Raw genomic sequence first — 72,089 nt, 5'->3', positions numbered from 1 at the left:
CCAGACAAACTAAACACCTTCTTTGCCTTTTTTGAGGTTAATACAGTGCCACCTACGTGGTCCACTACCATGGACTGTGGGCTCTCCTTCTCCGTGGCCGACGTGAGTAAGACATTTAAACATGTTAACTCTCGCAGGGCTGCAGGCCCAGACGGCATCCCTAGCTGCATCCTCAGAGCATGCGCAGACCACCCGGCTGGTGTGTTTACAGACATATTCAGTCTCTCCCTATCCCAATCTGCTGTCCCCACATGCGTCAAGCTGGCCACAATTGTTCCTGTACCCAAGAAGGGAAATATAACTGAACTAAATGACAATCACCCCATAGCACTCACTTCTGTCATCATGAAGTGCTTTGAGAGACTAGTCAAGGATCATATCACCTCCACCTTACCTGTCACCCTAAATCCACTCCAATTTGCATACCGCCCCAATAGGTCCACAGACGATGCAATTGCCACCACACTGCACACTGCCCTATCCCATCTGGAAAAGAGGAATACCTATGTAAGAATGCTGTTCATCCATAACAGATCAGCATTCAACACAATAGTACCCTCCAAGCTCATCATTAAGCTTGAGGCCCTGGGTCTCAACCCCGCCCTGTGCAATTGTGTCCTGGACTTTCTGACGGGCCGTCCCCAGGTGGGGAAGGTAGGAAATAACATCTCCACTTCGCTGATCCTCAACACAAGGGTGTGTCCTCAGCCCTCTCCTGTACTCCCTGTTCACCCATGACTGTGTGGTCATGCACGTCTCCAACTCAATCATCAAGTTTGCAGACAACACAACAGTAGTAGGCTTGATTACCAACAACGACGAGACAGCCTAAAGGGAGGAGGTGAGGGCACTCGGAGTGTGGTGTCAGGAACCTCTCACTCAACGTCAACAAAACAAAGGAGATGATCGTGGACTTCAGGATACAGCAGAGAGCATCCCCCTATCCACATCGATGGGACAGCAGTGGAGAAGTTGGAAAGTTTTAAGTTACTCGGTGTACACATCACGGACAAACTGAAATGGTCCACCCACACTGACAGTGAAGTGAAGAAGGCTCAACAGCGCCTCTTCAACCTCAGGAGGCTGAAGAAATTTGGCTTGTCACCTTAAACCCTCACAAACTTTTACAGATGCACAATTGAGAGCATCCTGTTGAGCTGTATCACAGCCTGGTACGGCAACTGCACCGACCACAATCGCAAGGCTCTCCAGAGGGTGGTGCGGTCTGCACAACGCATCACCGGGAGCAAACTACCTGCCCTCCAGGACACCTACAGCACCCGATGTCACAGGAAGGCCAAAAAGATCATCAAGGACAACAACCACCCGAGCCACTGCCTGTTCACCCACACTTTCATCCAGAAGGCGAGGTCAGTACAGATGCATCAAAGCTGGGGCCGAGACTGAAAAAGCTTCTATCTCAAGGCCATCAGACTGTTAAACAGCCATCACTAACAGACAGGCTGCTGCCTACAGACTTGAAATCATTGGCCACTTGAATAAATGGATCACTAGTCACTTTAATAATGCAACTTTAATAATGTTTACATAACTTGCAATACTCATCTCATATGTATATACAGTATTTCATACCATTTATATCAAGATACAACTCCATGTCTCTTTTTAAACAGAGTAGTTCAGTGTTTGGAAATTGGAAACCATAACAGAACATACTTACAAAGCCACATAGACAAGTCATCCTGCCAAGAAAGGAACACAGAGATGTCATTATCTAATCTACACAGCAATTGGAAGCAGTTGTCGGGAAATCTGGTGGGATACTGAGTGTAGAAGATCTGCTAAACAGATTGTCCATTGAAGTCTCTGATCAAGTCTAGTATCCAAGGTAGAATGTCTAGTATCCAGTCCTATCAGTAGTCATCCACCTCACTAGGTCAGTAGCCTAGTAAAGATAAATCACCATAACCCTTTGCCCCTCTCAGCAGCCGCACTAAAACTAGCCACAAGTTCAGTGATGAGTGCTCCTGGATGGGGGAAGGGTCGTGTGTGTGTATTATGTGTGTGTGTGTGTGCCTGCTCGGCCCCTCCCTTGAAGAGGGGGTTCGTAAAGGGATCAGATTACCAAATCCCAGTCAGTCCCAAAAGAAAGGGAACATGCACAGGGACTTGATTCAGCCCCATCTGGTCCGATTGTTTGACAAGCAATTTTGCAGGCAATCCCCAAGAAAACACCAGTGTGGCTGCACTGCTTCCAGATGTGTCCTGCCTTTCTCTCTACTAGGCTAGTACACATCTATGTGTGAACAACCAGCAACAACAGCACATTTACAAAGAGAGAGAGAGAAAAAACAGCACAACTGCTGGATCCCAATCATTGCTGGGATGGAGTGTGAGATTGCAAAACAGCATGCATGTGTGAATAGGGTGATTCAGTGAGTGTATGGCATGTGTGTGTATAGGGATTTATTTGGGATTATAATGATGACAGAACTATGCGAGTTTGCATTTTGAATTTCGTGGTCACACATTCAGATTTGTGGTTGCAAGTACGATTCCAAATGTGTCATTTAATTTCAGAAGCTTGTATCATGATGTGTGAAAGATTTAACAACGATCAAAAACTTGTAACTTGATATTTGAATAGATTCAATAATATTTGCAAGCATGAGTTCTTTTCAGAATTATTGCAAGTCAATTTACAACTTTGTAAAAGTTTTGTGATTATGCTGCGGGACTTAGAGGTCATTTGTGGTTTGGTATGGTGCCCTGCGTCACCACTTCATTGCTCCAGACCAGCGCGAGGGGGAGTTTGAGCACTGATTATGCTTTTGGGTCCCAAGGCGCTACTGTGTCTCTAACTGACAATGAATAGGTGACATAAACCAAATAGAAACTGATAATTGTGCACAACTTCAGTATTACTTACTAAAACTGTTGTGACACTAAGGTTTTTATTCGAAGAGAAACTTAGACTACATTTAGGGTGTGGAAATGTTAGGATTATTTGCTCTTACTGTAGTACTGTAGCCTACTCTCAACCGGTCATGTTGTACAGTGCCATGAGGTGACTGTGGGATTTTGGTTTCTCTCCCTCTAAAAACAGAAATACATCATTCTAAATAACGAACTGGATTTATTTACAAATTAGTAAGAATGTCTCACCCCATGTTCAAGAAAGGCCTTTTATTATTATTATTATTATTATTATTATTATTATTATTATTATTATATAATTAATTTAGAATGATATAAAAGCCCCTTAGATATTCTCACAGATATATTATTAACCCTGTTTTTCACAAGCATAGCAGGCTGTGAATTCTGCAAACAACGTTTCTAGGATGGGCTATTAGCAGGACAAAATATATTGGTCAGATTGGTCATGGCTCCCGAGTGGTGCAGTGGTCTAAGGCACTACATCTCAGTGCAAGAGGCATCACTAGAGTCCCTGTTTCAAATCCAGGCTGTTTACATTGACTGTAATTGGGAGAAAGAAATTCTACCCCTAAACTTTGTTTCAACAAGTCAAAATACGTTTCTATTTACTCCTCAGATACCCTAAAATCTAATCAAACTATAATATTTATTTCAGAAAGAAGTATGTTTAATAGGACACAGATTTTAGCAGGTGCATAATGTCTTCATGGTATTTCTGATATTTCTTATTTGTTTTTGAAGTTACAAGCCTGAAACCTTGAATATAGACTGCTGACACCATGTGGAAGCCATGGGAATTGCATCCAGGGAGCTAATTTTCAATATGACCTTTCTCTTGCATTTCTTTTTTTTTCAATTGAAAGTTTTATTAAGTTTTCTTGTTTTTCAATCAACCAACAAAACACATTCTACATTCACAGATGTGACAGACTTAAAAAAATATATATAATATAAAAAAAATATATATACAACAAGTATTTGATACACTGCCGATTTTGCAGGTTTTCCTACTTACAAAGCATGTAGAGGTCTGTAATTTTTTATCATAGGTACACTTCAACTGTGAGAGATGGAATTTAAAACAAAAATGCAGAAAATCACATTGCATGATTTTTAAGTAATTAATTTGCATTTTATTGCATGACATAAGTATTTGATCACCTACCAACCAGTAAGAATTCCGGCTCTCACAGACCTGTTAGTTTTTCTTTAAGAAGCCCTCCTGTTCTCCACTCATTACCTGTATTAACTGCGCCTGTTTGAACTCGTTACCTGTATAAAATACACCTGTCCACACACTCAATCTAACAGACTCCAACCTCTCCACAATGGCCAAGACCAGAGAGCTGTGTAAGGACATCAGGGATAAAATTGTAGACCTGCACAAGGCTGGGATGGGCTACAGGACAATAGGCAAGCAGCTTGGTGAGAAGGCAACAACTGTTGGCTCAATTATTCGAAAATGGAAGAAGTTCAAGATGACGGTCAATCACCCTCGGTCTGGGGCTCCATGCAAGATCAATGATCATGAGGAAGGTGAGGGAACAGCCCAGAACTACACGGCAGGACCTGGTCAATGACCTGAAGAGAGCTGGGACCACAGTCTCAAAGAAAACCATTAGTAACACACTACGCCATCATAGATTAAAATCCTGCAGCGCACGCAAGGTCCCCCTGCTCAAGCCAGCGCATGTCCAGGCTCGTCTGAAGTTTGCCAATGACCATCTGGATGATCCATAGGAGGAATGAGAGAAGGTCATGTGGTCTGATGAGACAAAAATAGAGCTTTTTGGTCTAAACTCCACTCGCCGTGTTTGGAGGAAGAAGAAGGATGAGTACAACCCCAAGAACACCATCCCAACCGTGAAGCATGGAGGTGGAAACATCATTCTTTGGGGATGCTTTTCTTCAAAGGGGACAGGACGACTGCACCGTATTGAGGGGAGGATGGATGAGGCCATGTATCGCGAGATCTTGGCCAACAACCTCCTTCCCTCAGTAAGAGCATTGAAGATGGGTCGTAGCTGGGTCTTCCAGCATGACAACGACCAGAAACACACAGCCAGGGCAACTAAGGAGTGGCTTCGTAAGAAGCATCTCAAGGTCCTGGAGTGGCCTATCCAGTCTCCAGACCTGAACCCAATAGAAAATCTTTGGAGGGAGCTGAAAGTCCGTATTGCCCAGCGACAGCCCCTCAACCTGAAGGATCTGGAGAAGGTCTGTATGGAGGAGTGGGCCAAAATCCCTGCTGCAGAGTGTGCAAACCTGGTCAAGAACTACAGGAAACGTGTTATCTCTGTAATTGCAAACAAAGGTTTCTGTACCAAATATTAAATTCACAATGTGATTAGATTCCGTTTCTCACAGATGAAGTGTACCTATGATAAAAAATTACAGACCTCTACATGCTTTGTAAGTAGGAAAACCTGCAAAATCGGCAATGTATCAAATACTTGTTCGCTCCACTGTATATACATACATACACATATACACATACACACACATATACATAATAATAAAATAAAATAATAATAATAAAAATGAAAAACCAATACAGAAATATAAAGAATAGTTATAAAAAAATACAAAATAAAAAAATATATAAAACTTGCAGCAGCACTATCATGGTTCTTATTAGCTATTTCCAGCCTTAGCTGAGACGACAGTTTTTACAGCACCTTACATGTTGTGTATCTGCTCATTTCCCTAATCACCCCATTCACTCTGTCCAATTTGAAATATAGTTGAGTAGTGGAGACCAGAGTCTATCAAACTTGGGCTGTCTCTTGCAGAGGTCATAAGTGAGCTTTTAAAGAGGGAGAAAGTCAACAATCTGGTCAATCCACATTTTAAATGTAGGAGAAGTATTAGAGGCCCACAATAGAAGAATACATTTCTTAGCAAAGTATGTAATAGTCATAAACTATATTTCTCTGTCGGGATCAAGAACAAAGTCCTGCTGGGCATTAAGAAGATAGAGACACAGGGTCATGTCCAACTGTACATCTAGTATTTTTTGTGCAGCAGTATGTATAGATTGCCAAAATCTGGCAATCTCTCTTCAACTCCAAAATACATGCATATAAGTTTCACTTTCAGAGGTACATATTTTACAGTTAGGAGAAATGTCTGTTTTCATTCTATGGAGTCTCATTGGAGTGTAATAACATTTGTAAAACATTTGTAATTAGATTTTCACTTTCATTTTTACATTAGTAGAGGAGTAGTATACCCTGTCGCAAACCTCCGCCCATAACTCATCACTGGTAGTCAGACCAAGGTCTTTTTCCCAGATTATTTTCAAAGGAGTAAAGGAGGAGCCTCCCTTCTCAGAAAAGAGTCTATAGATATAGGAGATTTTGCCTTTAATGGATTGTGCTGTGACAAGAAGGGTTTCAAATTCATTCAGCTGAGCTCTAAACCTCCTCTTGGAAGTAAATGAGGAAATGACATGTCTAATTTGAAGATTTTATTTTTTTAAGGGATCTTGGCACATTGAATTCCCTGCAGAGCTCTTGAAAGGATTTCAGTGTAGTGGTTTTCTCATGAAATAGGTCTGAAAAGGTCCTGATTCCTAGAGTATGCCAAAGATTAAAGTTGGCATTACTCAGGGCTTTTGGCAAGTCTGGGTTGCCTACTATAGGCGAGTGAGAACATATTTGGGAGGAAATGCCCAGGTATTTCTTACAGTCCCTCCACGCTAGTAGGGTGCTGTAAATCACAAAGGTTTTGGCTATGTTGCCCACTTCACTAAAGTTATTAATGAATATAATTGAGCTTGGGGGCAATGAACCACAGGATTGGGCTTCTATCTGAATCCACGTTGACTCTTGTCGGTTTGTGATCCATGTTAGCATGTTGCGGATTTGGGCAGACCAGTAGTACAATTGAAGGGAGGGAAGGGCAAGACCACCCTTAGATTCAGGTTTAGATAGAGTGGAGAACTTGATCCTAGGTTTTTTATTGCCCCATATAAATTTGGCGAAGCTTTGGTTAGTTGTTTTGAAAAAGGAAACGGAGATAGCATGGGAGCATCTGAAATAAATAGTACAGTCTAGGGAGGATGTTCATACGGATTACATTAATTCTTCCTACTAAGCTAATTGGGAGGGAGATCCAGGTTTGAAGATCGTTCTTGATTCGATCCAGGAGTAGAAGATAATTTTCCTTGAAAAGGCTATTCAGATATGATGTTATGAAGAGGATGGTCTAATTTCTAAGAGGATGGTCTCTCTCAAAAAAACATTTCAGGTTGGTTTTTCTTTGTATTTTCTCCTACCATATCTACTGTGTTATATTCTCCTACATTATTTTAACATTTCTACAAACTTCAAAGTATTTTCTTTCCAATTGTACCAATTATATGCATATCTTGGCTTCAGGGCCTGAGCTACAGGCAGTTTACTTTGGGCACGTCATTCAGACAGGAAGTGGAGAAAAAAGAGGCCTAGCCCTAAGAAGTTAACCTCTCTAGGGAACGTGAGACGGTAGCGTCCCACCTCTTCAACAGCCAGTGAAACTGCAGGGCGCCAAATTCAAAACAACAGAAATGATAATAATTAAAATTCCTCAAACATACATGTATTTCACACCATTTTAAAGATACACTTGTTGTAAATCCAGCCACAGTGTCCGATTTCAAAAAGGCTTTACGACAAAAGCAAACCAAACGATTATGTTAGGTGAGTACCTATTCACAGAATAACACAGCCATCTTTCCAGCCAAAAAGAGGATTCACAAAAGCAGAAATATAGGTAACATTAATCACTAACCTTTGATGATCTTCATCAGATGACACTCATAGGACTTCATGTTACACAATTCATGTATGTTTTGTTCGGTAAAGTTCATATTTATATCCAAAAATCTGAGTTTACATTGGCGCCTTACGTTCAGAAGTCACAAAACTTCCTTTGATTTTGCAGAGAGCCACATCAATTTACAGGAATACTCATAATAACCATTGCTAAAAGATACAACTGTTATGCATGGAATTTTAGATGCACTTCTCCTTAATGCAACCGCTGTGTCAGATTTCAAAAAAGCTTTACGAAAAAAGCAAAAAGCTAAATAATCTGAGTTGGCGCTCAGAGCCCAATCAAGACACAAATATAGCCGCCATATTATGCAGTCAACAGAAGTCAGAAGTAACATTATAAACATTCACATACCTTTGATGATCTTATTCAGAATGCACTCCCAGGAATCCCAGTTCCACAATAAATGTTTGTTTTGTTCGATAATGTCCATCATGTATGTTCAAATTCCTCCTTGTTGTTCTAGCGTTCAGTACACTTTCCAAACTCACGACGCGCGGGCAGGTCCAGCGGAAAGTACGGACAAAAAGTTACAAAAGTTATATTACAGTCCGTAAAAACATGACAAACGAAGTATTGAATCAATCTTTAGGATGTTTTTAACATAATTCTTCAATAATGTTCCAACCGGAGTATTCCTGTGTCTTCAGAATTGCGATGGAACAGAGCTCGCTCTCACGTGAACGCGCATGGTCAGAGCATGGTCACCTCATGGCAGACCTGACTCATTCCTCTCTCCTTCGGCCCCACTAAACAGTAGAGGCATCAGACAAGGTTCTAACGACTGTTGACATCTAGTGGAAGCCTTAGGAAGTGCAACATTACAAATATTCCACTGTATCTTCAATAGTAGCTGAGTTGAAAATCGAACAACCTCAGATTTCCCACTTCCTGGTTGGATTCTTTCTCAGGTTTTTGCCTGCCTGATGAGTTCTGTTATACTCACAGACATCATTCAAACAGTTTTATAAACTTCAGAGTGTTTTCTATCCAAATCTACTAAAACTATGCATATTCTAGCTGTTATGGCTTTGTAGCAGGCTGTTTACTCTGGGCATGCTTTTCATCCTGAGGTGAAAATACTGCCCCCTACACCAAAGAGGTTTTAAATGGTGGTTTGTGGGATGTTCAAAGTTTTAGATATTTTTTTATAACCCAACCCTGGTCTGTACTTCTCCACAACTTTATCCCTGATCTGTTTGGAGAGCTCCTTGGTCTTCATGGTGCCACTTGCTTGGTGGTGCCCCTTACTTAGTGGTGTTGCAGACTCTGGGGCCTTTCAGAACAGGTGTACATATACTGAGATCATGTGACAGATCACGTGACAGTTAGATTGCACACAGGTGGACTTTATTTAACTAAATATGTGACTTCTGAAGGCACCAGATCTTATTTGGGGGCTTCATAGCAAAGGGGGTGAATACATATGCATGCACCACTTTTCCGTTTTACATTTCTTATAATTTTTTGAAACAAGTTATTTTTTTATTTCACTTCACCAATTTGAACTATTTTGTGTATGTCTATTACATGAAATCCAAATAAAAATCCATTTAAATTACAGGTTGTAATGCAACTAAATAGGAAAAACGCCAAGAGGGGTGAATACTTTTGCAGGGCACTGTATTAATTAATTTAGAATTATATAAAATCCCCTTAGATATTCTCACAGATCAGATTTGCCCTAACGAAGAATCCTCTAAATGTAACTATTGATGGAGAGTCACGTCATTGAAAAAACATATTTCGATATACTGTGTGCGACAGTATAGTGTTGAGTAATGTGCTGTTAAAAGTGGTGTAGGTCTTATTTATTTAACTTCTACTTGCACACAATCCCGGATCCGGGAGCACCCCCATCAGTAAAAAATCTGACTAGCATAGCCTAGCATAGCGTCACAAGTAAATACTAGCATCTAAATATCATTAAATCACAAGTCCAAGACACCAGATGAAAGATACACATTTTGTGAATCCAGCCATCATTTCTGATTTTTTTAATGTTTTACAGGGAAGACACAATATGTAAATCTATTAGCTAACCACGATAGCAAAAGACACAACTTTTTTTTCCCACCATTTTTTTCCTGCATAGGTAGCTATCACAATTTCGACCAAATAAAGATATAAATAGCCACTAACCAACAAACAACTTCATCAGATGACAGTCTGATAACATATTTATTGTATAGCATATGTTTTGTTAGAAAAATGTGCATATTTCAGGTATAAATCATAGTTTACCATTGCAGCCACCATCACAACTCTCACCAAAGCAACTAGAATAACTACAGAGACCAACGTGAATTACCTAAATACTCATCATAAACCATTTATGAAAAATACACAGCGTACAGCAAATGAAAGACAAAGATCTTGTGAATCCAGCCAATATTTCAGATTTTTTAAGTGTTTTACAGCGAAAACACAATATAGCATTATATTAGCTCACTACAATAGCCAACCACACAACAGCATTGATTTAAGCCAACAATAGCGATAACGAATAAACCAGCAAAAGATATACATTTTTTCACTAACCTTCTCAAACTTCTTCAGATGACAGTCCTATAACATCATATTACACAATACATATAGAGTTTGTTCGAAAATGTGCATATTTAGCGGCAGAAATCGTGGTTATACAATGAGAATAGTAGCCAAGCTGCCAACAATATGTCGGGAGAAATCTTGGGAGAGGCACCTAATGTCACGACTTCGACCGAGGCAGGCTCTCCTTCCCATTCGGGTGGCGTTCGGCGGTCGTCGTCACCGGCCTATTAGCTGCCACTGATCCTTTTCTCCCCCTCCCTATGTGTTTATTGGGCGCACCTGTTTTGTATGAGGGGTAATTAGTTGGGCTTATTTAATCAGCCGGCATTCACGTTTCTTTGTGCGGGATTGTTTGCGTGTAAGTAGTGGTGTGCTACATGTTTCTGGACTGAGCTCTTATACCAAGTGTCTGGGGTTGGTTATAGTGTACACCCAGTGTGTTAATAGGGTGGACTAGATGGTCCGTGTTCAATAAAGAACATTTTGGATTTGGCACCTGCTGTTTCCTGCGTGTTGACTCCACACTCTGACACCCAGGCCTTACACCTAATCTAATCAGTAACTAAATTTAAACTTGACAAAAAAATACAGGTTGGACAGCAAATGAAAGATACATTAGTTCTTAATGCAATTGCTGTGTTAGATTTTTTTAATTAACGTTACTACGACATACAGCGTGCGTTAAAGCGAGACCGCACCGAAATTAATGGGGGAATATGAGTTTTACATTTTTCAACAGAACGACGAATTAACATCATAAATAGTTCTTACTTTTTGATGAGCTCCCATCAAAATCTTGGGCAAGTTGTCCTTTTTCCAAAAGAATCGTTGCTCGGTTGTAGATTGTCGCCTTCAACGTTGGAATTAGCAGTAAACATTAGCCATGTGGGCCAGACGTGCCCAACTCCCTAGAACGCAGCACAAATAAATACCCAAAAATCGCAATATACTGATATAAACTGATATAACTCGGTTTAAAATAACAACATTATGATGTCTTTAACACCTATGTCGAATAAAATCAGAGCCGGATATATCTAAGGGCTATAACGGGAGCTTTCTAGAACGCCATCTTGAGGTCTGTCTTGCGTCATGGCGAAGGGAAGAAAAAGAGGACCCCACGTTGCCAGCCCATTTATAAGGCCTCAGATCTGCCTAGCAACTCCATTTCAATTCTCACTATTTGCTGACATCCAGGGGAAGGCGTATGCAGTGCATCTCAACCAATAGAAGACATGCAAATTAATAAACCGACCTCAGAACAGCCTGCAGATTTCAGATTTCTCACTTCCTCATAGGAAAATTGCTCCAACTCGAGTTCTGTTTTACTCACAGATATAATTCAAATGGTTTTAGAAACTAGAGAGTGTTTTCTATCCAATAGTAATAATGATATGCATATTGTACGAGCAAGAATTGAGTACGAGGCAGTTTAATTTGGGAACGAAATTATTACAAAGTGCAAACAGCACCCCCTATTGAGAAAAGGTTTTAAAAAGCATATTGAAGTTTGAATGTTATGCTCTTAGTACTGTAGCCTACTCCCGTCCGTCACGTTGTACAGCTGCGTTTTCCCCGTTCCATCCTAAATGAAACCCTGATGGTTTCGTTTTTCATTTTTCTTGGAATAGAAACATCATAATATTAATCTAATTAATTAATCAACATTTCTTAAAATCAATCCCATATACTATGTTCTTACACAAAATGTTTTAAATTCTCTAGTACAACCACTATTGAAGGCTATCAAATGCTTCTCAAAGATTCCCTCTGGTGGTCAAACTAGCACCAGCTAGCATTAATGGTAACAATGGCTGACAATTAAATAACGTGCCATAGAATTCTGCGGCAGCCCGCAAGATGAGCTGCAGTATGGAGCAACTTTTAAAGGAGGAACCATTGTACACTGCTCAAAAAAATAAAGGGAACACTTAAACAACACAATGTAACTCCAAGTCAATCACACTTCTGTGAAACACACTTCTGTGAACAACCCCCCCCTGTGGACGTCGGGCCCTCATACCACCCTCATGGAATCTGTTTCTGACCGTTTGAGCAGACACATGCACATTTGTGGCCTGCTGGAGGTCATTTTGCAAGGCTCTGGCAGTGCTCCTCCTTGCACAAAGGCGGAGGCAGCGGTCCTGCTGCTGGGTTGTTGCCCTCCCCTCGGCCTCCTCCACGTCTCCTGATGTACTGGCCTGTCTCCTGGTAGCGCCTCCATGCTCTGGACACTACGCTGACAGACACAGCAAACCTTCTTGCCACAGCTCGCATTGATGTGCCATCCTGGATGAGCTGCTCTACCTGAGCCACTTGTGTGGGTTGTAGACTCCGTCTCATGCTACCACTAGAGTGAAAGCACTGCCAGCATTCAAAAGTGACCAAAACATCAGCCAGGAAGCATAGGAACTGAGAAGTGGTCTGTGGTCACCACCTGCAGAACCACTCCTTTATTGGGGGTGTCTTGCTAATTGCCTATAATTTCCACCTTTTGTCTATTCCATTTGCACAACAGCATGTGACATTTATTGTCAATCAGTGTTGCTTCCTAAGTGGACAGTTTGATTTCACAGAAGAGTGATTGACTTGGAGTTACATTGTGTTGTTTAAGTGTTCCCTTTATTTTTTTGAGCAGTGTATATTCTGCTGTGAATCAAAAATACACTTGCAGATTTTTAATCAGCACGCTCTCTGAGTTCTGTCACTGTTGTCTCATTTTAGAAAGTTTTGTCAATTTGTAGAAAGAGATTTGCAAGTAAATGTTTGATTTGCACTCTGGGGGCAGGACCTTTTACTCCTGACCAATCAGTTCCCTTTACCAAAACCACAGCCGCCTAACCATTGGCTGGATTGTTAGTAGCAACAGGCAGTGGAATGAAGCAGTTTGACAAAAAGTGTTCAAAAGTCAGTAGCAAGTCTTTGAAATATAGCTAGCAAATATAGCTATAGTTAATAGTTTTTATTTTCTAGAAACCTAGCCAACATTAGCTACACTGCAGTGATGATGGAGTTAGCTAGCTACCTTTCCCCCAGCATTTTCAATTTAGTTAGCCATCTAGCTAGCCAATGGCATTTATTTCAACTTTATCAATCAGATAGCAAATATATTTGTTTTCCCCTCACATCTAAAACTGCTTGAATAAGCTAGCCAGTTGATAGCCTCTGACATTCATCCTAGCTTTACTATCTAATGCAATAACGGCTGTCAATGTAATGGCTGGTCTGGAGTTCATCTGAAATGAACCATTATATTTCACATGATAAAAAAAAACGACTGTCATGCCTTTTCACTCCCCCCCAAAATCAATACACACAGATAAAAGGGACAATTATCTTCAATTAGATCTTTTTTTTTCTTTAATTCATCCTTTCTTGCTCATGTGGTTGGCTACTTTCTGGCTGTTGTTTAGGTAGAGGGAACTCATTGGTCAGGAGTATTTTTTTTATTTAACCATTATTTAACTAGGCAAGTCAGTTAAGAACAAATTCTTATTTTCAATGACAGCCTAGGAACAGTGGGTTAACTGCCTTGTTCTGGGGCAGAACGACAGAATTTTACCTTGTCAGCTTGGGGATTTTATCTTTCAACCTTCCGGTTAGTAGTCCAATGCTCTAACCACTAGGCTACCTGCCACCCTGTAAAAGGTGGCCCCAGAGCACAAGTCAAAATTTGAGTTTAGAATCCCTTTCTATAAATGCACAAAACTTTCTACAACGAGACAACAGTGACAGAACTCCAAGAGTAGAAGTCCAAGTGTATTTTTGATTCACAGCAGAATATTCATTGTCGTAAATGGACTTGCAATAATTATTAAAATAAATTATGCTTGCAAATCTAATTGAATGTATTCAAATGTCATGTTACAAGTTTGCAACCGTTGTTACATCTTATACACATCATGATACAAGCTTGCAAAATGTAATTACACATTTGCGAATTGTACTTGCAACCCCAAAATTCTAAATACAAACTCACGTAGTTCTGTCATCATTATAATCCCATAGATTTCAGTGAGTGTGTGCATATGGCATGTGTGTGTGAATATGGTTTTATGATTTCCGTGAGTGTCAAATAAAATGTTATTTGTCACATGCTTCGTAGACAATGGGTATAGACTAACAGTGAAACGCTTACTTACGGGTCATATTCCAACAATGCAGAGTTAAAGATTAGATAAAACATTTTAATAAAAAATAGTGACACAGTGAATAATGAATCAAAATAACGAGTAAAAATAACATGGCTATATACAGGGAGTACCAGTACCGAGTCAATGTACAGGTGTACGAGGTAATTGAGGTAGCTATATACTGTACATACTGTATAGGTACGGGTAAAGTGACTAGCAGCAGCGTGTGTGTTTGTTTAGAAGTTTTATGGCTTGGGGTTAGAAGCTGTTCAGGGTCCTGTTGGTTCCAGACTAGCTGTGCGGTAACAGAGAGAACAGTCTGCAGCTTGGGTGGCTTCCTCTGACACCGCCTGGTATAGAGGTCGTGGATGGCAGGGAGCTCGTATGCACTACGCTCTGTAGAGCCTTGCGGTCAGATGCCAAGCAGTTACCATACCAAATGGGGATGCAGCCAGTCAGGATGCTCTCGATGGTGCAGCGGTATAACTTTTTGAGGATCTGAGGGCCCATGCCAAATATTTTCAGGCTCCTAAGGGTGAAGAGGTGTTGATGTGTTTGGACCATGATAGATCCTTAGTGATGTGTCCATTTTCTTGTAGTCCACGATCAAGTCCTTTGTCACACTGACATTGAGGGAGAGGTTGTTGTCTTGGCACCACACTGCCAGGTCTCTGACCTCCTCCCTATAGTCTCATCCCCATCTTTTCCTCTTCAGAGGGCCTTGTCTGGGGTAGGGTGTCGGCGATTAGGGCCTGGTCTGGGGTAGGGTGTCGGCAATTAGGGCCTGGTCTGGGGTAGGGTGTCGGCGATTAGGGCCTGGTCTGGGGTAGGGTGTCGGCAATTAGGGCCTGGTCTGGGGTAGGGTGTCGGCGATTAGGGCCTGGTCTGGGGTAAGCAGTGTCCTGCGCCGCCGAGCCATTGAAGTAAAATTCTTCATCCAAATCGAGGTTAGTGATCATTGTTCTGATATCCAGAATATATTTTCGGTCATAGGAAACGATGGCGGAAACATTATGTACAAAAAAAGTTAAGATCAATGCAAAAAAAACACACAGAATAGCATAATTGGTCAGTAGTCCGTAAAATGGCAGCTATACATCCCAGTGGCATCAAGTGTGAGCAGCTGTGTGTGGTGTGTGCAGACGTACCTGGTGTGTGTGTGTGTGTGTGTGTGTGTGTGTGTGTGTGTGTGTGTGTGTGTGTGTGTGTGTGTGTGTGTGTGTGTGTGTGTGTGTGTGTGTGTGTGTGTGTGTGTGTGTGTGTGTGTGTGTGTGTGTGTGTGTGTGTGTGTGTGTGTGTGTGTGTGTGGGAGGGGGGGGGGGTTCAGTGGATGACTCATCCCAGTATAATTCTGACTCACCAGTCCAGGGACACACTAAAGCCCAGGCACAGCACAGCAATGTGCGTGACGCCATGTGCTTTTACAGGCCTCTCAGCTATGCAGCACAATATGAAGCAGGTAGGCAGATGAGACCGGGGGGTAGCACTTCTTGTTACCAGCGACATCTTCAAAGCAGAACCTCTCTCAGCCTATCAGATGAGCCAGAGCCAGCAGGCTGCCTGGGACTGGTATGTCTCAATTAGGCACTCAGGGGGACAGCGAGTCATGGTTGGGGTCAACTCCAAATATACAGCTGTGGTGCTAGTTCACTTGTGGTATTGTATAGCCTGATGTGAATTTACTTAGTTTTCAACAAATGTGTACTAATGATGTATGCCTCAGACAGACAGATGGCTCGATACGCAAGTCACACCAGCATTATATTACCATTGCACTCACACAAACTTACTACAGTATGCACTGCTCACTCACTGACTTGTGTTCTTACACGCGCTCTTTCTTACGCACACAAACGAGGAGGACCAGCTGCATTAAGAGGGGTTAAACCCAACCAGTAAGAAAAGGGGTGTGGAGAAAGAAGGAGGGAGCGGGAGCGAGAGAGAGGGTGAGAGAAAGGGGAAGAGAGAGGGAGAGAGAGAGGGGGGGAGAGGGAGGGCAAAGGAGAGGGGCCATATAAAATCAGAGGAACACAAACCACGCTTTATCCTGCCAGTCTGTCACGCTCTGCGAGCATTCACAGGAAACACACACAGACTCCCCCAGCGCTCAAACACTCACTTAGCTCGCTCTTACTCTCTCACACACTCCTACAGGGAAACACACACAGACACCGGCTGCACTCACAAAGGACTGGAGGATGGCTGTGTCCATGAGAAGAATGAATGGGTCCTGGCGAGGGTTGACTCTAGCCCTGGTTCTCTGTGCTCTGTTCCTACACAGTGAGTAGTACATCTCTTTACACCTCTCTACCTCATGGCTCAGAAGTTATCTGTGTCTTACATGCTCAATCTTGAACTATGGATAACTCTAGTAAGCTACCTCTAAGCATGGTACCTCAATAAACCTAAGCCTGACTGACCCAGGTATAGCAAGCCATGGGAGTGTTTATGAGCATGTACAACATGAACTCCTAACTTCAACTTTCCCCCGAGAGGTGAACATGCCAATAACATTTTCCATAATGTAGTTTCAATTGTCTTAAATTACATATGGCTTTTTCACAAGTGAGTTCTGTAATACTTTTGTTATTATGGTGTGACATGTGGCAGCTATGAGCTTTTAGGAGTTTAGGGCTGGTAAAAAGTTGTGCGTGTGGCTAGACGACACAATGGGGAAAGTTGCCATTAAAAATAATGATGGACTACATCCTGAGAACAGTGTGTGTGTGTGTGTGTGTGTGTGTGTGTGTGTGTGTGTGTGTGTGTGTGTGTGTGTGTGTGTGTGTGTGTGTGTGTGTGTGTGTGTGTGTGTGTGTGTGTGTGTGTGTGTGTGTGTGTGTGTGTGTGTGTGTGTGTGTGTGTGTGTGTGTGTGAGCATACACTTTGCAGGGATGGAACGCCCACTCCTTCTAAAACAGCCATCAGGCAGCTTTAACTCAAATTAAATCTTTTTAAATTGGGGAAACATTCTTCTGGAAGTTCAATTTGATCTTCGCAGTGTGTTTGGGGGCTTTTCATCTGTATTTCCAGACGTTTAATAGGAGAAGGAAGTTCATCCTGTGTTTGTTTCCTGCTTCTCCAGTGGAGATGCATCCTGTTTATACTATTAGCCAGCAGGATGGTTGGGAAGAATGAATGGATGTGCGTGAAAGAGAGATATGGGAAAGTGACTCAGCAGGGAGTAAAATTACATCCACAAGATGTTACAATTACATCCACAAGATGACCCTTAGGTGGTGGAAACTGTCATACTGTGTATGTAGTGGGTATTTCTGTTTATACGGGTACCTCTCTTTTCCTCATGTTGGGAAGGTGTGAGTGGAAGCTTAAGCAGTCAGATCCAAACCATACTCTTAAGTCTGTTAATATAGATGAAATTGCATGGTGATGTTATGGTTAAAAGATGAGACTGGTGGTACTGGTGTTGGTTCGGTCAGCGTGATGACTTCTCCAGAACTCCATAGTGGCTCATCTGGGCACTGGGACAGTAAAACATAAGCTCTTTGGCACAGTGTAAACTGGGGGAACACTATGCCAGACTAACCAGAAGGATGGAAATAAACAGTGAAGAGCTTAATGTTACTCTAAAGTGGAAAGGAACATGCGCACGGCACATTAGAAAGGCACATTAAGATTCATCTTAATCTGAAACAGAGATACATGTATTGTGCTTTTACTATGCCTTTAATTGTAAGCTATTTAGTTACTTTATTTGGAGTCTTCTTACAAATGGTTAGTAGATGTTCAACCAACTATCAACCATGTTGATTAATATTGTGAAATTGTTTGAAATAAAACCCTTACATGAGTAGAACGTTTCCCATTCCTGTTCAGGTTAACAGCTCTTGGGTTTCACATGGAGAATAGCACAGGGATGTTGCCACAAGTCCTCCCTATATCCTCCTCCGTTCCAGACCACACTCCACCAATCACACTAACCTGCTACATAGTTGACACTTGTGTGCCACCGGCACTGCTATGTGAATTGCCAAGGAATGGTCAGCATAAGGTATTGGAACACAACATTGGAACATTTCTGCCCAACCCGGGAACATAATCAGCTGTAGATGGTTGCCGTGGTGATTCCGTTGTGTGTGTGTGTACGGCCTAGATGACTGGTGTTTTGTAGGAGCTGGTGGTACTGATTTTTAAATAATGTGTCCCATATCTGCCCCCATGATCCCTGTCCCATATCTGCCCCCATGATCCCTGTCCCATATCTGCCCCTATATTCCCTGTCCCATATCTTCCCCCATGATCCCTGTCCCATGTCTGCCTCCATGATCCCTGTCCCATATCTGCCTCCATGATCCCTGTCCCATGTCTGCCCCCATGATCCCTGTCCCATATCTGCCCCCATGATCCCTGTCCCATATCTTCCCCCATGATCCCTGTCCCATATCTGCCCCCATGATCCCTGTCCCATATCTTCCCCCATGATCCCTGTCCCATATCTGCCCCCATGATCCCTGTCCCATATCTTCCCCCATGATCCCTGTCCCATATCTTCCCCCATGATCCCTGTCCCATATCTGCCCCCATTATCCCCCCTTTTCAACCACGTTTCTAAACTACAGCTCTCTGGCTGTACAGACATAAAGAGGTTGGAGATCAAGTTCCATGATGTCAATACTCCTTATTCTCCAGAAGAAGACTACTTTAATGTTTCATGGTCAGTTAACATTGTCTCTATATTGGGGAGTTTAAATTATTATTATATATATTTTTTAAATGTTTGTTACTTTTACCCCCCATTTTGTGGTATCCAATTGGTAGTTACAGTCTTGACTCATCGCTGCAACTCCCGTAGAGACTCAGGAGAGGCGAAGGTCAAGAGCCGTGCGTCCTCCGAAACACAACCCAACCAAGCCGCACTGCTTCTTGACACAATGCCCACTTAACCCAGAAGCGAGCCACACCAATGTGTCGAAGGAAACACCATTCACCTGGTGACCCTGTCAGCATGCACCGCGCCCGGCCCGCCACAGGATTTGCTAGTGCGCGATGGCATAAGGACATCCCGGCCGGACAAACTCTCCCCTAACCCAGATGACTCTGGGGCAATTGTTCGCCGCCCCATGGGTCTCCCGGTCGCGTCCGGCTGCGACAGAGCCTGGAAATGAACCCAGAATCTCTAGTGGCGTAGCTAGCACTGTGATGCAGTGCCTTAGACCACTCAGGAGGCCCAGGAGTTATTTTTCATGTCTTGGTGTTTTGATGAATCCAGCATCAGTTCAGAGGACAGTTGTGGTCTTGTTCATGGAGGGTATTTGCTGTGGATAAGGTTTAATCAATGACACAGTGGATTTAGGGCTAGTGATGTCATTAGCCCAGAGAGGGAATGAGAGGAGAACAGCTGATTCCAGGGTTCTACTAAAGAACCTTCTTTGTGTTTCTACTCAGAAGAGCCGGACATGAACCATACAGTACAGGCCTCTGGGTATATCTGGAAACCAATAAACTCATTTCCCAGGGGCCACTGGGATTATCTTTCATACAAATATGCATGTTTGTGGATAGTCTGATAGAAGCATAGCATGCAAAGCCTGCATCTGGGGAGAGAACATTGAGACCAACCACATGACCCCCAGACACTGGAGCTCCACTGTGGTGAGTTACAGTTGGAGGCTACAGTTACAGTTGAGCTGTATCTACAGCAGTTGCAGCATGGCTATGGTGACTAAAAGATGACAGAGGGTAACTGAGATGGGAGCCTCTGTGTAGCCATTAGGGCTTCTAAGCACCTGACAACGGAAGGCCATGCATTCCAATGGTACATGTAGGGATCAGATGTTGCAGCAGGAATGCCAATGCCAACCTTTTTTTAGAGGTGTCAGCCACTGACTGAGACAGACGAGGAGAGATCGAAAGAGTAAGAGAGAGACAAAGAGAAAAGAGAGAAGAAGACAGAGGGGGGGGAAGCTTTCTATGACTCAACTTAATGGTGAAAGTGTTAAGCTGAACTAACATTTTACTCTTATCCAAGCCAGATGTTCAAACTACACACTTTCATCACAAACACTGATTGAGTTTATGTTCCCGTTTCCCGTGGCTTTGATTCAGCAGTTATGTAGACTCTCAAATATGTAGCAGTGAAATGGGTTGGGTTAGAAATGCTGCATGATGTCATACCAATGCCTCGGAATACATTTCATGTAAGGAGCCCTAGTTTTCTGTGGAGAGAGGGAAAACTAGCTAGCTTTAGAGCTATATGGAGAGAGAGAAAAACACATGAACGTGTTTAATTTCACGGCTGGGCTGGTACTCCAGGAGCTGCATCATTTGTGCCACTAATTCAGTGCCTGTGGCACAGTAGAGTGAGCCATTGTGATGTCCGTATTCCAAAGTATTCTAACTTGGGTGAAAGAGGGACAGACACAATGTGCATTCCTATGATTTGGGGGAATACAATCCTTGTCTCTCCTTACACCACATCTTTTTTACATGTCTGAGCATTTTAAAGAAATAAGTTAAATAACAGGTACAACAACAAAAAAGCATGGTTAGACAGCACAGTCATTCAGGGTGGTGTGAACCATAAAGTCTCAATGAATATGGACACACAACTCGGCACAGTGAAGACCAACACAAAGAGGAAAGCTAGCTCCATCACGTGTTAGTTGATTGGACATCTGAATACCAGTATTGGTAGTGAGATGGGTTCTGTGCGAATGGACATCAAACTGTGTTCAGTTCAAGGAGAGAGGCATGCCATTACCAACGGGGAGAGGCCCTGTATGATAAGATTGTGCCCTTCATATCTCCATGGTTTGACTCCATAACGCTCTCTTTAACAGACAACATTTCAGGCCAACATAAACAAGTGCAGAATATTGGCCCTCTTTTTTTCTCATGGCCCTCAGCTATTGACTAGCATTCCATCAGTCCCAAGTCAGGATGGTTGACGTCATCCAGAGGAGGGTGTGGGGCTTTTTACGTAACAGTCTGGCAGATGACTGTGTTTTGTCAGAGGGAGCAGGGTGTTGGGTGCGTGTCCTGTCCTCGTGGGCCTATAGTCACGATCCAAAGACCATGAGACCAAATCATTAGAGCTGGATTACAGTTAAATGGCAGTTGCCTCAGTGGTTTTGTCAAAGGTAATAGGTACCAGTCAAAATAAAGTTGAAATCATCTTGTTTCTCAGTGTCAATCTGGCTAGAGGGTTCGACAGGAAAACTTCTCACTCCCCTTTGTCCATTCTATGGCCTCACACTCTGGACTACATCAACACACTCCACAAGTAACTGTTCTGTTCAACAGAACATCTTCATTTGGGCTTTGGCTTCTATCAACCCTATTCCAACAGAAAACTTATTGAAAAAGGCAACAAAACCAAGGATAAGAACAATCACAATTGCCCAGAATGATTACCCTTCTAGGGCAATGAACCAGAAAAATACAAAAGACTGCAGACTCTAGCAACCATATTTACCCAACTAAACAGTCTTAATGAATTACAGACGGTGTGTTACCATTCAAATCATCCTCTCCTCATTATGCTGTTTCTAGCAATCTTTATGTTCCATGATCCCCTGGCACCGTGGTGCAGTTTTATAGCTGTTGGAGCTTTAACAGGGGTGTGTCCCAAATGACACCCTATTCCCTATATAGTGCACTACTGTTGACCATGGCCAATATGGAGTTAGTCAAAAGTAGTGGACTATATAGGGAATAGAGTACCATTGGGATTCACACAAGGAGCAACAACCCTCTCCTCCTAGTTCTCTTTGATTTCAACACACCACAGCAGCCTTGGACAGGGAGCAGAAACACTTGGGAGCTTGTAGACAACAGTCTTCCACACTCAAGTCATACAGAGTTAAACTAATGAACAACCCTGAAATTAGGGGAAATTTCTAAAGATCGACATGGAGTATGTGCGTCATCACCAATGCTTGTTACATGAGCTCAGGCAGCGATGAAAGCTTATCACAAACTTACTTAGCTCATGTTTGGAAGATCCCAGGTCATGGTAATGTCACAGACTGTCAGCATATAAGACCACAGCAGGTTTATAATAACAGTAAGTATATGACAAGTATACGTCGTCTAAGGCAAGGCCTGCTTGTCAGGAGAAGGCAGAGTGAGGCATGCCTCTTTATGGTGGTGTGTACAATTTAGCCTGAGGAATAAAGGGTCTTTTAATGAGGCTTGGCTGAGGCCCTTTCACTGCTAGAGTAATTGCTCCTTGTAATTAATGTTGAGCTAGAAATGCTTCGGTCGTTGGGGCCCTTCTTTATGCTGCTGGCTAATTGAAAACACAAGGTTACATCCTGTTCCTGCTTTGGATGGCACTGGGACTTTCTGTTCTCATGGCAGTTTGAGGGAGAGAGAGTGAGAGAGTGTGAGGCAACAGCAAGGACCCAGGTGTCTGGGAAGGTCTCCTCTATGAGGGATAATCAGGGAGTTTAACCAGGCAGTGTGTCTTTTAGTCTTCCCACCATCTTTCTGCTTTTCCTTCATCCCTCCTTAATCCAAACCATTGTATAAAGCTAGCCATTGGAGGGGAACTATACATTTACATATCCTCTAACACAACCTCTCCCCTTTCACTCCCTACTCTGATGTCAAAAAGCTGTTGGAAGCCATCCAGCAACATCTGCATTCAGCAACAGTAACAGCCCAGGCAGCTTTGGTTCTGACAGTGGGAGCTGTGAGGCAAAGAACAAGCCTGTCAGAGCAGCTGGTATTTGGCCTGTGTCCCAAATGACACCCTATTCCCAATATAGTGTTCTAGGCTACTTTGACCGGAGTCCTTGGTAAAAAGCAGTGTACTACGTAGGGAATAGGATGCCATTTTGGATCGCAGCCTTGGTATAGAGGAACAAGGCCTGGCCTATCCTTCAGTAATGATATGGACGGTCTATTTAGGAAACTGAGGTTTTATGTTACGGGGGGGCTGCCTGTCCAAATTTAGATGACAGCGTTGTTAGCGCTGAAGAAATACCAGAGCCATGTTTCAGACCATTTTTCAAACCCACAACAAAGCCTCATCCACGATTCTTCTCTTTGCTCTCGAGTGGATTTCAATAGCAGTGTAGAGTGTAGAGATGTATAGCCAGCAGAGGTGGAAATCGAGTGGCAGTTACAGTATACTGTAATATGCCTGTGGCATTATGAACCATTTGCTTTTGACTGGTGGCTCTCTCTCTCCGTGACATTGTGTGGTGATTGGTGAACCTGCTGTGTGTGTCTCTGTGGGAGGCCTGCTGGCTGTTCTGGGTATTATTGATGGGCCCGGTCTCCTCAGTTCTTAGGCTTAGTGAGGTCACTGTGTGCCAAGTGACGTAAGAGCCATTTCCTGTCCAAGGATGTGCATGGACAATGTTCCAACGTTCGTCGCTAATTCACAAAAAAAGTCATCCTGTTCGTGTTTTGTTTAAAAACAACCATTCTGACCATCCTGGTTTCAGAAGCATAAATAGTTATCAAGTTATTTTCATGTAGACAGAGAGTGGGACCCGGTGACTGTTCCAATGCAGGTTTTTTCCAGATTGTGGTTTGGTGTTTGGACTGGCCGTCTGGTCACAGGAGAGGAAAAACTGTAAGCTGTATTTGGTTACCAGGGAAACAGTTTTTCTGGCCAGTGCTTCATGCAGGGCAGGCTGGTGTGGCTGTCTAGTAGCTACAGGCTGGCAGAACAGAACAGGGGTGTCCACATTGTTCTACTATAGGCTACATGGACACTTAATGGAAGGTGTCCCAGTACAGAGGGGCTCAGTTGACTGGCTGACTAGTAGGAATAGGATCCTTGTCCAGCCTCCCTGTACATTCCTCTGGCCGCAGGCATTCTCTGGAGGCTCCGGAAGCCTGGAGGAATTCCACCGTGGCCTGGGTCTGAGGTGACAGTCTAGCCTAGGAGAATCAGGGAAGTCAGGGTTCTACTACTGACATCTGGAAGTGGGAGAGTTAGTAACAGCCAAGGTGCCGTCTCTGTGGCTTGGGTGGGGAGGCGAGCCCAGGCTGTAGGCTGAGCCTGAGGCCTGTCTGTCTCTGAGTGGCTGCATGACGTCAAAGGACCTCCTGATCATCTCCCTAAAACTAGGCAGGGCCAAGGAGAGAGACGGACCATGGATCCCCAGGGAGACTGACATCAGCTAGGCTAGACCCCACCCTGTTGGAGGCCCCCAGGACCCAACCCCGCTACAGGCCAGACAAGGCCACATCCCCAGCCCTCCCCAGAGAAGAACTAGGCCCTAATTAGAGATTAGATAGGCCACGCAACAAGACTTTTGTCCCTTGCTCTCTGTCTGCCCCTTTAATTCAGTGTTGAGATGTTTGTTTTGGTTTAGTCTCTGTTCTCCTTCCCCACCCTGCATCCCTTACACTGGGAAAATAGGAAGGGCCAAAGATAGCTATCACAATGGTAAAAGGTTGTAGAAGGAAGTGCAGAAGGAAAAAGGAGGACACAGGGACACAGTGAGTAAGTGAGAATAAAGACGTCTTCACAATAAATCATCAAAAACGTCACAATATTTACATTTTAGACTCTCTTATACCGAGAGCGAGCATCTAGAAAAGCCCAGTAAATCAGGGTTAAATGGTCTGTAATTAAGGCATCGTTGAAAGCAGAAAGATGTTGTGCGGAGTAAACATGATGCAACACAGCTTGTTGATCTTTCCACACAACATTGCTCCTGGTTGGGCTGGGGAGTCAGCTGAGTTCTGGCCCCCTAAGCCAGATCGGTTAAAGCAGCCAAATGGCAAAAGTCACATCCTCCTTACACCCTCCTGGGGATATGGAGACACACACTGGTTCATTTTCTAGTGCTGCACTGGAGCATGAATTGCATGTTCCACTGTTCTCCATGACCTCTTCCATTAGGTGAGCTTTTCAAGATGTCTCTACGTTTCCGTTGGTCCTGCTGTGATCACACAGAGGTTTTACTCAGAGCTGAGCTGTCATTACCTGGCCTGGTTCCTGTCACATGTCTACTCTATATGTGTGTGTGTGTGTGTGTGTGTGTGTGTGTGTGTGTGTGTGTGTGTGTGTGTGTGTGTGTGTGTGTGTGTGTGTGTGTGTGTGTGTGTGTGTGTGTGTGTGTGTGTGTGTGTGTGTGTGTTCCCAGTGGACTTCGGTAACTGGCTTCCCTGTTCCTGAGCCACAGCTAGCCACAGCCTCACTACATTACTCTGCCACGTGCTGTAGCAGTATGAAGCAAACAAAATATCATTTTGCCATTTTTCCCTTCTGCACCCATACAAATCTGGCAACCACATTTTATGCGTTTCTTTATGGAGACCCGAGCTGCTCATGAGCACAATGAGACAATCTGTTCCGTTGGTGCCATGATGACATCAGTGAGGGGCCAGGAAACGCTCTCCACAGGGCTGGATGGGGCTGTGGAGAGGATGGACCTGGACCCTGTCCTGAAAGGAGCTGGACACACGCACGCACACTCTGCACAAACACAGAACCACGCCCAAAGTCTTAAACTCAAAGTCTTAAACTTGCACTGTTAGTTTAAACTTGCACTGTCTGTCCTCAAGTTCATCAAGTTAAAAGAGAACGTCTTGCCTGTATTTACTGATTCTTTGGTTGAAGTTCCACTAACGGTTTACTTGTCTGTGTACCCAGCCTGGTCTCATAGACTAGACGTAATATAGTAAACATAAATCCGGGATACAAATTAGTATGATATGTTACGTTTGGTATGGTGGGCGTATAACGCGAACGTGTAGCAACCTAAAGGTGCACGTTTAAATCTCATCACGGACAACTTTAGCATTTTAGGTAATTAGTAACTTTTCAACTACTCATTACTTTTTAGCTACTTTGCAACTACTTAGCATGTCAGATAACCCTTCCCCTTACCCTTTTAGCTAACCCTTCCCTAACTCCTAACCTTAACCCTGACCCCTAACCCTAAATCCTAGCATAAGTTAGACAGCTAGAATTCGTAACATATCATATGTTTTCCAAATGTGTAACTTATAGTACGTTTGCAAATTCGTAACATATTGTACATTTTGCAAATTCATAATAATAAGAATTATAATTTGTAACATATCATATGAAATGGGTTATGAACATCTACAAATTAATACATACAGTACCATACGAAATGTAACATATCATACTAAATGGAATGTCATGGATTTATGTACAGAATAATACAAAATGTTCTGAGACCAAGTTGGTGCACCGCTGTGCATATGTGTAATGAAATGAAACGTGAAAAGAGGAGCCATCAACAATATGGTCAATACTGAAAACTGGCAACATGGTCAATACTGAAAACTGCTCACACCAATGTCCTTCAGTGTCGTGTCAGCTCCAACAGGGGAGTTACCGTGTCATGTCAGCTCTAACAGGGGAGTTACAGTGTCGTGTCAGCTCCAACAGGGGAGTTACAGTGTCAGCTCTAACAGGGGTGTTACCGTGTCAGCTCTAACAGGGGAGTTACAGTGTCGTGTCAGCTCTAACAGGGGAGTTACAGTGTCGTGTCAGCTCCAACAGGGGAGTTACAGTGTCGTGTCAGCTCCAACAGGGGAGTTACAGTGTCGTGTCAGCTCCAACAGGGGAGTTACAGTGTCGTGTCAGCTCCAACAGGGGAGTTACAGTGTCGTGTCAGCTCCAACAGGGGAGTTACAGTGTCAGCTCTAACAGGGGTGTTACCGTGTCAGCTCTAACAGGGGAGTTACAGTGTCGTGTCAGCTCTAACAGGGGAGTTACAGTGTCGTGTCAGCTCTAACAGGGGAGTTACAGTGTCAGCTCCAACAGGGGAGTTTCAGAGTTGTGTCAGCTCACTTTGGGAAGTTTCAGCGCCGTGTCAGCTCCAACAGGGGAGTTTCAGCGCCATGTCAGCTCGAATAGGGGAGTTTCAGCGTCGTGTCAGCTCCAACAGGGGAGTTTCAGAGTCGTCTCAGCTCCAACAGGGGAGTTTCAGAGTTGTGTCAGCTCACACTGGGGAGTTTCAGAGTTGTGTCAGCTCACACTGGGGAGTTTCAGCGCCGTGTCAGCTCACGTTGTGGAGTTTCAGCGCTGTGTCAGCTCCAACAGGGGAGTTTCAATGTCGTGTCAGCTCCAACAGGGGAGTTTCAGTGTCGTGTCAGCTCCAACAGGGGAGTTTCAGCGCCATGTCAGCTCGAATAGGGGAGTTTCAGCGTCGTGTCAGCTCCAACAGGGGAGTTTCAGAGTCGTCTCAGCTCCAACAGGGGAGTTTCAGAGTTGTGTCAGCTCACACTGGGGAGTTTCAGAGTTGTGTCAGCTCACACTGGGGAGTTTCAGCGCCGTGTCAGCTCACGTTGTGGAGTTTCAGCGCTGTGTCAGCTCCAACAGGGGAGTTTCAATGTCGTGTCAGCTCCAACAGGGGAGTTTCAGTGTCGTGTCAGCTCCAACAGAGGAGTTTCAGTGACGTGTCAGCTCCAATAAGGGAGTTTCAGTGTCGTGTCAGCTCCAACAGAGGAGTTTCAGTGTCGTGTCAGCTCCAACAGGGGAGTTTCAGCGCTGTGTCAGCTCCAATAAGGGAGTTTCAGTGTCGTGTCAGCTCCAACAGAGGAGTTTCAGCGCTGTGTCAGCTCCAACAGGGGAGTTTCAGTGTCGTGTCAGCTCCAACAGAGGAGTTTCAGTGTCGTGTCAGCTCCAACAGGGGAGTTTCAGCGCTGTGTCAGCTCCAATAAGGGAGTTTCAGTGTCGTGTCAGCTCCAACAGAGGAGTTTCAGCGCTGTGTCAGCTCCAACAGAGGAGTTTCAGCGCTGTGTCAGCTCCAACAGAGGAGTTTCAGCGCTGTGTCAGCTCCAACAGGGGAGTTTCAGTGTCGTGTCAGCTCCAACAGAGGAGTTTCAGCGCTGTGTCAGCTCCAACAGGGGAGTTTCAGTGTCGTGTCAGCTCCAACAGAGGAGTTTCAGTGTCGTGTCAGCTTCAACAGGGGAGTTTCAGCGTCGTGTCAGCTCTAACAGAGGAGTTTCAGTGTTCTCAGCTCCAACATGGGAGTTTAAGTGTCAGCTCCAACAGGGGAGTTACAGTGTCAGCTCCAACAGGGGAGTTTCAGTGACGTGTCAGCTCCAATAAGGGAGTTTCAGTGTCGTGTCAGCTCCAACAGAGGAGTTTCAGTGTCGTGTCAGCTCCAACAGGGGAGTTTCAGCGCTGTGTCAGCTCCAATAAGGGAGTTTCAGTGTCGTGTCAGCTCCAACAGAGGAGTTTCAGCGCTGTGTCAGCTCCAACAGGGGAGTTTCAGTGTCGTGTCAGCTCCAACAGAGGAGTTTCAGTGTCGTGTCAGCTCCAACAGGGGAGTTTCAGCGCTGTGTCAGCTCCAATAAGGGAGTTTCAGTGTCGTGTCAGCTCCAACAGAGGAGTTTCAGCGCTGTGTCAGCTCCAACAGAGGAGTTTCAGCGCTGTGTCAGCTCCAACAGGGGAGTTTCAGCGTCGTGTCAGCTCCAACAGGGGAGTTTCAGTGTCGTGTCAGCTCCAACAGAGGAGTTTCAGCGCTGTGTCAGCTCCAACAGAGGAGTTTCAGCGCTGTGTCAGCTCCAACAGAGGAGTTTCAGCGTCGTGTCAGCTCCAACAGGGGAGTTTCAGCGTCGTGTCAGCTCTAACAGAGGAGTTTCAGTGTTCTCAGCTCCAACATGGGAGTTTAAGTGTCAGCTCCAACAGGGGAGTTACAGTGTCAGCTCCAACAGGGGAGTTTCAATGTTGTGTCAGCTCCAACAGGAGTTTCAATGTCGTGTCAGCTCCAACAGGGGAGTTTCAGTGTTGTCAGCTCCAACAGGGGATTTTCAGTGTTGTCAGCTCCAACAGGAGTTTCAATGTCGTGTCAGCTCCAACAGGGGAGTTTCAGTGTTGTCAGCTCCAACAGGAGTTTCAATGTCGTGTCAGCTCCAACAGGGGAGTTTCAGTGTTGTCAGCTCCAACAGGGGAGTTTCAGTGTTGTCAGCTCCAACAGGGGAGTTTCAGTGTTGTCAGCTCCAACAGGGGATTTTCAGTGTTGTCAGCTCCAACAGGAGTTTCAATGTCGTGTCAGCTCCAACAGGGGAGTTTCAGTGTTGTCAGCTCCAACAGGGGATTTTCAGTGTTGTCAGCTCCAACAGGGGAGTTTCAGTGTTGTCAGCTCCAACAGGGGAGTTTCAGTGTTGTCAGCTCCAACAGGAGTTTCAATGTCGTGTCAGCTCCAACAGGGGAGTTTCAGTGTTGTCAGCTCCAACAGGGGAGTTTCAGTGTTGTCAGCTCCAACAGGGGATTTTCAGTGTTGTCAGCTCCAACAGGGGAGTTTCAGTGTTGTCAGCTCCAACAGGGGATTTTCAGTGTTGTCAGCTCCAACAGGAGTTTCAATGTCGTGTCAGCTCCAACAGGGGAGTTTCAGTGTTGTCAGCTCCAACAGGGGATTTTCAGTGTTGTCAGCTCCAACAGGAGTTTCAATGTCGTGTCAGCTCCAACAGGGGAGTTTCAGTGTTGTCAGCTCCAACAGGAGTTTCAATGTCGTGTCAGCTCCAACAGGGGAGTTTCAGTGTTGTCAGCTCCAACAGGGGATTTTCAGTGTTGTCAGCTCCAACAGGGGAGTTTCAGTGTTGTCAGCTCCAACAGGGGATTTTCAGTGTTGTCAGCTCCAACAGGGGATTTTCAGTGTTGTCAGCTCCAACAGGGGATTTTCAGTGTTGTCATCTCCAACAGGAGTGTTTTAGAGGAGAAAAGCCTATGTGTTTATGAAAGTACATACATTTTCAGGTATGTGCATTCATAGCTAGAGTGGTAGCTCATCGTTAGGATGACCTGAGATTTATAAATAATATTTACTCCTTGTGACCTTCCTGGAACTCTCGATTTAAAAATGACTGCGTACAGTCGTGAAATACATAACATACTTCCAGGAATAGCACTTATTTATGGATGTGTAGATACTTGATATATATACAGTGTGACTTTCTATAGTATGTTAAGTCATTGACCTCACCCAGGGAAAATACCCAGCTCCCCTCAGAAAATATAACCATGAAGTCAACCATCTCCTCTCCATACATCAACCCAACAGATTTACCCACAGATCGACACATCTCTGTAGCGTGTCAGTTAGGTCTGTGGCTGTCCCACAGAGATCCGATTAAATCACTCTTCTATATAGATTCTATATGTAATTCTGTGGGTTGTCCTCTCATTTGGTCATAGAACGTTACTACTTACTATGATATCATGTGCTGTTGATGGGTCCAACCACAGCCAGGCTATAGAAGCAGCGTTTCAGCTGTCACGCACTACCAGGCCCGTCACATCCCATCCACACTGCAGCCCATGATTTAGTGGCCTACGGCGGTCGTGCCTCCCCACCACAATGTGATACAGGCTAAAACACCCAGAGTAGCATTGGCTGGTGAAGACTTAGGGTACTGGGGGTACTGAGGCCTCATACAGGGTAGGAGCTGTATTTGACAGGTGCCCAGCCTCCATGCTCCAAAGCACCCAAAACACTCCTGCAGGAAAGAAGCCACTGTGTGGAGTATGGGCATGTGTTTGGGCTGAAAGCAGGCTCGTGCGTTGGCCTGACACGGTAGTGTAGTGAGGGATAACAGAGGGGATTGGCTTGGCTGGGGGGGTAGTTGAGATTTCTCACTCAGCTCTCTGTGTGTGTGTGTGTGTGTGTGTGTGTGTGTGTGTGTGTGTGTGTGTGTGTGTGTGTGTGTGTGTGTGTGTGTGTGCGTGCGCGTGCGTGCGTGTGCGCGTGCACGTGTGTGTGCGTGCGTGTGCGTGTGTGCGCGTGTGTAAAGCATCACAAAAAGTGAAAAGTCACACTGTCATGCTGCCCAAGCTAGGGGTGATGCTATGCAGAGGTAGGCCAGGTTGGATGTGTGTGTAGACAGGGGAACACATTAATAGCATGATTAATACCTTCAGAGCTAAAAAGTCTCACGCCATAAACAGCTTCTCCCCTCCTATCATCACTGGCCAAGGAAGCACTTAACTGTATAATCTGCTGGAGTACAGAGAGAGAGGTCCAACAATCAGAAAAGAGACATTCTGTAAGCATCTCATTACAAGACTATACATTTGTATTTTGTTAGTGCATTCCAGGGTTATTTTGTTAGTGCACTCAAGGACATGTGTACAGTACAGTATGGTTGCAGACAAGAAAATAAGTTAACATCTTGAACATGTGAGTGTTAATAAGAAGGTATCAACATGAGAAGGCCTACATATGAAGTGAGCAATGGGGTAGGGGGGTTTGATTGCTAGATCTTGGAAGTTTAGCTGTGCATTCTCATTCACAATTACTGTATCAATAAATGTGTCATCTCAGGGCCAAAGGGAGTTAGCTAGGGTCTTTTAATAACACTTAAACGTTGAGGAATTATGCCCAGCTAAGCCAATTAAAATATATGACGTACTCTGCATAATGTCCAATGCCTTGGTTGGCGCTGCCACTTGCTGTCAAGACAAAGTGCACTGCAGGAGGGAAGTGTAGCACATTTTACAGGACTTATTGTGCAACTCTGGAAACACACTATTATGGTGGCCACTTGGCAGCTATTAATCATTGGAAATATTGAGGTAACGCTTCAAACTTGTTAATAATGCTTGCTAGCTAACATCCATACAAAGACGGTGGCTGTGCGTTCATCCTTAAAAAGAGGTTGGCTAACATCCTCTCATCTGTGGTTGGCAGTATGTTCAAATTTAAAATGCATCATCACAATAGAAGAAAAAGGAAGTTAACATCCACTAGAATGTGTGGATGGTTTGTGGTGATTTGATAAATAATGTGTTGTGGTGTGCTCATGAGCGTTGTGATTATACAGTAGCGTTGGGAAGATAATTGTTCCAGTTATAGGGCTTTACAAACCACATTTGTTTCCACATCAGGCAGTGTTTAAACCATAGAAATAGAATAAATAGAAGGGGCGTCTCCATTCAAGTCAATGATGGCATAATGGGTGGGCTGGCAGACATTTTGAGTAAAAGTGGAAGTAAAAGCAGTGTACCCTTCAATCTGTGCTGTGATTTGTTGAGTCAACTGGCATTACAAAAAAATACATTCCATTGCATGAGCCACATCAGTTAACATCATTTGAATGAACATTCTACATTACCATGGCAATCCAGCATAGTCCCAGTAGTTTTAGATATTATAAACTGGGAGGTTTGAGCCCTGAATGCTGATTGGCTGACAGCCATGGTATATCAGACCGTATACCATGGGTATGACGGAATATTTATTTTGACTGCTCTAATTACGTTGGTAACCAGTTTGTAATAGCAATAAGGCACCTTGGGGGTTTGTGGTATATGGCTAACATACTACAGCTAAGGGTTGTGTCCAGGCACTCTGCGATACCTTAGTCGTGGTATATTGGCCATATACCACACCCCCTAGTGCTTTATTGCTTAATTATACCATGGCATTGTTGAATACTTGTTTCTGATTGGCTTGAAGGGCATTCTAGGGCTTGCAATATTTCCCTAATTGCGTGGTATAATTCATTCATAAACTGAGTTTTTATGGATATAACGAAAGACTTTATCGAACAAAAGGACCATTTGTAATGTAACTGGGACCTTTTGGAGTGCCAACAAAAGAAGATCTTCAATGGTAAGGCATATATTATATCGCTATTTCTGACTTTCGTGTCGCAACTCCCTGGTTGAAAATGAGTTGTTATGCATTTTTGGGCTGTGCGCTGTCCTCAGATAATCGCATGGTTTGCTTTCGCTGTAAAGCCTTTTTGAAATCTGACACGGCGGCTGGATTAACAACATGTTAAGCTTTATTTTGATGTATTGCACTTGTGATTTCATGAAAGTTTAATATTTATAGTAATTTAATTTAAATTTGGCGCTCTGAAATTGTCAAAATGGGACGCTAGCGTCCCACTGATCCGCAATAAATTTTAAGAACCAAATAAACTGTGATCTGAAAAAAACCACCCAAAAAACAAGTATGTTTGGTTACCAAGGCAACTGCTGTAGCTATCTAGATCGTAAACTTGCTAGCTACTTCAGTGAACATATTCACATTTCTATCTGCAAATAATTAATTTTAAAGCCGTGGTATAAAAAAGTATAATCAACGAGGGGCGGTGCGTTCTCTGGAAAATAATGCACGACGTGGAAGGTGTATTCCACAACGCTTTAGCGGAGTGGAACTAACCTCTCACTGAACGCATTTTCGAGATCAGCTTGGCACACCTGTATTTGGGGAGTTTATCCCATTCTTCTCTGCAGATCCTCTCAAGCTCTGTCAGGTCGGATGGGTGTTGCTGCAATTGAATAAACCACAGGTGGACTCTAAACAAGTTGTAGAAACATCTCAAGAATGATCAATGGAAACAGGATGCATCTGAGCTCAATTTCAAGTCTTATAGCAAAGTGTCTGAATACTATTTAATACTTAAGGTATTTCTGCTTTTATTATTTTATAAATTTGCAACAGTTTCTAAACCTGTTTTTACTTTGTCATGGGGTATTCTGTGTAGATTTATGAGTAAAATGTTTAAAGTTAATACATTTTATAATAAGGCTGTTACGTAACAACATTTGGAAAAAGTCAAGGGCTCTGAATACTTTCTGAATGCACTGTATATCCTAACATGACCTTGTCGGATAAAGACTGACTTAAAAAGATTGACAGTGACTCCTCTGTTTCACCACGCTCACCACCAGGTCTGAGTCGCACCAAATGTTGGGCATTACAAACACCAGGAATCTTCAATTGCTCCACCTCCACACTTAACACTACCTCATAAATCACTCATTTCAATGGTGCCCTGTTCCTAAGAGCAAAGCAAGAAACAGATCTTGACCCAAGTTGTGTGACACGGAGCGCCTGCTCCCTCTGGTCAGAAGAAACACAAACAAATATCACAGGTCCAGTACAGTACAGGTCCAGTACAGGTTACCTTAATTCAACTGCACCCAACTTCTTTCTCACCCACCATGACACCACAACTGGATTCGCCAAAAGGCAAGGATCCACTTTCTCCAAAAATGTCACTCAATCTGGATTAAACGTATCTTTATCATAACCATACCCATTAATGCAAGGCTCATACAACAAGCTCCTCACAACACCTTCTACTCCTTCCGTTTCACCTCCAGAACTCGAACTGGCGTCCGGTTCATTCTGTTTCAACTTGACACCAATCTTCCTGAACATAACCTCTCCCTTGTTATTGCTAGCTTCAACATATTCAAACCTCTGCCTCCCTCAGTCTTTTCAACCTTCCCTCTCTTTCCCTCCAATCTTCCTCCCTTAAACCAATTACCTGCAAATATTCCACTTCCAAGCCAAATTCTCTTTTTAGCCTCCTTGAGAGACATGTTAAGCCCTGTGCTCCCCATTCAAATGATCAACATTTTCAGGGCTCTTGTCGCAGGCTCTATTTCCCTATGTGGGAGCATTAGGAACCGTAGGTAAGGATTTTTAACCTGGTTACATGTACATTGAACAACACAGCAGCTTATCGGCATGTGTTGTGATTTCTGTATAACAAAAAACAATGTTGGGTCTTTTCCACTGGGGGTTAATGGGAAAGAATGTTTGTTTTCCCCAATTTCTGGGCGTGGTCAAGGGGAATTCCTTATTATTACGTGAATATCAACTCTTCAGTATCAGTTGATAGAACATTCCAAAATACCACGGAAATTATTGCATAACAATACCAGGCAGCCATTCCGAGTGTACCCATGAGTTTACCAGTAAAATTGCCAGGGTTAGAGTTTTCAAGCACGTTCTATTCATACTATTTCTATGGTTTAAACTTAACTTCACTGTAAAGTCAGTGACAGTTAGCCATACAAAGACTATTTTTAAATGTGTTTTGCCAAACATTATTTTTGCACCTTTTAGGGTTGTGACCATAGATACGTATCTGAATACTACATGACATAGGAGTTTACGTCTTTCAGCCAGTGCACAGAGAACAGTGGTTATGTTCATGTACTGCACCATATCTCAGTAAACCTGCTTTGACAACTTGTACACCCTGAGATAAACACAGTAGTGAGACAATGGGTCGTTGAAGCTGTGTTAGAGAATAGGATCATGTCAGTCTTTGTGTCAGTGTAACTAGATAACCCAGATGAGGGGTATTGACGCTTGTGTAGCAGGGCCAGTCCTAGCCTGCATTCTGGAGCCTTGGTGATAATGAGTTTGCCTTGGTGATAATGAGGGAATACTGGGCTCTAGAATGCCAGCTCATACACTGTAGCACATCTGCCCAACCAGTTATCTTTGAAAATGTCCACTCTGGACCCAATAGCAAGTGAAGATCCAATATAGCAAGTGTAGAATCCAATAACATCATCAAAACATAATAAATACTGTACATACCATTGACTCCATTTACTCACATGGATAAACATTTTCTTACAGTTTCACTTGACTTTATCAACATCTAGTCTACCTGATCTGACTTTAGAAATGTGATCTTTCCCGGAGGATTGGTGTAGATTCAGGGGTTGTGACTTTGGAGAGCGGGGTTTATTTGTGCAGGCTGTGGAGTGGGCAGTACCACACACTTCAGCCATTAATTATCTAGGGTGACTGAGAAAACAGTCCGAATTGGTTCATCGTCAGGGGGCGTGGGGGGGCTGGTGCACAGTAGGGCAGTATCAGGTCTACTGTATTGATTCATTTTTGTTTCTCTCTCTCTCAGATGTTCAAGGAGTTGACCCCACTGATCCCTCTGCTGCACCTGCCCCGAACTCTGTTGCAACTGATACATCAGTACTCAAAGATGCAACCTCCAACCCTACAATCAGAAGTAAGACATTAAAAACATCCCTGTCCAAAGTCCAGATCAAAGCTGAAGTCAGTAGTTATGATATGGAGGATCAGGAGATGACAACAGGTCATCATGATTTGAGATTGGCTCTAATTACACAATTACAATTAGTACCTTACATGGCAACTGAATGTAAGGTACAGTATAACAGTAATACCTTTTCATTAGCCATCGGTCACTCATCTATAAGTGAATTACATCACACCCATTCATAACATTTATAACACCAGCAGACCTATAGTGCTCAGTTCAAGCTATCACACTGCTCTGATGGTTTAGGAGTCCCAGCCCTCACTGACGACACCCAAAGTGCTGATAGTCCTTTTCATTTTTCTTCTTCCTTTTCTCTCTAGTTTTTAAAACGTTATTCTGAACTATATACTAATTATGTTGATAAACTGTTAATAAAACCGAACATGAGCCACCCCCAACAAAAATCTTCCTCCCAAATTAACTTTAATACACTTGACCATATATATGGTCACTTTCCTTTCACAACTGTTCAGTCTGTTATTATTATGCTGTCTTGTCTACCTGTACAGTCTGTTATTATGTTGTCCTGTCTGTCTATCAAGTCTGTGATTATTATGCTGCCCTGTCTGCCTGTCCAGTCTGATATTATGTTTCCCTGTCTGCCTGTCCAGTCTGATATTATGTTTCCCTGTCTGCCTGTCCAGTCTGATATTATGTTTCCCTGTCTGCCTGTCCAGTCTGATATTATGTTGTGCTGTCTGCCTGTCCAGTCTGATATTATGTTTCCCTGTCTGCCTGTCCAGTCTGATATTATGTTTCCCTGTCTGCCTGTCCAGTCTGATATTATGTTGTGCTGTCTGCCTGTCCAGTCTGATATTATGTTTCCCTGTCTGCCTGTCCAGTCTGATATTATGTTTCCCTGTCTGCCTGTCCAGTCTGATATTATGTTTCCCTGTCTGCCTGTCCAGTCTGATATTATGTTTCCCTGTCTGCCTGTCCAGTCTGATATTATGTTGTGCTGTCTGCCTGTACAGTCTGATATTATGTTGTCCTGTCTGCCTGTACAGTCTGATATTATGTTTTCCTGTCTGCCTGTCCAGTCTGTTGTTATTATGTTGCCCTGTCTGCCTGTCCAGTCTGTTGTTATTATGTTGTCCTGTCTGCCTGTCCAGTCTGTGATTATTATGCTGCCCTGTCTGCCTGTCCAGTCTGATATTATGTTGTGCTGTCTGCCTGTCCAGTCTGTTATTATGTTGCCCTGTCTGCCTGTCCAGTCTGTTATTATGTTGTGCTGTCTGCCTGTCCAGTCTGTTATTATGTTGTGCTGTCTGCCTGTCCAGTCTGTTATTATGTTGTGCTGTCTGCCTGTCCAGTCTGTTATTATGTTGTGCTGTCTGCCTGTCCAGTCTGTTATTATGTTGTGCTGTCTGCCTGTCCAGTCTGTTATTATGTTGTGCTGTCTGCCTGTCCAGTCTGTTATTATGTTGTGCTGTCTGCCTGTCCAGTCTGTTATTATGTTGTGCTGTCTGCCTATCCAGTCTGATATTATGTTGTGCTGTCTGCCTGTCCAGTCTGTTATTATGTTGCCCTATCTGCCTGTCCAGTCTGTTATTATGTTGTCCTGTCTGTCTATCAAGTCTGTGATTATTATGTTGTCCTGTCTGCCTGTACAGTCTGTTGTTATTATGTTGCCCTGTCTGCCTGTACAGTCTGTTGTTATTATGTTGTGCTGTCTGCCTGTCCAGTCTGTTATTATGTTGTGCTGTCTGCCTGTCCAGTCTGTTATTATGTTGTGCTGTCTGCCTGTCCAGTCTGTTGTTATTATGTTGTCCTGTCTGCCTGTACAGTCTGTTGTTATTATGTTGTGCTGTCTGCCTGTACAGTCTGTTGTTATTATGTTGTGCTGTCTGCCTGTACAGTCTGTTGTTATTATGTTGTGCTGTCTGCCTGTCCAGTCCGTTGTTATTATGTTGCCCTGTCTGCCTGTACAGTCTGTTGTTATTATGTTGTGCTGTCTGCCTGTCCAGTCTGTTGTTATTATGTTGTCCTGTCTGCCTGTCCAGTCTGTTATTATTATGTTGTCCTGTCTGCCTGTCCAGTCTGATATTATTATGTTGTCCTGTCTGCCTGTCCAGTCTGTTATTATGATGTTTCCCTGTCTGCCTGTCCAGTCTGTTATTAAGTTGTCCTGTCTGCCTGTCCAGTCTGTTATTACGTTTTCCTGTCTGCCTGTCCAGTCTGTTGTTATTATGTTGTGCTGTCTGCCTGTACATCGCTACCAGTATCTGTTGCATATTTGTCTTGTTTTCTTCTTCACTTCTGTTGACATACATCAGGTGACTGGGTTAGGATAGGGTGGGGTGGAATTGGGAGGATTCATGAAGGGGACTGGGTTAGGATAGGGTGGGGTGGGATTGGGAGGATTCATGAAGGGGACTGGGTTAGGATAGGCTGGGGTGGGATTGGGAGGATTCATGAAGGTGACTGGGTTAGGATAGGGTGGGGTGGGATTGGGAGGATTCATGAAGGGGACTGGGTTAGGATAGGGTGGGGTGGGATTGGGAGGATTCATGAAGGGGACTGGGTTAGGATAGGCTGGGGTGGGATTGGGAGGATTCATGAAGGGGACTGGGTTAGGATAGGGTGGGGTGGGATTGGGAGGATTCATGAAGGGGACTGGGTTAGGATAGGGTGGGGTGGGATTGGGAGGATTCATGAAGGGGACTGGGTTAGGATAGGGTGGGGTGGGATTGGGAGGATTCATGAAGGGGACTGGGTAGCCTATTCGGAGCGGCTTCACTTGTGAAGAAAATATGTTTTCAATGCATTCTATGTCGTAGAATAGACCTTCCACGTCGTGCATTATTTTCCAGAGAACGCATAACCCCTTGTTGATTATCCATACGAACGTTGTGGGCCTGCTCGCCTGTGGCGAAAACAACCTGTTGTTACCTAGGTTGGTTCACAGCAAAAACTTTATCCTTTTCAAACGCAGTTCTCACCTGCATATTTTAGTCATTTACATTTTAAGAAAAGTACAACATGTCTAAAGATTACTTTTCAACATTGCCTTCACCCAATCATTTTCACTACTTATAATGTCACGCGGGACTAGGTGGGTGAAGGAATCAAACGCAGAGAGAGATCCACTTGGAAAAAATATTCCTTTTACTAATGCACAAAAAATGATAAGCCCAAACATCCAGGGCGCAGAGAACAACTTGATAACCCAAAACACAGGGTACCAAGTAAATAGAAAACATAATACACCTCTACCTTAAAAACACACACGTAACATAAAGACAATCCTGCACAAAACAAGGGCGGGTCTACTTACTACATATAGGCAAGCTCATTAACCGAAAACAACAGAAACACAGGTGAAACTAATAAGACAAAACAAACAGACAAACGAAAAAGGGATTGGTGCCGGCTAGTAGGACGGTGACGACGACCGCCGAGCACTGCCCGAACAGGCAGGGGAGCCAATTTCGGCGGAAGTCGTGACATATAAAAACGTAATATTGTTGGGCTTCCCCCATGTCCCTTTCCATGACGGCGCTATCAGCCACATGAGTGAGTGCTAGCTAGCTACCGACTGGAACATTATAAGCTAGCCAAAACCAACAACACAAACAAACGGAAAATACAGCTACAAGAAGTGAGTGGATTTACAGTGACTTCGGAAAGTATTCAGACCTCTCGACTTTTTTCACATTTTGTTACGTTACAGCTTTATTTTAAAATGTATTACTTTTTTTGTCATCAATCTACACACAATAACCCATAATGACAAAGCAAAAACAGATGTATACATTTTTGCAAATGTATTAAATTAAATTAAATGGAAATATGACATTTACATAAGTATTCATACCCTTTACTTAGTACTTTGTTGAAGGACCTTTGGCAGCGATGACAGTATTGAGGCTTCTTAGGCATGATGCTAAAAGCTTGGCACACCTTTGGGGAGTTTCCCATTCTTCTCTGCAGATCCTCTCAAGCTCTGTCAGGTTGGATGGGGAGTGTCGCTGCAATTTAATTTACCACAGGTGGACTCCAATCAAGTTGTAGAAACATCTCAAGGATAATCAATGGAAACAGGATGCATTTGAGCTCAATTTCAAGTCTCATAGCAAAGGGTCTGAAAACGTATGTAAATAAGTTATTTCTGTTTTTATTTTTTATAAATTTGCAACAGTTCTTAAAACCTGTTTTTACTTAGTCATTGTGGAGTATTCTGTGTAGATTGATGAGGATTTTTATTTATTTAATACATTTGACAATAAGGCTGTCACGCAACATTTGGAAAAAGTCAAGGGCTCTGAATACTTTCTGAATGCACTGTATATCCTAACATGACCTTGTCGGATAAAGAATGACTTAAAAGGACTGACAGGGACTCCTCTGTTTCACCACGCTCACCATCGGGTCTGCATCGCACCAAACGTTGGGCATTACAAACACCAAGAAACTTCAATTGCTCCACCTCCACACTTAACGCTACACCATAAATCACTCCTTTCCTTGATTCAACTGCACCCAACTCCTTTCTCACCCACCCTGAAACCACAAATGGATCCGCCAAAAGGCAAGGATCCACTTTCTCCAAAAATGCCACTCCTTCTGGATCAAACGTATCTTTCTCATAACCATGCTCATCAATGTAACGCTCATTCTCGGAGCTTCTCACAACACCTTCTACCCCTTCCATTTCACTTCCATAACTCGAACTGGCATCCGGCTCAGTCTGTTTATACCCCAACCAGAAGCCATGGATTACAGGCAACATTCGCACTGAACTAAAGGATATAGCTGCCGCTTTCAAGGTGCGGGACTCTAACCCGGAAGCTTAAAAGAAATCCCGCTATGCCCTCCAATGAACCATCAAACAGGCAAAGTGTCAATACAGGACTAAAATTGAATCGTACTACACCAGCTCTGACACTCGTCTTATGTGGCAGGGCTTGCTAACTATTACAGGCTATAAAGGGAAGCACAGCCGCGAGCTGCCCAGTGACACGAGCCTACCAGACAAGCTAAATCACTTCTATGCTTGTTTCGAGGCAAGCAACACTGAAACATGCATGAGAGCATCAGCTGTTCCGGACGACTGGGTGATCACGCTCTCCGTAGCCGACGTGAGTAAGACCTTTAAGCAGGTCAACATTCACAAGTCTGCAGGGCCAGATGGATTACCAGGACGTATGCTCCGGGCATGTGCTGACCAACTGGCAGGTGTCTTCACTGACATTTTCAACATGTTCCTGATTGAGTCTGCAATACCAACATGTTTCAAGCAGACCACCATAGTCCCTGTGCCCAAGAACACGAAGGCAACCTGCCTAAATGACTGCAGACCCGTAGCACTCACATCTGTAGCCATGAAGTGCTTTTAAAGGCTGGTAATGGCTCACATCAACACCATCATCCCAGAAACCCTAGACCCTCTCCAATTTGCATACCGCCCAAACAGATCCACAGATGATGCAATCTCTATTGCACTGCACACTGCCCTTTCCCACCTGGACAAAAGGAACACCTATGCGAGATTGTTATTCATTGACTACAGCTCAGCATTCAACACCATAGTACCCTCAAAGCTCATCGCTAAGCTAAGGATCCTGGGACTAAACACCTCCCTCTGCAACTGGATCCTGGACTTCCTGATGGGCCGCCCCCAGGTGGTGAGGGTAGGTAGCAACACATCTGCCACACTGATCCTCAACACTGGAGCCTCCCAGAGGTGCGTGCTCAGTCCCCTCCTGTACTCCCTGTTCACCCACAACTGCATGGCCAGGCACGACTCCCAACACCACCATTAAGTTGGCAGACGACACAACAGTGGTAGGCCTGATCACCGACAACGACGAGACAGCCTACAGGGAGAAGGTCAGAGACCTGGCCGGGTGGTGCCAGAATAACAACCTATCCCTCAACGTAACCAAGACTAAGGAGATGATTGTGGACTACAAGAAAAGGAGGACCGAGCACGCCCCCATTCTCATCGACGGGGCTGTAGTGGAGCAGGTTGAGATATTCAAGTTCCTTGGTGTCCACATCACCAACAAACTAGAATGGTCCAAACACACCAAGACAGTCGTGAAGAGGGCACGACAAAGCCTATTCCCCTCAGGAAACTAAAAAGATTTGGCATGGGTCCTGAGATCCTCAAAAGGTTCTACAGCTGCAACATCAAGAGCATCCTGACTGGTTGTATCACTGCCTGGTACGGCAATTGCTCGGTCACCGACCGCAAGGCACTTCAGAGGGTAGTGCGTACGGCCCAGTACATCACTGGGGAAAAGCTGCCTGCCATCCAGGACCTCTACACCAGGCGGTGTCAGAGGAAGGCCCTAAAAATTGGCAAAGACTCCAGCCACCCCAGTCATAGACTGTTCTCTCTACTACCGCATGGCAAGCGGTACCGGAGTGCCAAGTTTAGGACAAACAGGCTACTCAACAGTGTTTACCCCCAAGCCATAAGACTCCTGAACAGGTAATCAAATAGTTACCTGGACTATTTGCATTGTGTGCCCCCCCCCCGCCCAACCCCTCTTTTACGCTGCTGCTACTCTCTGTTTATCATATATGCATAGTCACTTTAACTATAGATTCATGTACATACTACCTCAATTGGCCTGACCAACCAGTGCCCCCGCACATTGGCTTACCGGGCTATCTGCATTGTGTCCCGCCGCCCGCCAACCCCTCTTTTACGCTACTGCTACTCCCTGTTTATCATATATGCATAGTCACTTTAACCATATCTACATGTACATACTACCTCAATCAGCCTGACTAATCAGTGCCTGTTTGTAGCCTCGCTACTGTTATAGCCTCGCTACTGTTATAGCCTCGCTACTGTTATTTTTCACTGTCTTTTTACAGTTGTTTTATTTCTTTACTTACCTATTGTTCACCTAATACCTTTTTTGCACTGTTGGTTAGAGCCTGTAGGTAAGCATTTCACTGTAAGGTCTACACCTGTTGTATTCAGCGCAATCAAACGTTGATTTGATTTGAACTTGACACCAATCTTCCTGAACATATCCTCTCCCTTGTTATTGCTAGCTTCAACATATTCAAACCTCTGCCTCCCTCAGTCTTTTCAACCTTCCCTCTCTTTCCCTCCAATCTTCCTCCCTTAAACCAATTACCTGCAAATGTTCAACTTTCCAAGACAAATTCTCTTTTTAGCCTCCTTGAGAGACAAGTTAAGCCCTGTGCTCCCCATTCAAATGATCAACATTTTCAGGACTCTTGTCGCAGGCTCTATTTCCCTATGTGGGAGCATTAGGAACCGTAGGTAAGGATTTTTAACCTGGTTACATGTACATTGAACAACACAGCAGCTTATCGGCATGTTTTGTGATTTCTGTATAACAAAAAACAATGTTGGGTCTTTTCCACTGGGGGTTAATGTGAAAGACTGTTTCTTTTCCCCAATTTCTGGGCGTGGTCGAGGGGAATTCCTTATTATTACGTGAATATCAACTCTTCAGTATCAGTTGATAGAACATTCCAAAATACCACGGAAATTATTGCATAACAATACCAGGCAGCCATTCCGAGTGTACCCATGAGTTTACCAGTAAAATTGCCAGGGTTAGAGTTTCCAAGCACGTTGGGGAACAGGGTGTCGGTCATAGGGGCCAGGCAGTGTTAACCTGCCCTCCACCCCCGAACCACAGTCACACAAACACACTACCCATGCGCCAAAACTCATCCCACAGATTAGCCTTCTGGATACCTACAGCCGGGCTACAACAGTAATTTACCACAGGCGCTTTTTAGAATATTGTTTATAGAGAGTGCAGAGCTACTGTCTGAAAGGAGAGGAACACTAAATAAAGTTTGAGCGCTCCCTACAGTGGAAGGGTTAGTACAATTCTGGCACTAGCCTATGTGAAGCAAAACCAGTCTTGCATTGTCCGTTTCATTGATTGTTTGACATGCTTTACAATCATTACAGGATATAAAGGCCTTGCACTAACGTTGCAAGGTAAGGTTGCACTAAGGATACAAGGTAAGGTTGCACTAAGGATACAAGGTAAGGTTGCACTAAGGATGCAAGGTAAGGTTGCACTAAGGATGCGTGGTAAGGCTGCATTAAGCTCTGAACAGTAGGGCAGTATCAGGTCTACTGTATTGATTCAATTTTGTTTCTCTCTCTCAGATGGAGTTGACCCCACTAATCCCTCTGCTGCACCTGCCCCGAGCTCTGTTGCAACTGATACATCAGTACTCAAAGACGCAACCTCCAACCCTACAATCAGAAGTAAGACATTAAAAACATCTCTGTCCAAAGTCCAGATAAAAGCTGAAGTCAGTAGTTATGATATGGAGGATCAGGAGATGACAACAGGTCATCATGATTTGAGATTGGCTCTAATTACACAATTACAATTAGTACCTTACATGGCAACTGAATGTAAGGTACAGTATAACAGTAATACCTTTTCATTAGCCATCGGTCACTCATCTATAAGTGAATTACATCACACCCATTCATAACATTTATAACACCAGCAGACCTATAGTGCTCAGTTCAAGCTATCACACTGCTCTGATGGTTTAGGAGTCCCAGCCCTCACTGACGACACCCAAAGTGCTGATAGTCCTTTACATTTTTCTTCTTCCTTTTCTCTCTAGTTTTTAAAACGTTATTCAGAACTATATACTAATTATGTTGATAAACTGTTGATAAAACCGAACACGACCCACCCCCAACTACAATCTTCCTCCCAAATTAACTTTAATACACTTGACCATATATATGGTCACTTTCCGTTCACAACTGTTCAGTCTGTTATTATTATGCTGTCTTGTCTACCTGTACAGTCTGTTATTATGTTGTCCTGTCTGTCTATCAAGTCTGTGATTATTATGCTGCCCTGTCTGCCTGTCCAGTCTGATATTATGTTTTCCTGTCTGCCTGTCCAGTCTGTTATTGTTATGTTGTGTTGTCTGCCTGTCCAGTCTGTTATTATTATGTTGTGCTGTCTGCCTGTACAGTCTGTTATTATTATGTTGTGTTGTCTGCCTGTCCAGTCTGTTATTATTATGTTGTGCTGTCTGCCTGTACAGTCTGTTATTATTATGTTGTGTTGTCTGCCTGTCCAGTCTGTTGTTATTATGTTGTGCTGTCTGCCTGTCCAGTCTGTTATTATTATGTTTTCCTGTCTGCCTGTCCAGTCTGTTATTGTTATGTTGTGTTGTCTGCCTGTCCAGTCTGTTATTATTATGTTGTCCTGTCTACCTGTACAGTCTGTTGTTATTATGTTGTGCTGTCTGCCTGTCCAGTCTGTTGTTATTATGTTGTCCTGTCTGCCTGTCCAGTCTGTTGTTATTATGTTGTGCTGTCTGCCTGTACAGTCTGTTATTATTAGATTGTCCTGTCTGCCTGTACAGTATGTTGTTATTATGTTGTCCTGTCTACCTGTACAGTCTGTTGTTATTATGTTGTGCTGTCTGCCTGTCCAGTCTGATATGAGGTTGTCCTGTCTGCCTGTCCAGTCTGTTGTTATTATGTTGTCCTGTCTGCCTGTCCAGTCTGTTATTATGTTGCCCTGTCTGCCTGTACAGTCTGTTGTTATTATGTTGTGCTGTCTGCCTGTACAGTCTGTTGTTATTATGTTGTGCTGTCTGCCTGTCCAGTCTGTTGCTATTATGTTGTCCTGTCTGCCTGTACAGTCTGTTGTTATTATGTTGTGCTGTCTGCCTGTCCAGTCTGTTGTTATTATGTTGTCCTGTCTGCCTCTACAGTCTGTTGTTATTATGTTGCCCTGTCTGCCTGTCCAGTCTGTTGTTATTATGTTGTCCTGTCTGCCTGTCCAGTCTGTTGTTATTATGTTGTGCTGTCTGCCTGTCCAGTCTGTTGTTATTATGTTGTCCTGTCTACCTGTACAGTCTGTTGTTATTATGTTGTCCTGTCTGCCTGTCCAGTCTGTTGTTATTATGTTGTGCTGTCTGCCTGTCCAGTCTGTTGTTATTATGTTGTCCTGTCTGCCTGTACAGTCTGTTGTTATTATGTTGTCCTGTCTGCCTGTACAGTCTGTTGTTATTATGTTGTGCTGTCTGCCTGTCCAGTCTGTTGTTATTATGTTGTCCTGTCTGCCTGTCCAGTCTGTTGTTATTATGTTGTGCTGTCTGCCTGTACAGTCTGTTATTATTAGATTGTCCTGTCTGCCTGTACAGTCTGTTGTTATTATGTTGTCCTGTCTACCTGTACAGTCTGTTGTTATTATGTTGTGCTGTCTGCCTGTCCAGTCTGTTATTATGTTGCCCTGTCTGCCTGTCCAGTCTGTTATTATGTTGTCCTGTCTGCCTGTCCAGTCTGTTGTTATTATGTTGTCCTGTCTGCCTGTACAGTCTGTTGTTATTATGTTGTGCTGTCTACCTGTCCAGTCTGTTGTTATTATGTTGTCCTGTCTGCCTGTCCAGTCTGTTGTTATTATGTTGTCCTGTCTGCCTGTCCAGTCTGTTATTATGTTGCCCTGTCTGCCTGTCCAGTCTGTTATTATGTTGCCCTGTCTGCCTGTCCAGTCTGTTGTTATTATGTTGTGCTGTCTGCCTGTACATCGCTACCAGTATCTGTTGCATATTTGTCTTGTTTTCTTCTTCACTTCTGTTGACATACATCAGGTGACTGGGTTAGGATAGGGTGGGGTGGGATTGGGAGAATTCATGAAGGGGACTGGGTTAGGATAGGGCGGGGTGGGATTGGGAGCATTCATGAAGGGGACTGGGTTAGGATAGGGTGGGGTGGGATTGGGAGGATTCATGAAGGGGACTGGGTAGCCTATTCGGAGCGGCTTCACTTGTGTAGAAAATATGTTTTCAATGTAAAGATTTTTAAAATTGTATTTATGCCACCGCAACCCCTCAATCCCCTGTAGACTACACGTTCACTACCGTCGCCGACGCCACAGCCTACAACACTACTGGGACCAGTGCTCCTGGATCAGACCAGGACACTGCCTTCTCCTCCATGGTGCCAAACAGTGACCTCTTAGCAGGAGGTGAAACTTCTGGAACCACGGCTGGACCTGGTGTAGACACACAGGGCACTGAAGCAACTGATGCACTGGTTGTACTCAAGACACAGTTTCTTGTGAATGTGAGTAATACCTAAGTAATACCTAATGCCTACAATATATTTAGATGCTGTATCATAATGAAATTCTGAAAGACAATTCAGGACAATGATGTATATAAACCCTGAATTGCTGATGCTATGTATTGCCCAATGAGAGGCTTTGAAGCCCCTGGTCAGCCATATTGGCACTCCTCTCAGAAAAAGCATTCCTTCATAGGAAGGAATGGAGTTCTACAGTATTTCAATTAAGTGTTTCAAGGGCAAAATTACATTTATTTAAGTATTTTGTTTTTGTAATGGTGACCGTAACATTAGAACTTTCAAAAAATTACACTTTGAGAAAATGTTTATATATTTAAATTGTTTATGTTTATCTCACATAATATCATTTAAAAGTATGCATTAAGGTGTCTGTAATATAATAAATGCGTCAAAAACAAATGTATTCATTTCTATAGCTTCCAAAATATTTTTTTACAACGGTGGGGGAGTGCCAAGGAGGCGCGGTGTCTTCAAAACAGTGCCCCCTGTCAGTCATCTAGTGTATACACTGAGTGCACAAAACATTAGGAACACCTGCTCTTTCCATGACATAGACTATCTAGGTGAAAACTATTATCCCTTATTGATGTCACTAGTTAACTTCAATCAGTGTAGATGAAGGGGTAGAGACACGTTAAAGAAGGATTTTCAAGCCTTGAGACGGACTGTCTATGTGTGCCATTGAGGGTGAATGGGCAAGACAAATGATTTAAGTGCCTTTGAACAGGATATGGTAGTTGGTTCTAGACTTACCGGTTTGAGTGTGTCAAGAACTGCAACACTGCTGTTTTTTCAGTTTCCTGTGTGTATCAAGAATGGCCCACCACCCAAAGGACATCCAGCCAACTTGACACAACTGTAGGACTGAAAATTTACTTCAAATTCCCCATATCATAACTCAATGTAGAGGGAATGTAGCAGATTGTGATTGAATGGAGAGACGAACTTACAGAATCTGATGATGTCAACACTTGAGTGAAAGCTTTATGCCGTCTCTGTATTTCTGCAGCCCAGTGTTGAGTGTGTGGACAAGGAGGCAGTGAAGGACAAGGATGCAGTCAAGGTGGAGCTTTCTTCAGAAAGCAGCTGTGTGAGTAGCAACATGTTTTACTGTCATTATGAAATGTCTCCTTATGGACTTGTCCTATGCCATATTGGCCTTTGTGCTCTACCACCCCACCTAGCTCTCGTCTATCATGAAACAGAACAATACAGTCTAAGCCGCATACAAGGGTATCTCTGGTACAGTTGCCCTCCCCCAGCCTCTACCACGGTGTGTATTGTACTACATTATGTTTCCAACCACAGCCCTTACAGAGATATCAGCCTGTACCAGCCAACTGCCTGGGAGACGAACAGAAACAGACAGGAGGCCCCTTACCCTTCAGCCCTGGTGCCACGTTTTATATACCCTGGCCCTTATCTGGCTCCCGCCTTGGCATGGGAGGAAGTCTCTGTCTCATTCCACTTAATATGTTTAAGATGAATATGTTCCAAATATCTTATTGGAAATATGGGGCCTGATAAAGGCAGATCTGTGTTCAGACATTCTTTAGCCGTTCTAAATCATCCGTCGGTCTGTCGTCACAGAAGACAAACGGGGAGGAGGACAATGTTTCCTCCCTGGGCGTCTCTGTGTGCTCCAGGGGCCAAAGGTCAATGGAAGAATAGCAGGGTGTGTAGAGTGGAACTGGTGTAGTGGAACCCTCGGTGTGAGATGGAATGAAACACCATGGTAGTGTTCACTGATGACATGATAATTCCATGAAGACATGTACCCATGTACAAAAACAAACACCTTATCAGAACAATAAGGGATTGACGTGTGGGTCTAGCCTGCTAATCCTAGCATGATTCAAACAGAGAAATTGGCTTGGGGACCAGGTCTGAAACAAGTGAAAAAAGACAAGCGTTCACAGAGAGTGGGTGAGCTGCTGGGAAAGCCTTGAGAAGACAAGAGTAATGTCTATCTCTCACCTTCTATCCATGGAGCCGTTCTCATGAACCGAGATCCACTCCAAAGTAGTGGAAAATCTCTCAATGAGAAAAGTCCTGGAATGTGTTCTCTAAAAAACATCCCTGTAAATTCCCATGAGAAACGCTGTCCCCTTTTCTGAGGTTTCAGTCAACACTATAAATGGCAGCAGCTAATAATAACACAATTACTATAAAGAACACACACACCAGTCTCACTCGAGGCCTTAGATGTCAATCACAAACGGCAATCTCGTAGAGCCCATTTCTATCTAAATGAAAATAAATAGAAATGCAGACATCGTGTTATGGTTGCCAATAGTGAGGCTGAGGTCATCCCTGAGAGAGGCCCACTGTGACGAACGTTAGAGATCCTGAGCGTAGCTTTAATGAGTCACTGGTGGAGCAGGGAGAGAGAGAGGGGGAGAGAGAGAGGGGCAGGGGGAACAGGAGGCAGAGAGAGGAAGACGAGAAGGAGACAGGATACTAAACACGGATTAGCTTAGTACTGTAGGGTAGAGTAGTAGGAATGGGGAGCTGATGTGGGCTGTGCAGGATTCCTTCCTTCCTACCCATAGTAAGTGTTATAGGGAGACCAGGCTGTAGCTGTAGATGTGGAACTCCTGACTGAGGATGCTGTGTTTGCACATAGCGGCCTATGGGGAAGAGAAGCGGTGTCTGGATCGCATTACACAGAGTGGGGAGGGAGAGTTCCCATCCCAAGGCCCTTGTGCAATGTGATGATATCATAGTTCAAGACCAAGGTGGGAGAGAGAGAGATGGGGTGTGGTCGCCGAGTTGTTTTCCATCCGACGCTATCCATCTTCCATTACGCAAACACAAAGCCATATGGCGTGGTGAACACACTGACTCACACACTCAGCTGGACAGATTCACACGCACACCCACATAACATTTAACACTGCAAGTCTACTGTGAAGCATCTGAGAGGCATTAGCTCTACAGAGGATGGGAGAGAACGCTGAGAAAGAGAGCAGAGTGTATGTTTGTATCCGGTTCAAACCATGACCGTCATTGTGTGTTTGGTGTGGTGACGTTAAGATGAGGATAGACATCCTCCCTGCGTAGGAGAACCACAACAGTCGGCGCAGCCTATTCCCATTGGGTCACTGGAACAGGGCGTGCCAAAATACTCTGGGGACCTCTGGCTTTCTGTGAGAATAAACAGATCAGTGTCATCATCAAGGTGATGTGGTTTTAACACATAAATCGTTGTGTTTATAGTTGAGAGTTGAGCATAACAATATATGATTGTTAAACTGACATGTTTTCCCCATAGTTGGAGACCAAGAGAATCTTGGAGGATTCAGCCTGGTGCACAGGGGACTGCAAACTTCAAGTGTTCCAGGAAGAGAACTCTAACACATTGGTTTTGACACGCGCTGATGGTAGGTTTCCCTGTATTGCCTCGTAACAATGATAATCATAACAATACGTTACAGTAATGAGTTTCTTGGAAAGCTATAGTATTCTAATCTAGACAATCTGAATATGTCACTGAATTACCAAGAAGGTATTTTTCTAACTCCCATTGGTCTCTCCTTACAGGTGGTGTCAAAGAATTGTCAGAGAGCCTGGTCAGTGAAGGCATCAAGGGCCAGGTATGTCCACTTCAACACACTCATACTTATGGGAGCAGAAAACTAGGCCTATTTTCTTCTTATTCCCGGTCACTTTTAACAACTGTAGCTACTGTATAGCCATCATCCCCATAGCGATAGATGGAAGGGAAAATGTATTGATTCACATGCTATCTTTTATGTACACAACTCTAAATGGACTGCGACACAGGTACCATGATAGTTTTATAAGAGAGAGATATGGACAATGTAGGAAACCAACCAGGCAGTGGAATGCTATGCAGGGTCCCACTTACAAATCACAATCTGGTTTAATAGAAATAACAAAGTGGCTTGGCATAAAGTCGGGTAGTGAACTAACCATGACGTGAACAGTCCCCCAGGTACCAGAGTGAGGAATCCATAGCGATCCTATTATATTACTAGAGGGGCAATGTCATAAACCCTCAAAGTTCCATAATGGGGACAAAATGGCAGCCATCTTGGTCAGGGAACAATCCAAAACCAGTCTAATTGGAATAAATGGCAGTACAGGCACAGGTGATGCATTTCCTGCTTTAACTTATGCAGGAAAATAAAAGTAGGCATGTGATGCACTGGCAATCGTAATGGAATTATAGTCAACCTAAAATATTGTCATTTATTTATAAATACAGTTTATATGGGTTTTATATGTATAAATAGCCTCTAAAATGTATGTAAAAGACCAGAAATGTCTCAGATGTTCTTTTCTTTTAAAGCTGTGAGTGCTATTATATGATAGAATATCAGTACTAGTTGCATTTACAACTTGTATAAATCCTATCATCAACTGATTTCCGCCAGTGTGTGGCTGTGGCTTGACTGCATTGTTTTAATGAAATGTTGGCGTATTGGCAGTTAATTTGAAAAATGTACGGAATCATTCCTCTAAAACTGTCTTGCTAGCTGGCTAACACGCATACAGTGCAGATAAATTCTTCACATTCATTGTTTTACTTAATATCTTATCACAGCACTGGCAAACCATGATTGATCAACTCCCTGACCAAAATGGCTGATCTTTGGACCATCATAAGAAGGTTCATGTCCATTCTAGTATTCTAATTCCTAATTCTATAGAGGAATCTCCAATAGCTTCCCAGAGTCCACTCCATAGATACAGCCAGTGTGGCATGGCTTAACCCCTAGTAAAGAAATCCTACAGGATTCCAATTTTAAAGATAGAAATAGAAAATCAATAGAAAATCTTATCAGATTTTGGAACCAGTCCCATTGGACTCCTATAGGATTCTATCCTAGAGGATAAATCCTATAGGATATGTTACAAAATGTGATAGGGTTATCTATTGGATTTTTTAAATTGTAATCCTATATCAGGCATTCTCTCAACCAGCTTCATGAGGAATGATTTTACAACAGTCTTGAAGGAGTTTCCACATATGCTGAGCACTTGTTGGCTGCTTTTCCTTCACTCTGCAGTCCAACTCATTCCAAACCATCTCAATTGGGTTGAGGTCAGGTTATTGTGGAGACCAGGTCATCTGATGCAGCACTCCATCACTCTCCTTGGTCAAATAGCCCTTACACAGCCTGGAGGTGTGTTTTGGGTCTTTGTCCTGTTGAAAAACAAATGATAGTCCTACTAAGCGCAAACTAGATGGGATAGCATATCACTGCAGAATTCTGTGGTGGCAATGCTGGTTAAGTGTGCCTTGAATCTTCAATAAATCGCTGACAGTGTCACCAGCAAAGCACCCCCACACCATCACACCTCCTCCTCCATGCTTCACAGTGGGCAACACAGATGCGGAGATCATCTGTTCGCCTACTCTGCGTCTCACAAAGACACAGCGGTTGGAACCAAAAATCTCAGATTTGGACTCATCAGACCAAAGGACAGATGTCCACCGGTCTAATGTCCATTGCTCATGTTTCATGGCCCAAGCAAGTCACTTCTTCTTATTGGTGTCCTTTAGTAGTGGTTTCTTTGCAGCAATTCGACCATGAAGGCCTGATTCACGTAGTCTCCTCTGAACAGTTGATGTTGAGATGTGTCTGTTACTTGAACTCTGTGAAGCATAGGTAACTCTGGGTCTTCCTTTCCTGTGGCGGTCCTCATGAGAGCCAGTTTCAGCATAGCGCTTGATGGTTTTTGCGAATGCACTTGAAGAAACTTTCAAAGTTTCCAGATTGACTGACCTTCATTTCTTAAACTAATGACGGACTGTCATTTCTCTTTGCTTATTTGAGCTGTTATTGCCATAATATGGACTTGGTCTTTTACCAAACAGGTCTATCTTCTGAACCACCCCTACTTTGTCACAACACAACTGATTGGCTCAAACGCATTAAGAAGGAAAGAAATTCCACAAATTAACTTTTAACAAGGCACACCTGTTAATTGAAATGCATTCCAGATGACTACCTCATGAAGCTGGTTGAGAGAATGCATGATTATATGATTCCATATGTGTTATTTCATCGTTTTGATGTCCACTATTATTCTACAATGTATAAAATAGTACAAATAAAGAAAAACCCTTGAATGAGTAGGTGTGTCCAAACTTTTGACTGGTACTGTATGCAGGCAAAGAGATAGAGATTGTGCCCTGGAGAGACACTGTTCCTTTACAGTTAACTGGTCTTTAATCTTGATTGAAGTTTACCATAAATGTTTAGGTTTCAGTGCTTTATTTAGCTGTGAGATTGTCCAATAAAGCTACATACGATTATTTGTGCTAATTTCCTGTACATGGACAACCTTATATTTTGGCCACATTGAATTGATGGTAATTACACATCCTTTTTACCTCAGATTAGTGATATTAGTGTCAACATTTATAGTAATCACAATGACACAAAATCGATTGCTTAAAAAAGATCAATATTATTGGTTTTGTACCGTTGGTTTTGTCATAGTAGTTTTAGGACTTAGAATTCCACTGTTATTTTCAAACTCAAATGGCAGGGAACATTTGGGGTGCTTTCTGTATAAAAGCCTCACAGCAATACGATTTGAGAGTCAAATTATCACTCAAATAACAGCCAACTCTTGCCACTGTTGATATCCTATGGCGGATTGTGATTCGTTGAAGTTAAATAACAAAGAAAAAAAACAACAACAAAAAACACTTCCATCCAACATTCTAGAATTTAAATGACAGCAAATTCTCTTCTAACCAGTGATATACAAATTATTCTCAGATTCAAACCAGATACACTGTGGCCTTTTGAATAGTGTTAGTTTATACAGTACATACAACTTTCTGCTCTGCTCTATTGATTTCAACGTGATATCAATATCAGTGATTAACAAATTGACAAAGTGTCGCATTTCTCTTTTTGTTTTGGCGACCCCCAAATCAAAATGCATCACTCCAAAATGTAGCTGGTTGTCTTCAGACGGTTTTCCTTTATCAAGTAATGCAAACAATATTTCCATGTGGTTTTTGAGTTGTGCTAGTTTCAACAGTGCATACAACTTGATTTCCCCCTTATCAATATGAGTGATTAATTGCCACTTGTTGTCAAAACAACAGCGGTTTTGGTGCATATGCAGTTTATAAGATGCTCGTAAAGAACAATATAAGCAATGTGATTACTTTTGTGGCACATGTATGTGTAGGTCGTACGTTTAGGTTTTCAATATATCTAACTGTTTTTTGATTATTGATTTGGACACTTCAAAACGCTCTTTTGACACTCGGCTATTTATTAAAAGTTATTGTCAACAGGAAGCAGGAACAGCATAATTATCAACTTGTGTTTTAGGCATATAAATTAACTTTCATCATTCATTTCCAATAGTTTTCTACTTAATTAGGTAAAAACTGCAGAATGACTCCAAAAACGTGAAGTGATTTATTTATTTTGATGATCTACCAGAAATCATGGAAACGGGGTTAACTTGTCTATAATAAGGCACATATATTTAGCAATAACAAACAAGAAAAACATGTATAATCTGCTATAACAATACAGTGCCTCAAAAACAACATACAAATGGCTACAACTTAGCTAACATAAACTCACGTAAACTCGTACATCGCCTTGGTCCGCACAATTGCCCTTATTTTAGCACCCCAAAAACGTACTACTTCCAGATCAACTGTAATGTCAATACCATTGTAAAGCACAATTTATCCTCTTTCCAACAAAATCGATTACATGACCTAAACACTGCCCGTTTCTGCATAATTCAAGCAGGCAATGAGCCCCGTTGGGTCTTTTTAAAAATGGCGGGGGGGGGGGGGGGGGGGGGGGGGGGGGGGGGGGGGGGAACTAATGCGTGGTAGTGAGAAGGACAGATATCGTGTGGGAAAATTGCTTTTTTCACTCAATCTGTCCAACTTATCACCGTATCACCTCTAAAATGTAAATAAAACACTATAAAGAGTTTATATAATGTGTCATTACATACCTATTTGAAGGTTTGTGTCGAATTTGAATCTGTTTTTTTAGGGCGGTGCTAAAGGGATCTTAGAAGTAAACAGCGGCTTTGAGAATGATGATTCGCATGCAATGATGACGAAAGAAATGACTAGGTATCCCCCCTTACCCCCGTCTCTGTCCATTTCTTGTTTTTAAACGATGAGAGAAGCGCTACACCTGGTGGAGAGAGATTGTAAGACAGAAATAGTTGCTTTATGCGTGCTCTACGTTACGACATGACACGTCAAGATGTAACGGAGGATCAGTTTTTTCAACTTTTCTCCAATACTATAGAGCCATCACCATGTCGATCAACGCTTGAATAGAAACCTAGTTCACACCCCAGATTTTGAAGTAAACTCAGTCCCATTTTCAAGTCGCTACAGTCCCATTAGTTTTCTTTGTAGCCTCATTTGAATGTCGCGGTTACGCACATTTGTACGGAATGGGGTGAGTTTACGTTAGCTACTCAGCTGACAGGCAAAATGTGGCTAAAAGTAGTTTCTTAGCTAGCATAAAAACAAGTGTATAAAATGCTGTACAATGTCGAAAAATATGACATAAGGAAACAAATGCTGTACTTACTCTGGGCATTCACGCACAGGTAAGAATGAAACGGTTAGAGTTATAATGTTAGAAAAACTGAGATTCTCTGCACATACAGACACAGGTGACTAGCTGAACTTGGGAGTCAGGCTAATTAACACTGAGTGCGTGCTAGCTGTGACGTCATCAGTCACTCTTAAAGATGCACTATGCAGAAATCGCGGTTTTAGTCATGGCCGACAACTGCAGAAGACAGGCGTTCGCACTGGAGAGAAGGATTTTTGAGTTGGTCAATAAGTGAGCCAGCCTCAGAACCGAGAAACAAGATGATGACTATTTACAGAATGCTTCTTCAATACTAGACAAGTTGAAAAGCTTTTACAGACAAGGGGGGAGAGTAACAGTCTACCTAAACTGCTTCAGGATTACACTCAGGTGATCCTGGACATCATGTTCTATGAGGAAAACAAGCTGGTGAACCAGGAGTTCCAGGAGGACTGCTCACCCTTTAAGATCCAACAGCTGCTGCAGGACCTCACAGAGCCAGAGGTGCTGGCCGGGAGACTGGTTCTGGCCCAAGAGGTGCAGTCAGTGCTGGGGCTAGAGGTGTTAGAGTGCCTCTACTGGAGACGTGGAGCACTGCTTTACATGTACCGCCACACACTCCACCAACGCAAGCAGTGGATCAAGAAGAACAAAGCCAGTTCCTCAAGTGTCTTCAGGAGGGCGTACGTTACCTGATGAGGATGCTGCAGGTGAGAAACTCCATTAAGCTCAACAATGGGGTGGTGTTTCACGACTCTGCTATTGCCAACTTCCTGGCTGAAGGCATCTTCTCAGACACCCACCTGCTGACGATGATGTACAATAGGGGAGATGTGTTTCTGGGCAGTGAAGTACGAGAACTGCAGCGTGGATTCCACGGAACGCAAAGAGGACTGGCTTCACTTCCGGGACATTGGGACACAGATCCTGCACAAATACATGCTTGTCTGTGACGGCCCTCTTCATGGCCAGGCCTGGAACACAGAGAATGCCAAGGAAATCCTAAGTATCTTACAGTGAACCAGGGAGGGCTATGGGTACAAGTTTCCCTTAGGCACTGATCTAGGATCAGATGATCAAACCCCAAATTGTAATGCTAAGCATTAAGGGAGGAAAAATCTGATGGATCAGTTTCTATGGTCAACTTCTTTCCGTTCTGAAAGGCTCCGACTGACTGAGGGGGTGAAGTTTGGGGCAAGGGTAGGTGAAGACAGAGGGGGTGAAGTTTGGGGCAAGGGTAGGTGAAGACAGAGGGGGTGAAGTTTGGGGCAAGGGTAGGTGAAGACTGAGGGGGTGAAGTTTGGGGCAAGGGTAGGTGAAGACAGAGGGGGTGAAGTTTGGGGCAAGGGTAGGTGAAGACTGAGGGGGTGAAGTTTGGGGCAAGGGTAGGTGAAGAATGAAGGGCTAGGGTAGGGAGGGATGTTAATGAAATGTGAGTCTCCCCATCTCCTGCAAGAAGCACTTATCTTCCAGTTTTCAGACTGTTGGTTGGGAATATGTTTTGCTCTGAGAATGTGGTAGAATAATAATTATATTAAAATAAGAATATTAACAAAATAAATTGAAATTCAAAAAAATATATATGTATATGCGGAAATCGCTCTGCCATTTACTGGTTGCTAAAATTCGAATAGTTTGCGTAATTTCAGTTTATGTGACAAAACAAGCAAATGTAGTGTAAAGAATCAGTTCAGTAGAATGTAATTTACTCTATTGGACTGTATTGTATATTTTTTTATTTGAAACATTTATTTATTACATTTGTCATTGGCTTGCAAGTAAGGACACACACTTGCTAGGCCGTACTTGAAAACAGCCCATGTCTTCATAGTTGACACATTCCTGAATGAACAATTAGTTAGCTAGTTTAGCTGTTTAGCTGATTACGAGATCAGCTAACGTTAGCTAGCAAGCAGGCAAACAAACTGACAAACAGATGAGCTAGCATGTAAACAATCTGATACATCATCGTACCTTCTATGTCGTGAATGTTATTTTTGTTGTACTGCTTTTGGCACCCTGACGTCTTCATCTGTCCCTTTTCAATAGTAATACTAATTTATCGGTGGCACATTTCGCAAGTGTATGGTCCATCTATACACCATCGTTTAGGAAAGACAACTGCCAGATTTTTTCTATACTTTTGTTTATGTCGAAATCCAATATGGCCGCCAGCTGAGCCTATTGTCTTTTATAGGTGTTCCGTGTGTGTCTTTGCGTATAAAACTCTATAAGATATGTCCTAACAAAAAAAAATCACTAGAGTCACTATGATCTCACTGGGCACAGACATCAGTTCAAAGTCTATTTTTGATTTACATTTGGTTGAGTTGTCAACTGGCGTGAATTCAACGTGAAATCAAAAAAAAAAATCACCATGACATTGGATTTAGGTTCAAATTGGGATTTTAAAAAAATCCCTTACATTGACTTTTTGTAAATCCAATCAGTTTTCCATGTTGAGTCAACAACACCACATAGGGAAAAAAAATGCTTTAATGACATGGAAACAAGATTTAGTCAACCACGTTTTGCCCAGCGGGATATGGCTCCATCTATTACCAAAGATCTTTCTCTATCTCTGTGTGTGTGTGTGTGTGTGTGTGTGTGTGTGTGTGTGTGTGTGTGTGTGTGTGTGTGTGTGTGTGTGTGTGTGTGTGTGTGTGTGTGTGTGTGTGTGTGTGTGTGTGTGTGTGTGTGTGTGTGTGTGTGTGTGTGTGTGTGTGTGTGTGTGTGTGTGTAGCTGGGTGTGGTGAAGGCAGCTTCTCAGTGGGGAACACACACTCCCATAGTACTGGTGCCCCTGCTCATTACTGGCCTGCTGCTGGCTGCTGCCATCATCGGATGCTACTATATGAAGAACAACCGTGGACACAACGCCAAGGGCATGAGGCTGGTCAGTTCACCTTCTATCTCTTGCTACCCTGGCTGACCATTGTTTTGGTTGACTCTACCTCTAGGCCTCTAGGTGTATTACTCTAGAGCTATTAACATATTTTCTAGATCTCATTTGTGTATGACTTTAGCTTGTAATTCATTGGTTGTATACTATTTTATCATACATTTTAGCACCACTAGTTAACCTTGAGCATAGGCCAACTGTGCCGTGGAGCAATGTAAGGAGATGAGGAGTCTGTGTTTGGTGCGTGTGTCTGTACGTGTGTGCATGTATGCATACAACTGTTTCATCTTCTGGTCAAAAAGCTACAGCTACTTTTCTCTAAGACCAGTCAGTAGTGATGTCACATGATAAAGACCCTACACCGGGTATGTGCCTCAGAGAGTAACAAAGTCAGTGCTGCTAGTGGAGGAAAGACATCCATAATGTTTGTTTATAATTGATGAGCAGCCTGTTGATGTTGACTGTGTGTGTTTGTGTATGTGTGTGTGTGTGTGTGTGTGTGTGTGTGTGTGTGTGTGTGTGTGTGTGTGTGTGTGTGTGTGCAGGCTGAGGAGGCGTACCCAGTCGATGAGGAGAACCACGGAAACACCCTGGTGTCTGTTGCCCCTCTCAACCCCCCTGAGATCCTGGAGAAGCCTGCTAACGGGGACTCCCAAGAGGCCGCCAAGACCCAGCCCCCTCCCACCAACGGCCACTCCACTACCAAGACGGCAGACACAGAGCTTTGAAGACCCCTAGAACACCTGGAAAAGAATGGATCAGATCCCACACCCCTCCTCCAACACCAACCTTTCCCCCCCAGAACACCCCAGAGACCCCATCCTACCATGGACATTAGGGACTAGAACTACCCCTCTTAACCTTCACATAAACACTCCTTCAGACTCTCTGTCTGCCCCACTTCGGCTACATGCCTCAACAATTAAAATGGAGGGACAACCCCATCGTAAAGTAACTCTAAGATTACAATGAACAGGTGTTGATGATAATGTGAATGATGATGATGCCGAGGGCTGTGTCACTGTCCCTGGGTTGCTGACATCATACAGGGATGGAGACAGGGCCAGGGTTAGTACTGGGTGATGGGGATGGAGGGTTTTATGTTGTCAATCACCAGTGGCTCTAAGACTGCAGCTTGGGTCACATCAACCATGTAGTCATTTTCAATGCCCAGGAGGGGCCCTGCCTTCACATGTCATCAGGTTAAAGCTTCCTTCCATAAATCCTTTAACCATAAATTGAAGCATTGCATCACTACCACTCAAATTGGTCCTCAGTTGATCATAAAAAGGAGAAAATAAAATAACACATTCTTGAATCTGTTTACAAACATATCAGAGTGGAAGCTGAGCTAGTTTGATTATGTTTGTGTTATTGTGTTCTGTGTGTGCGTGTGCGTGTAAGGAGTGTTGCTGTGTGTGTAAAAGCAGTGTGTGTTTTTGCTTGTTTTCTGGGTGTACAGGCAGATGTGTGTTGGCATGTGAGTGTGTGTGTCTGTGCGAGAATGTACATGTGTGTCACTCAAAAATGTTAGAATACAATTGATTAAAATAAGCAGACAAGGTGATTGCTTGGGGAGATAGGTCCCCAGTAGTGACCTGGAGAGGGGTCTTCTTTTGGTGCTTAATCTCACTGTATCAATCTGTAGGAGACGAAGCAGGAAGGAATTCTCCCCTTCATTACTGCAAGTTAAACCCAGATAAGCCAATGGCCTGACAGAAGTTAGAAAAACTAGATCCACACAGTGTCACAATGGTGACTGCTGAAAACCATACCAGACTTATGTGTATAAGGTCTGGGACACAGTGTCGTGTATATAAAGAGGTCAGGTATGCCAATCCTTTTAAATAAGTCAGTATTATTCTCTTTTTAATACCTTTGTAACAGTATATAATTAGACACTTAATACATACAGTATTGTACGGAACAATGTTATATAATATGATGTTTCTGTTTTGTGTTTTGATTTTTGTGTATTCACACTTGCTTGGTTCTAAGCCAAAGAAATCCTTTTCACCAGCTTGCCATGCGGAGATACTGTATACTGTAGAGGGAGGAGGAGTGAACATATGGAGAAACTACTTGCTGCTTTTTGTGACATCAAGGTAGTGTTTGGGTCTCTTTTAGTGTGTTAGCCTAGTTGCCCAAATATATGTTGTTCAAAGCTTGGCAATACTACATTTTTGCAGAGCGGCGTTCTTAACAACCCAGCCCAATCTATCGTTAAAGTACACTGTATACACAGCAGGATGACTTCTTGTTTACATATCTACAAGCTGAGAGTCGTTCCGCTGGGTATGATGAAGTCATATTGCTGACTTTTTAAATCAGGAACTAAGGGGAATGTCACAATTTCCATTATACATAACATTACAACACTATGTTATTTTAATAAATTCAGCAAAACAGTGAGTACTGCTGGTTATCTAACTGGAAGAAATTGCCGTTTTAGAGAAATTTCAGCGCATTAGTGTTACCTTGCTTTCAGTTCTATTTTTCTTCATTTTCTGTATTTTTTTACATTCCAGAATGACTGTTTTAATTCTACTAGCATCCTAAAGTTCACGATAAGAATAGATTTTGGAAAATAAAATACTTTTTTTTTTTTTAAATCATGACAATTTCATCTAATTTCCTGTGTAAAGAAAAGTTATAGCCCTCTCAACAACTTAATTAGATACCTCTCTTTACTTCACTCAGTCCTATCTGCTGTGTTGGAGGGAAGATATACAGGCAAGGTTTTGGCTGGGGGGGAATGTGTTAAAGCGCAACTGCAAACAAGCACACACACACACCATGGTATCCCATAAGGTCACACAGCTGGTTTGCATAAGCAGTAGTTATGACATCACTTCACAGTTTTGTCTTTCAGTGTTTGGGTGGGGCAAAGAAAACATCCCTCACACAGCTGTATCTTTGTTGATCAGTACTGATCATGTTTTGTGATATCCAGGTGTCAGGCGGGTTAACATTTGATAGAGAAACGGACAAGTGTATAAGTTGCACTCTCTTTATAGACAATTTGTTAGATGAGAGTGGAAAGTATTTCTCAGACAATCGTGAAATCTGCACAACCAAGCTATATTCAGCCCTTATTTTTGGATCTGACTTTCTGTCACTTCATCTGGTAGACGGTTGGATAGCTGCCACCATCTCCGTATAATTACAAGACACCAATGTGACCCCACAGCCCAATCCGAAAAGAAAATATGAATCCAAGGCCGTTAATTAAATCTGCAATATTAATGTGCTCTCAGAGACAAAGAGCCACAATGTGACCCAGAGGCTAGACTAGAGCGACGTCATGCCTGGGATCAGTCTAGTCCACAACAATTCTTACTTTAAACAGATACAGTTGAAGTCGGAAGTTTACATACACCTTAGCCAAATACTTCTTATGGCTGGGGGCAGTATTGAGTAGCTTGGATGAATAAGGTGCTGTCACGAACCGGCGCAAAGCCCGTAACAAAAGGGAGACAACGTGGAGATAAGGAATAACAAAATATATTTATTAACTAAGTACAATATACAATGGTGTGTATAATCAGTAATCAGTAGTATAAGTGAGTGTTTAGCATGCATGAATGTGATGATGCAGGGTGTTGAAAGGTGCCAAAGCAAACAACCAAAAAACCACCACGATACACAACTAAATCTGTAAAGGTGTCTGCATGGAGAGAGTCTCTTCCATGAATGGGGAAGTGGTGTATTTATCCTATGACAGTGAGCCCAGGTGTTTCCCATGTAGCTGATGACCCTCCCAACTCCGCCCACCGGCATCCTAATAAGGAAACAAGAACAAAGAGAGAATACGGCAGACAGTGGGAGGGTCGTCACAGTGCCCAGAGTAAACTGCCTGCTACTCATGCCCAGTTGCTAATATATGCATATTATTAGTAGATTTGGATAGAACACATTCTGAAGTTTCTAAAACTGTTTGAATGAAGTCTGTGAGTATAACAGAACTCATTTGACAGGCAAAAACCTGAGAAGAAATCCAACCAGGAAGTGGGAAATCTGAGGTTTGTAGGTTTTCAACTCATTGCCTATCAAAAATACAGTGGGATATTGGTCATATTGCACTTCCTAAGGCTTCCACTATATGTCAACAGTCTTTAGAACCTTGTTTTATGCTTCTACTGCAAAGGAGGGGGGAATGAGGGCTCTTTGAGTCATGGGTCTGGCAGAGTACCATGAGCTAACCAGGGATCGGGTTGACAACAGCCAGTGAAAGTGCAGGGCGCCAAATTCAAACAATAGAAATCTCATAATTAAAATTCCTCAAACATACAAGAATTATAGACCATTTTAAAGATAAACTTGTTGTTAATCCCACCATAGTGTCCGATTTCAAAAAGGCTTTACGACGAAAGCATACCATGCGATTATGTTAGGTCAGCGCCAAGTCACAGAAAAACACAGCCATTTTTCCAGCCAAAGAGAGGAGTCACAAAAAGCAGAAATAGAGATAAAATGAATCACTAACCTTTGATGATCTTCATCAGATGACACTCATAGGACTTCATGTTACACAATACATGTATGTTTTGTTCGATGAAGTTCATATTTATATCCAAAAATCTCAGTTTACATTGGCGTGTTATGCTCAGTAATGTTTTTCTTCCAAAACATCCGGTGATTTTGCAGAGCCACATCAATTTACAGAAATACTCATCATAAATGTTTATGAAAATACAAGTGTTATACATGGAATTAAAGATATATTTCTCCTTAATGCAACTGCTGTGTCAGATTTTAAAAAAGCACACCATGCAATAATCTGAGTACAGCGATCAGGCACCAAAACAAGCCATACAGATACCCGCCATGTTGTGGAGTCAACAGAAGTCAGAAATAGCATTATAAATATTCACTTACCTTTGATAATCTTCATTGGAATGCACTCCCAGGAATCCCAGTTCCACAATAAATGTTTGTTTTGTCCGATAACGTCCATAATTTATGTCCAAATACCTCCTTTTTGTTTGCGTGTTTATTTCACAAATCCAAATTCAAGAGGCGCAGGCACTTAGTCCAGACGAAAAGTCAAAAAAGTTATATTACAGTTCGTAGAAACATGTCAAACGATGTATAGAATCAATCTTTAGGATGTTTTTAACATAAATCTTCAATAATGTTTCAACCGGACAATTCCTTTGTCTTCAGAAATTAAAAGGAACAGAGCTCACTCTCACGGGCGCACGCCTGACTGAGCTCATGGCATTCTGCCAGACCCCTGACTCAAACAGCTCTTATTCGCTCCCCCTTCACAGTAGAAGCCTGAAACAAGGTTCTAAAGACTGTTGACATCTAGTGGAAGCCTTAGGAAGTGCAATAGGACCAAATTTGACACTGTATATTGGATAGGCAAAGACTTGAAAACCTACAAACCTCAGATTTCCCACTTCCTGATAGGATTTTTTTCTCTGTTTTTTTTCTGCCATATGAGTTCTGTTATACTCACAGACATCATTCAAACAGTTTTAGAAACTTCAGAGTGTGTTCTATCCATATCTACTAATAATATGCATATATTAGCAACTGGGCATGAGTAGCAGGCAGTTTACTCTGGGCACCTTATTCATCCAAGCTACTCAATACTGCCCCCAGCCATAAGAAGTTAAATGCTGTTCAAATGTCCTATGAATTAAATTAAAATGGCATGTGTGTCTATATCACCTAATAGTGGGACTACAATCCTCAAATGAGAATATCCATTAAATCTGGAGAGAAACATAATGGGGATGTATTCCAATCTGCTTTCTTATGCTCCACATTTGCATCCTGAGAATGTTGTGGTGATATTAGGTAAAACGTAAGTATAACATTTTCTAAATGTGATTGAAAGGTTATGAGGACCTCCAAGACAGGGTAAAATGTACACTACCGTTTAAAAGTTTGGGGTCCCTTAGAAATGTCCTTGTTTTTGAAAGAAAAGCACAAACAAAATGTCCATTAAAATAACATCAAATTGATCAGAAATACAGTGTAGACATTGTTAATGTTGTAAATGAATATTGTAGCTGGAAAGGGCTGATTTTTTAATGGAATATCTACATAGGCGTACAGAGGCCCATTATCAGCAACCATCACTCCTGTGTTCCAATAGCACGTTGTGTTAGCTAATCCAAGTTTATAATTTTAAAAGGCTAATTGATCATTACAAAACCCTTTTGCAATTATGTTAGCACAGCTAAAAACTGTTGTCCTGATTAAAGAAGCAATAAAACTGGGCTTCTTTAGACTAGTTGAATATCTGGAGCATCAGCATTTGTCGGTTCGATTACAGGTTCAAAATGGCCAGAAACAAAGAACTTTCTTCTGAAATTCATCAGTCTATTCTTGTTCTGAGAAATGAAGGCTATTCCATGCGAGAAATTGCCAAGATACTGAAGATCTGGTACAACGCTGTGTACTACTCCCTTCACAGAACAGCGCAATCTGGCTCTAACAAGAATAGAATGAGGAGTGGAAGGCCCCGGTGCACAACTGAGCAAGAGGACAAGTACATTAGAGTGTCTAGTTTGAGAAACAGATGCCTCACAAGTCTTCAACAGCTTCGTTAAATAGTATTCGCAAAACACCAGTCTCAACGTCAACAGTGAAGCTGCGACTCCTAGATGCTGTCCTTTTAGGCATAGTTGCAAAGAAAAAGACATATCTCAGACTGGCCAATAAAAATAAAAGATTAAGATGGGCAAAAGAACACAGACACTGGACAGAGGAAGATTGGAAAAAGGTGTTATGGACAGACTAATCTAAGTTTGAGATGTTCGGATCACAAAGAAGAACATTCGTGAGACGCAGAAAAAACAGAAAGATGCTGGAGGAGTGCTTGACGCCATCTGTCAAGCATGGTGGAGGCAATGTGATGGTCTGGGGGTGCTTTGGTGCTGGTAAAGTGGGAGATTTGTACAGGGTATAAGGGATCTTGAAGAAGGAAGGCTATCCCTCCATTTTGCAATGCCATGCCATACCCTGTGGACGGCGCTTAATTGGAGCCAATTTCCTCCTACAACAGGACAATGACCCAAAGCACAGCTCCAAACTATGCAAGAACTATTTAGGGAAGAAGCAGTCAGCTGGTATTCTGTCTATAATGGAGTGGCCAGCACAGTCACCGGATCTAAACACTATTGAGCTGTTGTGGGAGCAGCTTGACCGTATGGTACGTAAGAAGTGCCCATCAAGCCAATCCAACTTGTGGGAGGTGCTTCAGGAAGCATGGGGTGAAATCTCTTCAGATTACCTCAACAAATTGACAACTAGAATGCTAAAGGTCTGCAAGGCTGTAATTGCTGCAAATTGAGGATTCTATGACGAGAGCAAAGTTTGAAGGACATAGTTATTATTTAAATTAAAAATCATTATTTATAAACTTGTCAACAACTATATTTCCTATTAATTTTGCAACTCATTTCATGTATGTTTTCATGGAAAACAAGGACATTTCTAAGTGACCCCGAACTTTTGAACGGTAGTGTATATTGCGTGAACATCAATGGACTATTATATTAAACCTAAAACAAATATGCTATGAATGTCATAAAAATGGCCTTATTTGGAAATTGTGGAACAATATGCAACATTGTGGGAATGTTCTGTGCAACCTTCATGAATATCACAAAATGTTCTTGCAACATTAAAACATTAAAACGTCGGTACACTTATGACAACAGGGCGCGAAATTCAAAATATATTTTTTTTAAATATTAACTTTCACACATTAACAAGTCCAATACAGCAAATGAAAGGTACACATCTTGTGAATCCAGCCAACATGTCCGATTTTTAAAATGCTTTTACAGCGAAAACAGCACGTATATTTATGTTAGCTCACCACCAAATACAAAAAAAGGACAGACATTTTTCACAGCACAGGTAGCATGCACAAAGCCAACCTAACTAACCAAGAACCAACCAAACTAACCAAGAAACAACTTCATCAGATGACAGTCTTATAACATGTTATACAATAAATCTATGTTTTGTTCGAAAAATGTGCATATTCAGGTATAAATCATAGTTTACATTGCAGCTACAATCAGAAATTGCACCGAAAGCAGAAAGAATAATTACAGACACCAACGTCAAATACCTAATTACTCATCATAAAACATTTCTGAAAAATACATAGTGTACAGCAAATGAAAGACAGGCATCTTGTGATTCCAGACAATATTTCCGATTTATTAAGTGTTTTACAGCGAAAACACAATATAGCGTTATATTAGCTTACCACAATAGCCAGAAAGACAAGCCATTTCCCAGCAGTAAAAGTTAGCGATCGTAACAAACCAGCAAAGGATATATCATTTTTGACTAACCTTGATATTCTTTATCAGATGACAGTCCTATAACATCAGGTTATACATACACTTATGTTTTGTTCGAAAATGTGCATATTTAGAGCTGAAATCAGTGGTTATACATGTTGCTATCTTAGCTACTTTTTCCACAACGTCTAAACAGCAACGATATTTTTCTGACACATTTTCTGACACACATATTCTGACCAAATAGCTATTCATTAACATAACTAAAAAATACATGTTGTATAGGAAATGATAGATCCATTAGTTCTTAATGAAATCGCAGTGTTAGAATTCTAAAAAATAACTTCATTACGACATCCAGCTTCGGTATAGCTGAGTACCCCAAAGATGGGCGCCGGCGACTAGTTCACATGCACGACAGATATATGAAATAGCATCATAAAATGTTTCTTACTTTTGGTGATCTTCCATCAGAATGTTGGACAAGGTGTCCTTTGTCACGTTCTGACCCTAGTTATTGTGTTAATCCTTTGTTTTGTTGGTCAGGACGTGAGCTGGGTGGGCATTTCTATGTGTTGTGTTTCTATGTTGGGTTTATGGGTTGCCTGGTATGACTCTCAATTAGAGGCAGGTGTTTGACGTTTCCTCTGATTGAGAGTCATATTAAGGTAGGTTGTTCTCACTGTTTGTTTGTGGGTGATTGTCGCTGTGTCTGTGTTTATTGCACCACACGGCACTGTCTCGTCTCGTTCGTTTTTTCCCTGTTCATTGCGGGCTTCGTTATATGTAGTTTGCATGTTCAGGTCAGTCTACGTTGTTTGTTTGTTATTTTGTAAATTTTTCAAGTATAGTTCGTGTCAGTGTTCGTCGTGTTTAATAAATTCATTATGTCTACATACCTCGCTGCACATTGGTCTTCCGATCCCTCTCTCCTCTTCCGAGGAGGAGGAGGAGTACGACAATCGTTACATCCTTTGTCAAGAACAATCGTTGTTTGGATTTAGAACGTTCATTTTCCCTCTTGAATTAGCAAGCACACTTGCCAAGTGGCTCGAAGCTCTCCATGTCAACAAACGGAAGAGAACGGAACACGGCAAAACTCCCGAAAAATTTTCAATAATCTGATGAAACTATATTGAAAAAACATACTTTACGATGATATGGTCACATGTATCAAATAAATTCAAAGCCGGAGATATTAGTCGCCTATAACGGCAGCTAAACAGAAGGCAAATCCAAGTCCCCTTTCGCGCTCTCCAGAAAACAGGAAATGGGCGGACACGTCATACAAAGAGCTTGTATTCCACTTCAGACCAAGATAAACACGAAATTTCTTCTTTCACCGCCTCTTGACATCCAGGGGAAGGTGTATGAAGTGCACGTATACTAATACGTATCATGCCCATGTATAGGCAGGAAGTAGAACAGAGCATCGATTTCAGACTTTCCACTTCCTGGTCAGGAAGTTTGTGCCAAATGAGTTCTGTTTGACTCACAGATATAATTCAAACGGTTTTAGAAACTAGAGAGTGTTTTCTATCCAATAGTAATAATAATATGCATATTGTACGAGCAAGAATTGAGTACGAGGCCGTTTGAAATGGGCACCTTTTATCAGAGCTACTCAATACTGTCCCTGCAGCCATAAAAAGTTAAGGGAATGTCCGGTGCAACGTAAACATTGTGTGAATGTCATCATATTTGGTGTTTTGGTAACCTATCTCTTGCAATGTATCCACACAGTTCCCAAAACCTAATTAATGTTCTGGGAACCTTTGGAAATTCAGAAAGGCTGTTCTGTCAACATTCTTGTAAAATTAAAGGAATGTTTTTAGCACCCTGATAGAAACATTATCTGAATGTCAGCACAACTGGACAGCTTTAGTGTTTTGGGAACCTCTCTCTTTTCATATCCCCACAATGTTTCCACAACCTAAAGAAACATTCTGGGAACCTTTAAAGAACAGACTAAATGTGTTCTGGGAACATTCTTGCAACATCAGGTAAATGTTTTTTGCACCCTGAAAGAAACATTGTAGAATCCTCCGCACAACTGGACAATTTTTGTGTTTTGGGAACATATCTTTTGTTATATCCCCACAATGTTCCCACCAGTCTGTTCCCACAACCTAATGAAACATTCTGGGAACCTTTCAACAAAAGAAAAAATGTGTTCTGGTTACGTTCTTGTAACATCAGGTAAATGTTTTTTGCACTCTGAAAGAAACATTTTATAATCATCTGCACAACTGGACCGTTTTTTGTGTTTTGGGAACATTTATTTTGTGACGTCCCCAAAATGTTCAAGCTAGACTGTTCCCACAACCTAATGGAACATTCTGGGAACCTTTACAGAACATACAAAATGTGTTCAGGGAACATTCTTACAACATCAGGCAAATGTTTAATACAAACATTGTACAATCATCAGCATGACTGGACAGTTGTTGTGTTCTGGGAACTTTCACAGAACCAATTTTGGTTTTCTGGAAAAACATTACTGGTACATTGTGTTATTACATTACCTGGAAACCTAATCATAACTTTTAGGGAATGTTCTGTGGTGGTTGTTACACATGTACTGCACTGAATGTTAATTAATGTTAGGAGAAGATTCCAAGGATATTTAATTAAAAATATTTCTTGAATGTTTTTGGGATATTATCATCCTAACGTTAGATACAACCCTAACTAGAACTTAATGGGAATCTTAGCTAATGTTCTTGGAATGTTCCCAGGTTCCTTAATTAACAGTATATGACAGTAGAAAAGCAGTATTACAATCACAGTACACAGTAGAGCCATATCTTATTAGAATTAAAGTACTCTCAGGAATTGTAGTTTAAAGCATAGAGATACATTTTCAGTAAAAGGCTTTAAATAAAAATGCAGAAAAGCAGGAAAGATTCTGTCTGTAAATCAGTCTCTGCACTGTTATCGTTTGTATCTTAAGTGAAAGAAATCTTGGCAGGAATATTGTGTTGTCTAGCTCCATATTGAGAAATCTCTGAATGATTTAACTGTTATTTCACTAGGACTTCTTTCTCCAGTAGTGAAACAGCCTTTCCCGGGAGAAGCCATCTGTATTTTACAGGACAGATGTGTCTGGGTCTGGGTGGAGGTGGGGTGGGGTGAGTATTTACTGTGAGGGAGGACCACTGGACCACACCCATATTAGACAAATCCCAGGTTGGGTTGAGCCCCCAACAGCCCCTCCACCCTTCCATCCCTCCTTTCCATCCCTCCATCTTTCCAACCCTCCCACCCGTAGACAAAACATCCCCACACCCCCCACCCCTGGGGGGACAAAAAAATCTCAGCTGGCTGTTTTCATGGAGGGCGGGTCTCCCTTGGTATAATCATAGCTGTGCGACACGTCATGTTTTTCCTCTTCCTGCCAAGACGCGCCCCTGATGTCCCATCTCCCCTCACTGATGGTAAGATAATATCAGGCAGGAATGGATGGAGGGAGAGAGGGAGGAGGGGAGAGGAGAGGAGAACAGGACCGTAGCAGGTAAAACTGTCCCATAGGATTCCAGTGTCGTTGAGTAAAAATGAACTAAATCATTCCCTAATTCCACTGATATTTTTCTCAGGACTATGTAAGGTTATAGTAGTTACATACTACACACGGTCTAAGGAATAGTTTCTTAAAGAATAGACGGGTTGGTTGTTTAGCAACAAAACCGAGGCTTGCTCTACTTCAGGGCAAAAGAGACAGGGTTGTCTTAGACTGTTAACAACATGTCAGCTATATTTAGTCTACAAATGTTTATTGAAAACATGAATACATTTGCACAATGAGCACTTGTTGTCTCTCAAATACATCATTAGAATTGTTGGTAAGCTAGATAGCACATTTTTGCCATATTAGCATGTCTTGTTTTAGGTATTTTGACTGCCATATCAGTCAAAATACCTAAAACAAGACATGGTATCAATAACAAGATACAACGGGCAGAAACAAGCCACCTACGTTTCCACACATGGCAGCTTCTTGTCATTGTTGATAGCTATCTGACCGTTCAGAATCATAACAAGGCACGCCTTCCGGCAACATCCATGCCGTTGCATCATTTTTGTGACGTTGTCAGCCAACACGTCTATAGTGTGGCAGCACAATGACGTATCATTGTTCAATAGTCACCACTAGTCCTTGAAGGTGGAGTCATGGCAGTAACAAAAAATGAATCAAAAGAGTTTTAGATAACACTCAGCATCAAACCCCGTCTTCATGTGACAGGCCTCTTGCGTTACATTTTGGCCATCCATGCTCAGGAGTTTCCCATTATTAAGAAATGGACCAAGGAATGTTTACCAACTTTCTGTTTCCCTTGGACTGTGTTCGCTGTTGGCCTGCTGATGTTAACTCAGGGTTTATCTCTCTGCAGGGTAGACCTAACATCCGGCCTGACATAGCAGGGCAGGATAACCGCTGACAAGAACACTTTCCACAGCTACAGATCAGATGTCCATTTAGTGTCTGTCTGAGAATCTCCTCTGGTACCTAGCATGGACAGGGGAGAGGGAGTTTTCACCTAGGAGTTGATGGAAAAGGTAACATTTTTGGATAGTTGTCATGTAGTTCAATGGATAAGATACAGTACATTCGGAAAACAGGTTTTTAGACATTTAGCAAATGTAAAAAATAAATAAAACAGAAATACCTTATTTACATAAGTATTCAGACCCTTTGCTATGAGACTCGAAATTGAGTTCAGGTGCATCCTGTTTCCATTGATCATCATTGAGATGTTTCGACACCTTGATTGGTCAATTCAATTGATTGAACATGATTTGGAAAGGCACACACCAATCTATATAAGGTCCTACAGTTGACAGTGCATGTCAGAGCAAAAACCAAGCCATGAGGTCGAAGGAATTGTCCGTAGAGCTCTGAGACAGGATTGTGCCAAAAACATTCTGCAGCATTGAAGGTCCCCAAGAACACAGTGGCCTCCATCATACTTAAATGGAAGAAGTTTGGAACCACCAAGACTCTTCCTAGAGCTGGCCTCCCGCTCAAGCTTCGGGACAAGTCTCTGAAAGTCCTTGAGTGGTCCAGCCAGAGCCCGGACTTGAACCCATCGAACATCTCTG

At 42.7% G+C, this 72,089-nt stretch overlaps 1 protein-coding gene and 1 pseudogene across 1 annotated transcript; both read left to right on the top strand.

Annotated features, from left to right (window-relative positions):
- The first annotated feature begins 16,436 nt into the window (after window positions 1-16,436).
- On the top strand, window positions 16,437-63,448 carry LOC129829821 (uncharacterized). The gene is made up of 9 exons (XM_055891757.1): window positions 16,437-16,685; window positions 35,988-36,095; window positions 44,269-44,370; window positions 46,991-47,211; window positions 48,242-48,322; window positions 50,507-50,615; window positions 50,776-50,828; window positions 58,555-58,707; window positions 59,259-63,448. The coding sequence occupies exons 1-9, from the start codon at window positions 16,604-16,606 to the stop codon at window positions 59,439-59,441; spliced, it is 1,092 nt and encodes a 363-aa protein (XP_055747732.1). The 5' UTR covers window positions 16,437-16,603; the 3' UTR covers window positions 59,442-63,448.
- On the top strand, window positions 55,067-57,019 carry LOC129829822 (RAB7A-interacting MON1-CCZ1 complex subunit 1-like; annotated as a pseudogene).
- Window positions 63,449-72,089: the final 8,641 nt, after the last annotated feature.

The sequence above is a fragment of the Salvelinus fontinalis genome, chromosome 31, assembly GCF_029448725.1.
Source record: "Salvelinus fontinalis isolate EN_2023a chromosome 31, ASM2944872v1, whole genome shotgun sequence".
Taxonomy (NCBI): Eukaryota; Metazoa; Chordata; class Actinopteri; order Salmoniformes; family Salmonidae; genus Salvelinus; species Salvelinus fontinalis.
The sequence above is the reverse complement of the archived record's forward strand: the minus strand, read 5'-3'. Positions and strand labels throughout refer to the sequence as shown.

Excerpts from the sequence above, each read along its gene's own strand:
- LOC129829821 (XM_055891757.1), top strand. The coding sequence starts at position 16,604 with ATGGCTGTGTCCATGAGAAGAATGAATGGGTCCTGGCGAGGGTTGACT. Across the intron at positions 47,212-48,241 it reads AGACACAGTTTCTTGTGAAT|CCCAGTGTTGAGTGTGTGGA; the intron begins GTGAGTAATACC and ends GTATTTCTGCAG. Across the intron at positions 58,708-59,258 it reads ACGCCAAGGGCATGAGGCTG|GCTGAGGAGGCGTACCCAGT; the intron begins GTCAGTTCACCT and ends GTGTGTGTGCAG.